At 64.1% G+C, this 60,948-nt stretch overlaps 1 protein-coding gene across 1 annotated transcript; it reads right to left on the reverse strand.

Moving 5' to 3' along the window:
* Positions 1-4,111: 4,111 nt before the first annotated feature.
* On the reverse strand, positions 4,112-37,606 carry TESK1 (testis associated actin remodelling kinase 1). Its single transcript, XM_077818077.1, has 10 exons — positions 37,245-37,606; positions 18,114-18,235; positions 17,680-17,728; positions 12,833-12,979; positions 11,519-11,601; positions 10,901-10,991; positions 9,382-9,465; positions 7,559-7,648; positions 6,994-7,144; positions 4,112-6,449 (listed from the first exon to the last, which is right to left on the reverse strand). Exons 1-10 carry the CDS (start codon positions 37,488-37,490, stop codon positions 5,374-5,376), a joined length of 2,139 nt encoding a protein of 712 aa, XP_077674203.1. The 5' UTR covers positions 37,491-37,606; the 3' UTR covers positions 4,112-5,373.
* Positions 37,607-60,948: the final 23,342 nt, after the last annotated feature.

The raw sequence follows: 60,948 nt of genomic DNA on the forward strand, positions 1-60,948 counted from the left end.
GCTCCCTACAAAGCCAGTCAGGACTCTGGGGAAGTCTCCTCTCTGGGAGCAGTCTGTCTGCAGGACACACAGCTCACCCAGCTCCACCTTCCTGGGTCTGACCTCGGAGCATTCAGCATCCTCTGCCCCTCCGTGTGCTTCCCACAGCGAGTCCGCTCAGGCGGGGCTCCTGGGGAAGCCAGAGGGTTCTGCCCCCCAACTCCGCAGTCAGACGGGACTCTCAGCCAGCCAGTAAAACAGAGGTTTATTAGACGACAGGAACATGATCTAAAACAGAGCTTGTCGGTGCAGAGAACCGGACCCCTCAGCTGGGTCCATTTTGGGGGGCAGTGAGCCAGACAACCACGTCTGCACTTCACTCCATGTTCCCAGCCAGCCCCAAACTGACTCTCTCCAGCCCCTCCTCCCCTGGGCTTTGTCCCTTTCCTGGGCCAGGAGGTCACCAGATTCCTTTGTTCTCCAACCCTTTAGCTCTCACCTTGCAGGGGGGAAGGGCCCAGGCCATCAGTTGCCAGGAAAGAGGGTGTCGGCCATTGACTGTGTCCAGACTCCTGCACACACCTGCCCTCTAGGGCTCTGCAATGATCCTACACCCTTACCCCACCACCTAGATACTTAAGAACTGCATAGGGGAAACTGAGGCTCCCCCACAATATTCAGAGGAAACATTAAGAACAGTCCCACTTCGTCACACCTGGATCACTTTTTTTTCCTTTCTTAAAAATACGAACTATGTTAGCAATTCTCCAGTCATACGGTACAACCCCTGAGTTTACAGATTCATTAAAAATTCTTGCTAACGGACTTGCAATTTCTTTCTTTGTTTTCTTCTTATTTATATGGCTATAGAACCTTGTACTATTGGTTTTAATTCCCTTTGCAAGGTCCAACTCCTTTTGGCCTTTCTCACTTTATCCCTACATGTTCTGACCTCAATAAGGTAGCTTTCCTTGCTGATCCCTCCCATCTTCCACTCCTTGTAGACTTTCTGCTTTTTCTTAATCACCTCTCTGAGATGCTTGCTCATCCAGCTTGGTCTACACCTCCTGCCTATGAGTTTTCCCCCTTTCTTGGGATGCAGGCTTCTGGTAGTTTCCGCAACCTTGACTTGAAGTAATTCCAGGCCTCCTCCGCCTTTAGAGCCACAAGTTTTTCAGTCCAATCCACTTCCCTAACTAATTTCCTTAATTTTTTAAAGTCAGCCCTTTTGAAATTGAAAACCCTAGTTGCAGATCTATTTTTGTTTATCCTTCCATTTAGTTTGAACTGAATTAACTCATGATCACTCGAACCAAGGTTGTCCCCTACAGCCATTACTTCTATGAGGTCCTCACTACTCACCAAAACCAAATCTAGAATGGCATCCCCTCTTGTTGGTTCAGCAACTACTTGATGAAGGAATCCATCAGCTATCGCATCTAGGAACATCTGAGCCCGATTATTATGACTAGCACTCGTCCTCCAAGTTAAAGTCTCCCATGATCACACAATTCCCATTAGTATTTACTTCTTTAAAAACATGAAAGAGGGCTCTATCCATATCCAGATCGGATCCTGGCGGTCTCTAGCACACCCCAAGCACTATCCCAGGGCAGGATCTAGTAGCTTTCTTCCCCAATGTGATTTTTGCCCAGACAGACTCTGTCTTGTCCATTTCATCGCTTCTTATTTCTTTACATTCTACCTCCTCAGTGATAGACAATGCTACTCCACCCCCTTTGCCTTTATTTCGGTCTTTCCTAAACAGCACATCCCCCTCCATACCCGTACTCCAGTCGTGACGACTATTCCACCCTGTTTCTGGTCTCCCTAGAATACCCGGTTTCACTTCCTGCACCGGTGGCTCTAGTTCCTCCATTTTGTTACCTGGGCTCCTCGCGTTGGTGTACAAACATCTTCATTTTTGCTGTTTGGCCTCGCTCACGTTCTGTACCCGGCTGGGCACAGACACACTCCCGCCAGTATCTCCTACTAGACTGGTATCCACGCTGCCCTTCCTCCTCATGTCCATTCTCCTACCCACGGCTGTCTCCTTTCTTACTTCGTTTTCTTCCCTCTCAAGGCTAAAATCCGGCGTGGAGATTCCCTGGACATGTCCCAACCAACCATCTCCCCCAGATTCCTAGTTTAAAGCTCTCTTAATCCGTTGTGCCAGCCTCCATCCTAGAAGTCTATTTCCCTCCCTACTCAGATGAAGTCCATCCGGAGAGAACTGTCCTCTGTCCAGGAATGCCTCCCAGTGGCCACACATCCCAAAGCCCTCCTGACAGCGCCACTGCCTAACCCAGCTGTGGATAGTCATAATCTTGTCACACCTTTGTTGCCCTTCTCTAGGAACAGGCAGAATCCCACTGAAGATCACCTGAGCCTCGATTTCCTTAAGCCCCCCATACTCCCCCAGGCTTCAGAGACACAACACGGCACCCCCCCACTGGGCTTCAGAGACACAACATGGCACCCACACGGCACCCCCTGCTCCCCCAGGCTTCAGAGACACAACACGGCACACACACACACCCCTCCCCCCCGCTGGGCTTGCAGGGGCCTGTCAAAGTGCGGCCCAGCAGCCATCCCTGGAGCTGGGCAGTGCAGGGGCCGAGAGTGGCCGGAGGCTGGGGGCAAGCAGAGGGTGTGGGTGGAGGCCGGTGCTGCAGGCAGGGGGGCAGAGCAGGTCCAGAAGTTTGGCTGGCACCGGCATGTGAAGATTTATGACCAAGGACGGTCACTGAGTGGCGAGCCCAGGGGGGTGGGAGCCGGCCGCGTGCCTGGGGCAGGTGAGAAGGGGGCCAGGCTGGAGTGGGGAGCCACGCTGCAGCGGGGCTGGGCTGAGCGGGGGGGCAGCACAGGGCCAAGGTGCAGAGACAGGGCAATGCTCATGCCCCACCCCGAGATGCTGCTGTGACGAAGTGGGACTGTTCTTAATGTTTCCTCTGAATACTGTAGGGGTGCCTCAGTTTCCCCTAGGCATTTCTTAAGTCTCTAGGTGGTGGGATAACGGGGTGTAATTGTTGCAGAGCAAAGGGCCAGGGTACATAAATGGCCGACACTCTGTCTCCTGGCACCTGATGGCCTGGGCCCTTCCCCCCTGCAAGGTGAGAGCTAAAGGGTTGGAGAACAAAGGAATCCGGTGACCTCCTGGCCCGGAAAGGGACAAAGCCCAGAGGAGGAGGGGCTGGAGGGGGAGTCAGTTTGGGGCTGGCTGGGGACGAGGAGTGAAGGGCAGATGGGGTTGTCTGGCTCCCTGCCCCCGAAAATGGACCCAGCTGAGGGATCCGGTTCTCTGCACCGACAAGCTCTGTGTTAGACCATGTTCCTGTTGTCTAATAAACCTCTCTTTTACTGGCTGGCTGAGAGTCACGTCTGACTGCGGAGTTGGGGGGCAGGACCCTCTGGCTGCCCCAGGACCCCGCCTGGGTGGACTCACTGCGGGAAGCGCACGGAGGGGCAGAGGAGGCTGAATGCTCCGAGGTCAGACCCAGGAAGGTGGAAGCCGGGTGAGCTGTGTGTCCTGCAGACAGGCTGCTCCCAGAGAGGAGACTTCTCCGGAGTCCTGACTGGCTTCATGGGGAGCAGTTCCAGAGCATCGCCCAGGGACCCCGTGACAGCTGCCCCCAGCAACATGGTGCAGGGATGGAGCCAGGGTGGCCCCAGCTGCCGTCCTCCCAGCACAGGATTGGCTCCATCCCTCCCACCGGTGTATCCCCCTGGGCCCCGGCCGGAAGGCAGCAAGGACGAGCCCCCTCCCCAGCGACACCTCCCTTTTCACCAGCAGCTGCTGAGCCGTACCTGCCCCATTGCCCGCCCCCCACCATCCCCTCCTCCCTGCGCTGCAACCAGGGGCCTCCTGGGGCTGAAACCCACAGGAACAGCCTTCAGTGCTGCTGACACGCTCCCCACCCCCAGGGCTGTGCAATCCCAAGGACACAGATGGGGAAACCGAGGCACAGCACTGAGGGGCCTCACTTGAGGTGGGTTTTCCTGACTCACACTCCCAGGCCTGGCTGTGTCCCTGTCCTGCGACCAGCAAGATCAGCGCCCCCCCCCCCACCCCCCCGCCGCACGGCAGACACACTGGGCGCTGGGACAGTCACTTTTATTGGAACACCTTAAATAAGCCGTATATATTACTAGCAATTATCAATCATAATAAAAAACAAGAGTCTGCACGCACCAGGGCATCGTACACGTCGGCTGCGGAGAGCCCGGGGGCCACCCCAGGCAGGGACTGGGCAGCTTGGGGACGCAGCTGGGGGGGGGGGCAAGCCCCAGCCACCATATTGCAAACAGACCTGCCCCATTGGCCACTCCACAGCCGACATGGAGGGGGCAGGGCCTGAACCAGGAAGTGATGGGGGTGGGGTGGGGGGGGTGTATTTATCCCCACTTGCCAGGGACTGGCATCCAGCCTGCTTTGTGCCTGGCGGGCTGCAGGTCCTGCCCCCCCCCCCCCCCAAGACAGGCAGGTTCCATGGGGGAGGGCATCGCACTGTCTCCCCTGCTCAGCGCCCGGCTCACCCGTTATCCAGCCCCCTTACCCCTGTGTGTGATGGACAGAGGGGAGCCCCCAGTGCACACTGCTGCCCCCCAGGCTTGTGCTCCCATCGCCTCTGAGCACGGGGGCTGGGGAGCGGACATGCAGGGACAAGCGACCAAGGAGGAGCCCCAGGTCCTGGAGTGACCCCCTGACTGCACCTGCTCAGGGGTCACCCCTGCTCCTCTCCCCACAGCCGCGGGCAGGGAGGGGCGGGATGGAGGGCCGGCCCAGCCCACCTGCCCCAGCGAGCCTTCCCAGAGACTCCTGGGTGGCATCGCGCCCCGCTGGTCCATCAGTGCCACACCTGTGTCTGGTCACTGGAGCCCCCAGCTTTGAGTGGGGGTGCAGAGCCCCTCTGCCCAGCCACGTCCCCATGGTGGGACATGAACCGGCACCGCTCCCCCCTCCTAGGGGAAGCGCTGGCCCCGACAGGGTCGTGCGCACGAGGCCGCCATGTTATTGCACATCAGCCCAGCACGACTCGCCCACCCCCCGTGCCACTGCAGGGAGCCAGCCCCGCACAGAGCCGGCACCACCTCGCTGCTGGGTCTGTGCCCAGCCTGTCGCTCCCTGCACGAGGTCCCCCTCCTCCCCGCTCACACTTGGCCAGCCAGGACCCGAGCCCAGGTTGTGCGTGGCCTTGACAATGGCTGACGGTCTTACCAACACGGCGAGCGGCCCTGAGGCGGCCCTAGGGGAGAAGTGGGGTCCCGGCCGGCAGGCCAGGTCCGGGGATTCCTGGGCTCCTTGCTCCGGGCCCTGCTCAGCGCAGGCCATGGGGGGAGCTGGAGCCGAGGCGGGGGGGCTCGCCCATCTGTCCATCGCCCATCTGCCCCCCACTAGGACTGCGCCTCCGGCAGCTTGAGGCTGGGCTCGGGCGGGCGCTTGGGGTGGTGGCCCCGGTCCTGGCAGAGGAGGCTCTTGGCCTCGCAGGTGAGGTGCTGGTAGCGGGGCGGGCTGGGCGCGGGCCGATGGCAGACGGAGGCGAAGCTGAAGCTGAAGGGGCCCAGGCAGCAGCCGGGGCAGGCCAGCACCTCGTCCTGCTCCAGCCCGGCGCTGGAGGCGTGCCGGGGCAGCGTGCTCGAGTGCTCCGTCCGCTCCAAGGCCGCCGCGCGGGGGATGCTGAGCTCCGAGCAGCCGCGCTCCAGGCCGCGGCCCCAGCCGTGCGGGGTGCTCACCACCACGCTGTTGTTGTTGAGGGGCAGGCCGTTGGGGGGCCCCGGCGGCCAGGGCTGGGCGCCCGACGCCGAGGTGCTGATGAAGGTGCCGTTGGCGAGCGGCGGGGCGGGTGCCGGCTCGGGCTCGGGGCTGTCGGGGCTGCAGTCCATCTGCTCCACCGCGGGGGGGCTGGGAAGGGGCGAGCGCCCTGCCACCTCCCCCGCCGCCCCCCAGCTCTGAGCGGGGAAGGGGCTGTGAGGCTGGGGGCCCTCCCCACACGCCGGGGACTCCTGCCGCCGGCAGGCGCGGGCCAGCTCCCCCCACAGCGCCAGGCTCCCCCGGCGGGCCGGCTCGGGGGACGTGGGCAGCGAGCGGCTCTTGCCTGTCAGCACCAGGGGGGCGGAGAAGTCGCACTGCGCCTCCACCACGGGCTCGGGCGTGACGGGCGTGCCCAGCTGGTAGGGGGCGGGCGGCGGCAGGGCGAAGGACAGCGAGATGACCGACTTGCTGGGCGTGTCGAAGAGCTTGATCTTCCCGCCCTTCAGGTCCTCGCGCCGGGAGAAGGGGTTGAGGCGCAGCGGCATCTCCTTGGGGCGGGCGCCCACGTCGGGCGCCTGGGGCGGCAGCAGGGCCGGGGACCTGGGGGGGAACATGTCCGAGCGGCTGCGGGCGAGGCGGGGGTCGGGCTGGAGGTGCGGCCAGCTCAGATCCCGCGGCGCTGGCTGCTTGGGGAGCGCGGGCTCGCTCGCTGCCTCGCCTGGCACAACACGGACAGCGGGTTAGCAGCCCCCCAGGCTGGGCCGGGCCCGCGGCCTCCGGCCCCTCCCGCCCGTGTGGAGAGCGCCTGGCTCCGTGCGCAGCCAGGGGCTCTGGGCCCCGGGCGGGAGAACCCCCTGGGCACCCTGCTGCCCGGCCGTCTGCCCCGCCACAGCAGGCCTGGGTCACGCCACAGCAGGCCTGGGTCACGCCAGCCCCCTGCCCTCCCGCCCCGCAGAGCGGGGCTGGCATTTCCGCCTGATCCCACCCCAGGGCTGTGGGGCCTCCCCATCAGTTCAGTGGGGTGAGAGACGGGTCCCCACGGGGGGGACAGCCAGCAAGCCGCCCGCGGACCCCTTTGCTGCAGCCCTGTCCAGCAAGCGCCCAGGGGACAGGCTCAGCGTCCGCAGTGCCCAGCTCTGGCCACATGGGGGCAGCACATGCCCTAAGGTCCCTTCAGCACCCGTAGCGCCCAGCCCAGTGCCAAGGGCTGCTGGGGGTGCCCGGGGGGGTCAGCAGGCCCGGGGGAGGGGCAGTCACGGTACCGTTCGGCGTGGCCGGGGTCCCGGGCGAGGGCACGCTCTCCCCATCGCTCTGTGGGTCGGGGCCAGTGCCCCCCGCTCCCAGCTGGTGCTGCAGGATACCCTCCAGGCGCTGCGTGATCTCCACGAAGGCGGGTCGGGCCGTCGGCTCCATCTGGGTGCGGGAGTCGCCACATCACCGACGGCCACGGGCACCAACTCTCCCACCCGCCTGCCCGGCTTCACCGGGCCCCCGCCCCCGTGGGACTTGGGAGGGATTGCTGGGCAGGAGACGGGGGCAGCTTCCCTCCAGAGCAGGGGACAGCTTGCTTGTGCTGCCCCATCCTGCATGCTGGGGGCGAGGGAGGGGAGAGCAGGCACGGATCCCAGTGGCTCTGTGGTGCCAGGATCCCAGTCCCATTCGGGGACAGGCTGGCAGGGGGGCAGGCCTCAGCACCAGGAATCTGAATTTCAGATGAGGGTCCCTGTTTGAGGCAATCACCCGGCTGCCTCGTTTCGGTGTCCGGGAGACGGGGGCAGGCCCAGGGACCCTGCCCAGGGGGAGGGAAGGGAAGAGAGGGACACGTACCCTGCAGCAGTGGAAGGCCAGCTGGAGGAAGGCCGCAGGGCAGTCGTCCCCCACCATGTTGCAGAAAGCGGCAACGTCCAGCCCAAAATCCTGCCCGGGGAGACGAGGGGAGGTCAGCAACTGAGCCCGAATCACGGGGTCCAGGGCAGGAGGCCTGCCCCCCTCCCCAGCGCCCCTCTGCATTGAGCTCCTGCCCCAGACGGCGCCCCAGGGGGATCCCAGCCACAGGTCAGGAAGTGCCCCAAAGCCCTGCCCCGCACAGGAGCCGTCCCTGGACCCGGGGAGCAGGGCCCGTGTCTCCGGGGGAGTGCGTGGCCTCCTGCGGTGTGTCTACACTGCACTAAAGGAGCCGTGGCACAGACGCAGCTGGCCCAGCTCAGCCGACAGGGGCTGCGGGGCGACGGGGAGGGTCCCAGCGCCCACGCTGCTGTCTAGCCCTGCAGCCCGAGCCAGCTGAGCCGGCTCTGGGGCAGCGCCGCGGGTTTCTCTTGCAGCGTAGAGGTGCCCGGGGGGATCGGGGCCTCGGGGCGCAGGGTCAAACTGGGACCAGGAGTACAACTCCCCTGCCACGAGGAAGGGTCGGGGGCAGCCAGTGTCTCCTGGGACGGTGCCGGAGATGGCTCAGCCCGACAGGTCACTGCAGGGGCTCGGCCTCCCTCCCAGCACCGGGGACCTGGGCCCAGGAATTGCTTGGCCTCGGCCTTGCCTCCCGCTGTAGCTGGAGGCGGCTCCAGGTCGTCCCCGGCTCCCCGGACAGGGACAATGGGCAGGCTGGTCCGTGCTCTAAACGCTGGGTCCAGTTATTAGCACGGAGCAGCACGTCCCCGTCACCCCACACGTACACCAGGGGCAACGCAGAGGGGAGCAGCATCTCCACCCCTGGGCAACACAGCCACAGCCCGGGCAATGGGCTGGCACCCCCAGGGTCCTTGGGGCAGGACACCCCAGCTAGAGAGACAGCGACCCTAGCATGAGGGCTGCCCAAGCATCCCCACTCAGCCCCTGCCTCCGTCACCCACAGCTCGCCGGCTTTGCAGCATGACCCAGCTGGGCGGTGGGGTCTGCACAGCTCTCGCGGCGTGTGGAAGAGCTCTCTTGGGGCTTGACGCCCATCACCCTGGTATCTGAGCTGGGGCGTGGCCCATAGGGAGGAGACGCATGCCGCGTGCTGGCGCTGAGCGAGCTGGGAGCCTGCGGAACTCCCTGCCGCAGCGCAGCGTGACTGGCGGGATCACTGACCAGCGTGGGCCAGCTGCAGGGGCCTCCCCTCAGGCCATGCTCACAGCCCAGAGACGCTCAGCATGCACAGCCCGGCTGGCCCCGCGAGGGGACAGGAGGGGGCTCCCCACGCAGCCCTGGCCAGCCAGGGGAGAGGGCATCTCGGGGAGCAGGTCAGACTCTCCAGACAGGAAACACCAGGGGGTGCCGGCCACGGTGCCTCTGCCCCGTTGGCGTTGTCTGAGGGGGTCCTGGCTGCCCGCAGAGAATACAAGAGCCTGGCCCCCAGGGGCTGCTCCCCACACAGGGCCAGGTCACACGATCCCCTTGCGCTGGCTCACAGCTAGGCAGCCCCATGGGCCGGGTGCCCTATGGGCCGGGTGCCCCAGGGAGCCTGGCACCTGTAGCTCAGCCCGTGGCAATGCTGCTGGCACATGGGGCAGAGTCATGGCTGCAGGGTTGTAGCGGGAGCCAGGCCGCATGCAGGCCTCTGCACCCCTGCCATGCGCCCCCCCGCCACGCTCCGCCTCGGCCCCCCGGCTCACACCCAACCCCGGGGCAGGCCCTCGTCCCTCCCGGCACCAGGTGGCCCAGCCGAGCGTTACCTCGGTGCGGGGCAGGTAGTCCGGATCCGCGGGGACCCGCGCGATGGTCTCACACAGGATGATGCCGTAGGCAAAGACGTCAGCCTGCGGAGAGGAGCGGGAGGTGGAGGGTTTGGCAGAGGCGCTGAGGGGAACCCGACTGCCCTTCCGCTGGGCACGCATGAGCCAGGACATCCTCACGGCGCCCACTGTGGCCACGGCCCCGCCGTACAGCACGGCACATCACGGCTTCCGCAGCCCCGGCCTCTCCCAGTGCGGCGGGGGGAGGGGGTGCTGGCTGTGGGGGGCTCCTGGCTACTCCAGCCTGGCCTCTCCCAGCAGGGTGTGTGTCGGAGGTGTGGTGGGTTGGCCAGGGGAGTGACAGGTTCAGGATGCCCTCCAGGAAACGCTGGAAGGACAGTGTCAGTGACCACTGTGATGAAGCGGGACTGTTCTTAATGTTTCTTCTGAATAGTGTGGGGGTGCCTCAGTTTCCCCTAGGCAGTTCTTAAGTATCTAGGTGGTAGGATAAGGGGATGTAATTGTTGCAGAGCAAAGGGCCAGGGTACATAAATGTACAACACTCTGTCTCCTGGCCACTGATAGCCTGGGCCCGTCCCCCCTGCAAGGTGAGAGCTAAAGGGTTGGAGAACAAAGGAATCTGGTGACCTCCTGGCCCGGGAAAGGGACAAAGCCCAGAGGAGGGGGGGCTGTAGGGAGTTTCAGTTTGGGGCTGGCTGGGGAAGTGGAGAGAAGTGCAGACGTGGTTGTCTGGCTCACTGCCCCCCAAAATGGACCCAGCTGAGGGGTCCTTTTCTGTACCTACAAGCTCTGTGTTAGACCATGTTCCTGTCGTCTAATAAACCTGTTTTACGGGCTGGCTGAGAGTCCCGTCTGACTGCGGAGTTGGGGGGCAGGACCCTCTGGCTTCCCCAGGACCCCGCTTGAGCGGACTCGCTGTGGGAAGTGCACGGAGGGGCAGAGGAGGCTGAATGCTCCGAGGTCAGACCCAGGAAGGGGGAAGCCGGGTGAGCTGTGTGTCCTGCAGACAGGCTGCTCACAGAGAGGCGACTGCCCCAGAGTCCTGACTGGCTTCGTGGGGAGCAGTTCCAGAGCATCGCCCAGGGAATCTGTGACACCCACACAGCCCCCTCGCCCTGCCATCCCCCGGCACCCTCCATGTCCCCCCACCCCCCATGCCCTCCGCACCCTGCCCCCACATTTCCCCCCCACCCTGCTGGCCCCCTCACCCTCCCCATGCCCTGCCGCCCCCAGCACCCCCCATGCCCCCCGCACCCTGCCAGCCCCCCCATGCCCTGCTGCCTCCCAGCACCTTCCCCCCCGCCGACCCCCAGGAGCCACCATCACACACACATCCCCCCGATCCACTGTGGCCCTGCTGGCTGCCAGGCCGGCACTGACCCTGGAAATGGCCGAGCCCAGGCGTGGCAAAGGCAAGCAGCCCCCGGTCCCGCCAGCCTGGCCGTGCCCGGTGCCCAGCGCAGCGAGGGGAAAGCCCCAGGCGCAGGCAGCGAGTTACCTTCTCGTTGTACAGCTCCCCACGCAGCACCTCCGGGGCCATCCAGTACGGCGAGCCCACCACGGCCAGCGGCTCCTTCTGAGCGTCCTCGCTGGTGGGGCAGAGCCGCGGGGTTAGCCCCGGCCCCGCCGGGCAACCCCGAGCCCCCACGGTCTCCTCCCCGACCCGGGGAACGCCCAGCTCCCCTGCGTCCCCTGCCCAGCCGGGGCAACCCCCAGTTCTCTCCCTGGGTCTCCTCCCCCAGCCGGGCAAGCCCCAGCCCCACCGGGTCGCTGCCCGCAGCCCCTCCGCCCCCGGGTCTCCTCCCCGGGGTCCCTGCTCACAGCCGGGGCAGCCCCCAGCACCCAGGTCCCCTCCCGGTCCCCCTGGGTCCCCGCCCCAAGCCAGGGTCAGCTTGCAGCGCTTCAAATCCCTTCCCCGAGCCCTCCCCATCCCCCCTCCAGCCAGGGGCAACCCACACCACCCAAACGACCCCCCGATTTCCCTCCCCCAGCTGGCTCTGATCCCCAGGAGGGGGTGGGTGCCGCCCTGCCTCGGGTGTGGGAAGGGTCCAGAGGGGACTGCTGGCCCCTCTGTCTAGGCCTGCCCCACTCCGGGGTGGGGGAGCTCCCCACGCACCTGTAGGTGGGAATCTTCTCTGCCAGGCCGAAGTCGCCCACCACGGCCGTGTAGCCGTTGTCCTCGCTCTTCACCAGGCAGTTCTGAGAGCCAGAGGAGAGGAGACGTCACGCCGCCTGCCCCGCCTGGCACCTGCCCCATGACACACTGCCCCCCACAGGCAATCGAGAGGGTCGCGGGCAGGGGCATTCCCACCCTGCTGTCCCGGGGGAGGGCAGCGAGCATCCGAGGGAGCGCAGGGGGTCCAGCTCGGCCCTCTCTGCGTGTGTGATGAAGTTGGGGATGTTTGTAGCGTTCTACACGAATAGCGTGTGCGCGCCTCAGTTTCCCTGTGTGCTGCATGTTTAACAAGGTGGCGGGAGAGGGGTTGTTGTTGTAGAGGACCAGGTGTGACCTCGCCAAGCAGCTGGGACCCCCAGACAACGGCCTGGAGATGGGGAACCCCAACAACTGCTGCCCTGGTGACTAAGAGGCCCACCCCCGCTTGGCAGTCGGCCAGTTCTGGCCAGTGGGAGGACACTGGGCTGCGGAGAGAGGACCCAGGAGACCTGACCAGCTGGTCCAGCCAGAAGGGAACAAAGGATAGATGAGAGCAGAGGAGATCAGGCAGCCTGTTTACCTGGGACTGAAGACAAAGGACAGGGGAGGAGCTGTTGGGGACGGTGATATCAGATGCCCAGCTGGAGGGGGGGTGTCTCTGGGCTGGGAGGGGAGAGCAGCCAGAGCCCCCCTGGATGTGGGATGGCCCTGGATGTGCTGGGCTGAGGCCAGGCCTGAGGCCGGAGAGTTTCCTGTGCTGGGTTCAGACGTTCAATAAACCCTCCTGTGTTATGCTGGCTGAGAGTCGCTCTGGTCTAGAGATCAGGGGGATTATTCCTCTGGCCGTGGAGGCCCCGGGGGCCCAGAGCGAGGGCACTCCCCGAGGGGGCCCATGGCAGAGACAGGCGGGCTAAGGCTCAGAGCGGTGCGGCTCCAGGAGGCAGAGGGGCTGGACCCCCGAGAGCAAGCGGACCCCCGCAAAGAGCAGTCGCACTGAGGGGGTCCCCCCAGGGACTGTACGGGGCCGGGACAACGTGCCCTTCACACCGTCCCGTCAGGGAAGCCCCCAGGCGGCAGAGCCAGGCTTGGGCTCAGCACCCTGCCAGCCCCGGCTCGTCCCGGGGCCCCCGCGGCTTCCACGGGGCCGGGCAATGGAGGGGCTGTTTCCTCCGGGACCCTGCGCCGTGGGCGAGCGAGTGAGGGCTCCGGGGGGCCGGGGAGTGCAGGGGAGGGGCTGGCAGCTGGGGGGGGAGCGCGGGGGAGGGCACTGCCCACCTTGGAGGTGAGGTCGCGGTGGAAGATGCCCTTGGAGTGCAGGTAGTGCAGGCCGCAGGCGATGCCCAGGGCCAGCCGGATGCGCACGGCCCAGGACAGCGGCACCGGGCTGTCCAGCAGCTGCTCCAGGTTCCCGCCGTTGATGTACTGCCAGGGAGAGGGGACGGGCAGCGTGCCGTCAGCCCCCCGCACCCCCATGGGGCCCGTTCCCCTGCCTTGCCCTGCCCTGTCGCCTCCCCCAGCCACCCTGCCCCCCGTCCTCCTGCCCTGCCCACCTCCCCACCACCTCCCCCAGCCACCCTGCCCTGCCCGCCTCCCCCATGGGGCCCGTCCCCCCGTCCTCCTGCCCTGCCCTGCCCGCCTCCCCACCACCTCCCCCAGCCACCCTGCCCTGCCCGCCTCCCCCATGGGGCCCGTCCCCCCGTCCTCCTGCCCTGCCCTGCCCGCCTCCCCCATGGGGCCCATCCCCCCGTCCTCCTGCCCTGCCCTGCCCACCTCCCCACCACCTCCCCCAGCCACCCTGCCCTGCCTGCCTCCCCCATGGGGCCCATCCCCCCGTCCTCCTGCCCTGCCCACCTCCCCACCACCTCCCCCAGCCACCCTGCCCTGCCTGCCTCCCCCATGGGGCCCGTCCCCCCGTCCTCCTGCCCTGCCCTGCCCACCTCCCCACCACCTCCCCCAGCCACCCTGCCCTGCCCGCCTCCCCCATGGGGCCCGTCCCCCCGTCCTCCTGCCCTGCCCTGCCCACCTCCCCACCGCCTCCCCCAGCCACCCTGCCCTGCCTGCCTCCCCCATGGGGCCCATCCCCCCGTCCTCCTGCCCTGCCCGCCTCCCCACCACCTCCCCCAGCCACCCTGCCCTGCCCGCCTCCCCCATGGGGCCCGTCCCCCCGTCCTCCTGCCCTGCCCTGCCCACCTCCCCACCGCCTCCCCCAGCCACCCTGCCCTGCCTGCCTCCCCCATGGGGCCCATCCCCCCGTCCTCCTGCCCTGCCCGCCTCCCCCATGGGGCCCATCCCCCCGTCCTCCTGCCCTGCCCTGCCCACCTCCCCACCGCCTCCCCCAGCCACCCTGCCCTGCCTGCCTCCCCCATGGGGCCCATCCCCCCGTCCTCCTGCCCTGCCCTGCCCACCTCCCCACCGCCTCCCCCAGCCACCCTGCCCTGCCTGCCTCCCCCATGGGGCCCATCCCCCCGTCCTCCTGCCCTGCCCTGCCCACCTCCCCACCACCTCCCCCAGCCACCCTGCCCTGCCTGCCTCCCCCATGGGGCCCATCCCCCCGTCCTCCTGCCCTGCCCTGCCCGCCTCCCCACCACCTCCCCCAGCCACCCTGCCCTGCCTGCCTCCCCCATGGGGCCCATCCCCCCGTCCTCCTGCCCTGCCCTGCCCACCTCCCCACCGCCTCCCCCAGCCACCCTGCCCTGCCTGCCTCCCCCATGGGGCCCATCCCCCCGTCCTCCTGCCCTGCCCTGCCCACCTCCCCACCGCCTCCCCCAGCCACCCTGCCCTGCCCGCCTCCCCCATGGGGCCCATCCCCCCGTCCTCCTGCCCTGCCCTGCCCACCTCCCCACCGCCTCCCCCAGCCACCCTGCCCTGCCCGCCTCCCCCATGGGGCCCGTCCCCCCGTCCTCCTGCCTTGCCCTGCCCTGTCGCCTCCCCCAGCCACCCTGCCCTGCCCGCCTCCCCCATGGGGCCCGTCCCCCCGTCCTCCTGCCCTGCCCTGCCCACCGCCTCCCCACCACCTCCCCCAGCCACCCTGCCCTGCCCGCCTCCCCCATGGGGCCCGTCCCCCCGTCCTCCTGCCCTGCCCACCTCCCCACCGCCTCCCCCAGCCACCCTGCCCTGCCCGCCTCCCCCATGGGGCCCATCCCCCCGTCCTCCTGCCCTGCCCTGCCCACCGCCTCCCCCAGCCACCCTGCCCTGCCCGCCTCCCCCATGGGGCCCGTCCCCCCGTCCTCCTGCCCTGCCCTGCCCGCCTCCCCACCACCTCCCCCAGCCACCCTGCCCTGCCCGCCTCCCCCATGGGGCCCGTCCCCCCGTCCTCCTGCCCTGCCCACCTCCCCACCGCCTCCCCCAGCCACCCTGCCCTGCCCGCCTCCCCCATGGGGCCCATCCCCCCGTCCTCCTGCCCTGCCCTGCCTGCCTCCCCCATGGGGCCCATCCCCCCGTCCTCCTGCCCTGCCCTGCCCACCTCCCCACCACCTCCCCCAGCCACCCTGCCCTGCCTGCCTCCCCCATGGGGCCCGTCCCCCCGTCCTCCTGCCCTGCCCACCTCCCCACCGCCTCCCCCAGCCACCCTGCCCTGCCTGCCTCCCCCATGGGGCCCATCCCCCCGTCCTCCTGCCCTGCCCTGCCCACCTCCCCACCACCTCCCCCAGCCACCCTGCCCTGCCTGCCTCCCCCATGGGGCCCGTCCCCCCGTCCTCCTGCCCTGCCCTGCCTGCCTCCCCCATGGGGCCCATCCCCCCGTCCTCCTGCCCTGCCCTGCCCACCTCCCCACCGCCTCCCCCAGCCACCCTGCCCTGCCCGCCTCCCCCATGGGGCCCATCCCCCCGTCCTCCTGCCCTGCCCACCTCCCCACCGCCTCCCCCAGCCACCCTGCCCTGCCTGCCTCCCCCATGGGGCCCGTCCCCCCGTCCTCCTGCCCTGCCCTGCCCGCCTCCCCCATGGGGCCCATCCCCCCGTCCTCCTGCCCTGCCCTGCCCACCTCCCCACCACCTCCCCCAGCCACCCTGCCCTGCCTGCCTCCCCCATGGGGCCCGTCCCCCCGTCCTCCTGCCCTGCCCACCTCCCCACCGCCTCCCCCAGCCACCCTGCCCTGCCCGCCTCCCCCATGGGGCCCATCCCCCCGTCCTCCTGCCCTGCCCGCCTCCCCCATGGGGCCCATCCCCCCGTCCTCCTGCCCTGCCCTGCCCACCTCCCCACCGCCTCCCCCAGCCACCCTGCCCTGCCTGCCTCCCCCATGGGGCCCATCCCCCCGTCCTCCTGCCCTGCCCTGCCCACCTCCCCACCGCCTCCCCCAGCCACCCTGCCCTGCCCTGCCCACCTCCCCACCGCCTCCCCCAGCCACCCTGCCCTGCCCGCCTCCCCCATGGGGCCCATCCCCCCGTCCTCCTGCCCTGCCCACCTCCCCACCGCCTCCCCCAGCCACCCTGCCCTGCCCGCCTCCCCCATGGGGCCCATCCCCCCGTCCTCCTGCCCTGCCCACCTCCCCACCGCCTCCCCCAGCCACCCTGCCCTGCCCGCCTCCCTCATGTGGCCCATCCCCCCGTCCTCCTGCCCTGCCCTGCCCACCTCCCCACCACCTCCCCCAGCCACCCTGCCCTGCCCGCCTCCCCCATGGGGCCCATCCCCCCGTCCTCCTGCCCTGCCCACCTCCCCACCGCCTCCCCCAGCCACCCTGCCCTGCCCGCCTCCCTCATGTGGCCCATCCCCCCGTCCTCCTGCCCTGCCCTGCCCACCTCCCCACCACCTCCCCCAGCCACCCTGCCCTGCCTGCCTCCCCCATGGGGCCCATCCCCCCGTCCTCCTGCCCTGCCCTGCCCACCTCCCCACCACCTCCCCCAGCCACCCTGCCCTGCCTGCCTCCCCCATGGGGCCCATCCCCCCGTCCTCCTGCCCTGCCCTGCCCACCTCCCCACCACCTCCCCCAGCCACCCTGCCCTGCCCGCCTCCCCCATGGGGCCCATCCCCCCGTCCTCCTGCCCTGCCCACCTCCCCACCGCCTCCCCCAGCCACCCTGCCCTGCCCGCCTCCCCCATGGGGCCCATCCCCCCGTCCTCCTGCCCTGCCCTGCCTGCCTCCCCCATGGGGCCCATCCCCCCGTCCTCCTGCCCTGCCCTGCCCACCTCCCCACCACCTCCCCCAGCCACCCTGCCCTGCCCGCCTCCCCCATGGGGCCCATCCCCCCGTCCTCCTGCCCTGCCCACCTCCCCACCGCCTCCCCCAGCCACCCTGCCCTGCCCGCCTCCCCCATGGGGCCCATCCCCCCGTCCTCCTGCCCTGCCCTGCCCACCTCCTCACCGCCTCCCCCAGCCACCCTGCCCTGCCCGCCTCCCCCATGGGGCCCGTCCCCCCGTCCTCCTGCCCTGCCCACCTCCCCACCGCCTCCCCCAGCCACCCTGCCCTGCCTGCCTCCCCCATGGGGCCCATCCCCCCGTCCTCCTGCCCTGCCCTGCCCACCTCCCCACCGCCTCCCCCAGCCACCCTGCCCTGCCCGCCTCCCTCATGTGGCCCATCCCCCCGTCCTCCTGCCCTGCCCACCTCCCCACCACCTCCCCCAGCCACCCTGCCCTGCCCTCCTCCCCCATGGGGCCCATCCCCCCGTCCTCCTGCCCTGCCCTGCCCACCTCCCCACCACCTCCCCCAGCCACCCTGCCCTGCCCGCCTCCCTCATGTGGCCCATCCCCCCGTCCTCCTGCCCTGCCCTGCCCGCCTCCCCCATGGGGCCCATCCCCTTCGTCCTCCTGCCCTGCCCGCCTCCCCCATGGGGCCCGTCCCCCGATCACAGAATCATAGACTATCAGGGTTGGAAGGGACCTCAGGAAGTATCTAGTCCAAGCCCCTGCTCAAAGCAGGACCGATCCCCAATTAAATCCGATCCTCCTGCCCTGCCCGCCTCCCCCATGGGGCCCATCCTCCCAGCCACCCTGCCCTGCCTGCCTCCCCCATTGAGCCCATCCCCCCTGCCACCCTGCCCTGCCCACCTCCCCCATGGGGCCCGTACCACCCTCCATCTTGCCTTGCCCTGCCTGCCTCCCTGCCAGCTCAGTGCCCACCAGCCCCAGCCCATGTGCCCCTGCCAGGGCAGGCACAGCACCCCTAGGACCCCCTGGGCGACCCCCTCTTACCTCCGTGAGCGCGTGCAGCTGCCCCTGGTGCACACAGACCCCCATGAACCTGAGACACAGAGGGGGGCGGGTTAGACCATCAGCGCCAGGGACCTGCCCCCTGGACGGGCCAGAGCCGCTTGCAGAGAAGAGAGAGAATCCACAAGGCGGAGAAGGGACCGGCTCCCTCTGCCCAGCACATGCCAATCCGGGGCAGGGACCTCACCCCCCAGCCCGAGCTGGCTTCCCCTTGCCCTGGGCGGAGGCACACGGGCAGAGCCAGGGCCTCCACGAGGGCCACAGAGCCAGGCTCAGCAGCCAGGCCGGGCCAGGTGGGGCCACGCTCGGCTGGGAGCAGGGCTCGCAGAAGCCAGCCGCTCCTCTCCTCTCCGCAGAGCAGGGCAAGGGCCGCCCGGGTGGCAGGGGGCGACGGGGGGTCACTGCGGGCCCCTCACCTGAGGATGTTGGGGTGCGAGAGGCGGTTCATGAGCTGCACCTCCCGCAGCATGTTCCCCCGGTTGCTCATCAGCTTGTTCATCTTCAGCACCATGATCTGGCCGGACTGGCGGTGCCGTACCTGGGGGGAGCGGAGAACGAGGAGTAATGGTCTCAAGTTGCAGTGGGGGAGGTCTAGGCTGAATATCAGGAAACTCTATTTCACTGGGAGGGGGGTGAAGCACTGGAATGGGTTCCCTAGGGAGGTGGTGGAATCTCCTTCCTTAGAGGTTTTTAAGGCCTGGCTTGACAAAGCCCTGGCTGGGATCATTTAGTTGGGGATTGGTCCTGCTTTAAGCAGGGGATTGGACTAAATGACCTCCTGAGCTCTCTTCCAACCCTGATCTTCTATAATTCTAGGGGTGGGACACAGCATGGCCTAGCGGACAGAGCACAGGACTGGGAGCCAGGACGCCGAGTGCTGAGATGGACCTGCTGGGTCCCACCCTGCCAGGAGCCTCAGTTTCCCCATGTGAAGTGGAGAGGAAGGTCTGCAAGCACACTGCGGATGGCCGGCTCTGGGCACGTCAGCGCCGTTGTATTAACAAGGCCCCTTAGCAGAGGACTGAGCGGCCCCTGGAGCCCGGCAAGGCTCTCGGGGGCGAGGGGAGGAGCCGGGAGCTCAGTACTCTGCAACTGACCAGAACCACTGTCCCAAAGCGCAGCGTCGGCCCCGAGCCTGCAGGCTCAGCACCAGGCCCTGGCGGACCCGGGAGCCCTGCCTGGGTGAGCAGCCGGCCGCAGGGAGCGGGGCTCGGCGCCCAGCCCTGGCAGCTGTAGCAGGGCGGTATATTTAGCCTGCTCTGAGCGGAGGCCACCACGTGATCCGCGTTACTGGGGCTGCTCCAGGGAATCCCAGAGGGGCGGTGGCTGCCGGGGTCCGTCCTCCCAGCACACACGGAGCCCCCGTCTCTCACACACAGACCCCGCCACACGCACACACGGCTGACACACGCACGCACACGGAGCCCCCGCCACACGCACACACGGCTGACACACGCACGCACACGGAGCCCCCGCCACACGCACACACGGCTGACACACGCACGCACACGGAGCCCCCGCCACACGCACACACGGCTGACACACGCACGCACACGGAGCCCCCGCCACACGCACACACGGCTGACACACGCACGCACACGGAGCCCCCGCCACACGCACACACGGCTGACACACGCACGCACACGGAGCCCCCGCCACACGCACACACGGCTGACACACGCACGCACACGGAGCCCCCGCCACACGTACACACGGCTGACACGCGCACGCACACGGAGCCCCCGCCACACGCACACATGGCTGACACACGCACGCACACGGAGCCCCCGCCACACACACACATGGCTGACACACGCACGCACACGGAGCCCCCGCCACACGCACACACGGCTGACACACGCACGCACACGGAGCCCCCGCCACACGCACACACGGCTGACACGCGCACGCACACGGAGCCCCCGCCACACGCACACACGGCTGACACGCGCACGCACACAGACCCCGCCACACGCACACACGGCTGACACGCGCACGCACACGGAGCCCCCGCCACACGCACACACGGCTGACACACGCACGCACATGGAGCCCCCGCCACACGCACACACGGCTGACACACGCACGCACACGGAGCCCCCGCCACACGCACACATGGCTGACACACGCACGCACACGGAGCCCCCGCCACACGCACACACGGCTGACACACGCACGCACACGGAGCCCCCGTCTCTCGCACACAGACCCCGCCACACGCACACACGGCTGACACACGCATGCACACGGAGCCCCCGCCACACGCACACATGGCTGACACACGCACGCACACGGAGCCCCCGCCACACGCACACATGGCTGACACACGCACGCACACGGAGCCCCCGCCACACGCACACACGGCTGACACACGCACGCACACGGAGCCCCCGCCACACGCACACACGGCTGACACGCGCACGCACACGGAGCCCCCGCCACACGCACACATGGCTGACACGCGCACGCACACGGAGCCCCCGCCACACGCACACACGGCTGACACGCGCACGCACACGGAGCCCCCGCCACACGCACGCACGGCTGACACACGCACACACACGGAGCCCCCGCCACACGCACACACGGCTGACACGCACGCACACGGAGCCCCCGCCACACTCACACATGGCTGACACACGCACGCACACGGAGCCCCGTCTCTCACACACAGACCCCGCCACACGCACACATGGCTGACACACGCACGCACACGGAGCCCCGTCTCTCGCACACAGACCCCGCCACACGCACACACGGCTGACACACGCACGCACACGGAGCCCCCGCCACACGCACACACGGCTGACACACGCACGCACACGGAGCCCCCGCCACACGCACACATGGCTGACACACGCACGCACACGGAGCCCCCGCCACACGCACACACGGCTGACACACGCACACACACAGAGCTCCCGCCACACGCACACACGGCTGACACACGCACACACACGGAGCCCCCGCCACACGCACACACGGCTGACACGCACGCACACGGAGCCCCCGCCACACGCACACATGGCTGACACACGCACGCACACGGAGCCCCGTCTCTCACACACAGACCCCGCCACACGCACACACGGCTGACACGCACGCACACGGAGCCCCGTCTCTCACACACAGACCCCGCCACACGCACACATGGCTGACACGCACGCACACGGAGCCCCCGCTACACGTACACATGGCTGACACATGCACGCACATGGAGTCCCCGCCACACGCACACACGGCTGACACACGCACGCACATGGAGCCCCCGCCACACGCACACATGGCTGACACACGCACTCACACGGAGCCCCCGCCACACGCACACATGGCTGACACGCGCACGCACACGGAGCCCCGTCTCTCGCACACAGACCCCGCCACACGCACACACGGCTGACACACGCACACAGAGCCCCCGCCACACGCACACACGGCTGACACGCACACGCACACGGAGCCCCCGCCATACGCACACACGGCTGACACACGCACGCACACGGAGCCCCCGCCACACGCACACACGGCTGACACGCACACGGAGCCCCCGCCGCACACACACACGGCTGACACACGCACGCACACACACGGAGCCCCCACAGGCTCAGAGTCTTCCCCGGGGGTTCCAATGCCCTAGGGGGGTCCCTGGGCTCTGGGGGTGCTGGGAAGAACCAGGGGCCTCGCCCCATTTCCGGAGAGCAGTGCCGAGCACCCCCCAGCCCAGCTGCCCACCGGGCGGGGCCCTGCGGTGGGGCCCAGCCGCTGAGGGAGGAGCCCCAGCCCCCAGGGAGCCGCAGCAGGCTCCGGCATTCCTCAGGGCTGCTGTCAGCTCCCCACGTTTGCCCTTTTTAGTCAATGCAGCTCTGAGTCGCTGTGGCTGTGCCAGGCCCCGGCCCGCCCCCAGCCAGGCCTGCCCCCCCCGCGAGGGGCTCTGCTGGGCTCTAGGCAGAGTCTGCCTCCCCCAGTCAGTACCGGCAGGGCGCGGGAGCTGTCTGGGGGGCAGATGTAGACAGGCCCTGGGCAGTTCCCAGGGCAGAGGCAGGAGGGGAGCAGGCCCCTCGCAGCACAAGGCTGTCCGCCTCCCTTGCTGTCCTGAGCAGTTGGGCGGTGTTGCTGTGCACTGTTAAGAGAGCTGCCAAGCCTGCCCCAGAGGTGGCTGCATGCCAGTGCTGGGCAGGGGTGCCCCACATACCGTGTGTGCAGCACTTTGGCTGAATGGGGCCAAGGAAATGATAGTTACACTGTGAACCTGCCTCCTTCTGCTGCCTGCCCCCTCCCTCAGCACAGGACCCGAGTGCGTCATCCTGTGGGGGGTGCCCCACCCCACAGGCACCTGCACAGATGCCTGTGCCCCCCTCCTGCCCCCCAGTGCAGAGCGGGGCACGTGGTGATCCCGGCACAGCCTCCACCACGGGGCGAGAGCCATGCGGGGACCGGATACTGCAGCTGGCAGGCCAGCCAAGGTTGGGGGGCGGGGGCCAGGGGGTTCTGGGGGGAGCCTGCCTCAAACCCAGCCCCTTCTCTGGGCTGGAGAGTGAGGGGTCACACAGAGCCCCCTGCCCCCGCCGGGCGCTCCCACGCACACACAGCACACAGGAGACGTAGCCAGGAGGCGCCATGCTCGGCCCGGGGGCACTGTGCCCGGGCGTTGCCGTGCCTTGCCCAGGAGGCGCTGGGCCCAGCCAGACTAAGTGCCCCTTCCCTACAGACGTCCGTGGCCATGCTCGTGGTGCACGGGGCCTAGGGTAGACGCACCCTCCCCATGGTACCCTGTGCTCGTTCCCACGGCTTTGGGGGGGGGCAGATTCAGGCTACAGTCAGAGCACCCCCCAGGCTGGCGCCCCGTGTCCCAAGGCCGGGTGTCTCCCCTGGGCCCCCAATGGCCTCGCCTGCGTCTGCCTCTCCATTCGGCCCTCCCCCGGGCCCTGCATTATTCAGCAGCCCCTCGGCCTGGGCGCTCGCGTTTCACCGGCGTCGCCTTCCCAGCCAGCTCCCCGCACCTGTGCCACCGAGGGGCCCGGGCGCTAAGGGCAGCTCCCTGCTTAGCACCCACTCTCCTCTGGAGCCACCTGGCCCAAGAGCAGCGACCAGACAGAGACCCAGGCCTGGCCACTGCCAGGGGCACCCTGGGGCACCCTGATTCCTGATACCCCCCCTCCCCAGCCAGAGTACCCGGGCGATCGTGATCCCTGACCACCCCATCTCGCCCCCGTGCACCCCGGCTCCCCTGCTGGAAGCACCCGTCAAGCAGCGGGCTCTCCCCCCCCACCCAGCACTCCCAGCAGAGGGGGCTCCCGGGGCTCCCGCAGGGAGGGCACGAGCAGAGCTGCCCCGGCACACAAGCGCCAGCTAAGCCCATCGGCGCGAGAGGCAGGAGCAGGTTCTGCTGCTACCCCCCAGCAGAGGGCGCACAGGGCGCGGCAGCTCTCCCAGGCCCAGTCAGCACCGGGCCCCATTGTGCTGGGAGCTGCACGCACACGCTCGCACAAACACGTATATACACACGCTCGCACAAACACGTATATACACACGCTCGCACAAACACGTATATACACACGCACGCACAAACACGTATATACACACGCACGCACAAACACGTATATACACACGCTCGCACAAACACGTATATACACACGCACGCACAAACACGTATATACACACGCTCGCACAAACACGTATATACACACGCACGCACAAACCTGTATACACACGCACGCACAAACCTGTATACACACGCACGCACAAACACGTATATACACACGCTCGCACAAACACGTATATACACACGCTCGCACAAACACGTATATACACTCGCTCGCACAAACACGTATATACACACGCTCGCACAAACACGTATATACACACGCTCGCACAAACACGTATATACACACGCTCGCACAAACACGTATATACACACGCACGCGCAAACACGTATATACACACGCTCGCACAAACACGTATATACACTCGCTCGCACAAACACGTATATACACACGCTCGCACAAACACGTATATACACACGCACGCACAAACACGTATATACACACGCACGCACAAACACGTATATACACACGCTCGCACAAACACGTATATACACACGCACGCACAAACCTGTATACACACGCTCGCACAAACACGTATATACACACGCTCGCACAAACCTGTATACACACGCACGCGCAAACACGTATATACACACGCTCGCACAAACACGTATATACACACGCTCGCACAAACACGTATATACACACGCACGCACAAACCTGTATACACACGCTCGCACAAACACGTATATACACACGCTCGCACAAACACGTATATACACACGCACGCACAAACACGTATATACACACGCACGCACAAACCTGTATACACACGCACGCGCAAACACGTATATACACACGCTCGCACAAACACGTATATACACACGCACGCACAAACCTGTATACACACGCACGCACAAACACGTATATACACACGCACGCACAAACCTGTATACACACGCACGCGCAAACACGTATATACACACGCTCGCACAAACACGTATATACACACGCTCGCACAAACACGTATATACACACGCACGCACAAACCTGTATACACACGCACGCACAAACACGTATATACACACGCACGCACAAACCTGTATACACACGCACGCGCAAACACGTATATACACACGCTCGCACAAACACGTATATACACACGCTCGCACAAACACGTATATACACACGCACGCACAAACCTGTATACACACGCTCGCACAAACACGTATATACACACGCTCGCACAAACACGTATATACACACGCTCGCACAAACACGTATATACACACGCACGCGCAAACACGTATATACACACGCTCGCGCAAACACGTATATACACACGCACGCGCAAACACGTATATACACTCGCTCGCACAAACACGTATATACACACGCTCGCACAAACACGTATATACACACGCTCGCACAAACACGTATATACACACGCACGCGCAAACACGTATATACACACGCACGCGCAAACACGTATACACACGCTCGCACAAACACGTATATACACACGCTCGCACAAACACGTATATACACACGCTCGCACAAACACGTATATACACACGCTCGCACAAACACGTATATACACACGCACGCGCAAACACGTATATACACACGCACGCGCAAACACGTATATACACACGCTCGCACAAACACGTATATACACACGCACGCGCAAACACGTATATACACACGCTCGCACAAACACGTATATACACGCTCGCACAAACACGTATATACACACGCTCGCACAAACACGTATATACACACGCACGCACAAACACGTATATACACACGCTCGCACAAACACGTATATACACACGCTCGCACAAACACGTATACACACGCTCGCACAAACACGTATATACACACGCTCGCACAAACACGTATATACACACGCACGCACAAACACGTATATACACACGCTCGCACAAACACGTATATACACACGCACGCACAAACCTGTATACACACGCACGCACAAACACGTATATACACACGCACGCACAAACACGTATATACACACGCTCGCACAAACACGTATATACACACGCATGCACAAACACGTATATACACACGCTCGCACAAACACGTATATACACACGCACGCACAAACACGTATATACACACGCTCGCACAAACACGTATATACACACGCTCGCACAAACACGTGTATACACACGCACGCACAAACACGTATATACACACGCACGCACAAACCTGTATACACACGCACGCGCCCTGGCCTGCTGTTCACAGCAGTGCGCTCTGGGGGAGTGCGGGCCCCTCCCCATCGGGCAGGGGACTGGGATGCACGCCCAGGTGCCAGGCCTGCGAGAGCCCAGCCCCCCTGCACCCCGCCAGGAGCAGCAAGGCCCCCGTCGTGCGCAGCCAGCCCCGGTCCCAGCAGGGGAGCGGGGGCTGTGCAGACGGGCCCAGGCGCCCCGATGCCCAGGGGACCCCAGCAGCCGGGGCAGGGAGCAGGACCCCACATGGGTCGGGAAGGGCCCAGGAACAAGTGGGCAGCCTCCTGCCATGGGGGAGGGGTGAGCTCCTTCGGCTCTGCTGGCTGGGAAGCCCCCGTCCTCATTCCCTCTAATAAGCCTCCTCCCATGGTAATTTGCCAGGACAGATGGAGACTAATGCGGCCTTATCCCCTTGTACAGGGGCAGGGAGGGGGAAGGGGGGCTCCCAAGTGCTGCAGGACTGGGGGAAGGTGAGGGCCAGCACATGGCAGGGCCCCCCAGGAGGAGCTGTCTGAAAAGGCGGGGGGCAGACAAGACACTCCCCTTGCACTGGGGGCAGGTCCCCCGGGATCCCTGCATATCTCTGGGCCCTGCCCACCCAAGGCAGCAGGACAGAGCAGGGTAGGGTGACCAGATGTCCCGATTTTATAGGGACACTCCCGATTTTGGGGTCTTTTTCTGATATAGGCTCCTATTACCCCCCACCCCCATCAGGATTTTTCACACTTGCTGTCTGGTCACCCTAGAGCAGGCGTGTGGGGCCATCTCCAAGGGATCAGCTAGCTGGGCACAGACCCCTCCCTGGCCCAATTCCTTCCCATGGACCGGCCCAGTCCTGCCCCATCTCCTGCCAAGGACACTGCACCCCCCCACTGCACCCCCCCTAAACCTTCCCAAACACTCCCCTCCACACCCTGGGGAACAGGCACCGAGAGATCCCAGCTCTGTGCCCCCCTGCCACTCCTCCCATGTCACTGGATCCCGTAACAGGATCCCACGGCGCGGGGGGGGGGGGGGGGGCAGGGCACACGGCTGCCATGCTCTGCTGGCCAGGAGCCAGCCTGGGTAGCACAGGCAGGCAGGAGAGAGCCCGAATTCCCACTGATTGGGCAGGGGGCTGCCATGGGACAGACAGAGCCTGCACCCCCCACCCCACTCCGCTGCCAGAGGGCTGGGCAAACCCAGCACCCCAGAGCCAAGGCACCCCCAGCTGGCTGAGAGCAGGTTCACCCTGCCTCCTGGGCCCTCTCCCCAACCATCTCCCTGCAGAGCACACCCCAATGCAGCCCTCCTTATAAGCCAATATTTAAGAAATAATTCACTGCCTGCCAACTGATCATAAATCCCCCCCGTGATCCGGTGATCCTCACGGAACACCGGCCGAATCTTAAACCCTTAAAAATACCAGTATGAGCGCCTGGGAAGGGGAGGTGGGAATTAAAGTTCAACTTATAAACACCACAGAAATACCAAACCACTGGGGAACAGGGGTTAAAATAAGGAGTCCCTATGAAAATACCACCCGACACTCCAGCTACCCACAGGGACCCTATCAATAAAATCAGCCAGTTAAAACAGGAACAATATGAACAGTTCTTGTGGGATCCTGCCCAATACCCCGTAGTAAACTGACCCTATGGTTCCCAAACACATGCACCAAAACCTAAACCAAAAACTATGCGTTCAAAAAAGGCACCCCGATTAACATAGACACACCAGAGTTGTTTGTCACTCAAAGTGATCCAGTAAAAGTCTTGTTAAATCCACTATTAATAAACATAAAAATTGGTATACATTAAACTCAGCTAAACATGTATAAATTGGAACCCAAATAAAAACACATCCACACCCCAATGGCCGAGCAAGACAAAATGTAGTAAACGCCACAGCAAAGAAAGTTAAATTTAAAGCAAAAATTACAAATACTGTAACCCTAACGGTAACTAAAACAAGTTACGTTTCTTGTCACACCTGCAAACTAGTCTCATTCACAGGCAGGCAAATACTACTATGAATTTGGTACAAAGAGGCCTAAACCCCTAAAAGCCACATAAGACCCCTCTGGCGGTGGCTAACTAGCACCTCTCAGCTGTGAGAGAAACAAACCATGAAATTAGGAAGTAAAACTGCCTTGGGCATAGAAGGTACCAAAATGGGACAGCGACGGCCCGTGCCCTGCCCAGCCCCAGGAAGCAGGGCCCGCTGGGCTCCCTGCAGACCCCCTGCGACAGCTCCCCCAGCATGGAGAGGTACCAGCTTGGCCCCCATACGACGCGCCCCCCCCCAGGGCATTGTTCCCTGGCCCCTCCCTCTGCTAGGACCTCCACCATGGCAACCCCCAGGAGAAGGCTCCCCAGGCACCCCGTGAACACACTGAGTCGAGGCAGCTCCTGCCCCTCCCCCTCCCTCACTAAAACGTGGGAGACCCCCCCCAGGACCCCATGTCAAGCGCCTCTTCCCAGCTGGCTGCCTGAGGGGCTGCCAAACCCTACCTTGGGGAGACCAGCTCCCCCCCCACATCCTGCTCCCCCCCCCGGTACCCAGCGACCAGCCGGGCCCCCCAGAAACCCCTCTCCATGCAGCTCCCGCACGCCTAGCACATCACTACCGTTCCCTGCCCCAGCGCCCCCAGCATGACCCCCCAAGCCCGCGGGCACCCTGGGCCAGTGGTGAAGGGGTTAAGCGGCGTACGTGCAGCCAGCCTCCCACACACGGCTGCAGTCGGCGGCTGGCGCCCTGCTCGGCTGTGCCGGGAGCGTGGGGCGTGGCCACAGCACCCCCCGGCCCAGGCTCAGCTCCAGGGAGCAGCCAGGGTTCGGGTGCCCCTAGCGGGGCTGCCTGACCCCCATTCCCTGCACCTGCCCACTGGCATCGGGGCACCTCCTCTGTCTGGCACCCCAGCTTAGTTACAGCTCCAGCTGGGCCCCACACCCGCTAGGCCCCCAAGCCCCTGCTACCCAGGACCATGGGGCACCTCACCCGTCAGGGCCCACCTCAGCATGGCCCCCAGAGAGAGAAAACCCCAGGGCCATCGCTGGGTCCTGCAACTCCAGCTCCCTCCCCACACTTCCCCACTGGGGGGTGCTGTGGCCGTGTGCAGAGACAAGGCTCCCCCAGCTGCATGCTCACTCCCCAGTGGGCAACATCAGGGAACAGGCAGCCCCGGCCAGGCACGACCAGGGTCTAATGCACCCTCAGCCCCGGGACAGCCTTCAGCAGGGGCAGCCCCGCAAGATGGGAGCCGCGGGCAGAGCCCTTGTAGGCAGGCTGCCTGATCCCTTGCAGCCCACAGCGCGGGTGGCGGGGAGGGGACGGGGGGGCAGAGATAAGCTACGCCACCCGCCCTCACCTCCCCATGCGGTGGCCCCATGCCCTGGAATCCCGGCACATTCCCCAGAGCTGAGCTCTGCCGGGCAAGCACATGCGGCCCTGCTCTGGGTGACGGGCAGGCAGCCTGGTCCTGCCCACCACCCACAGGGCTGGATGGGCCCTTCTGCTCCTCCCTATGTGACACCCGCCTGGCACCCAGTGCCCCCGGCCTGGCACCCCGCGACTCCCCCCACCCCCACAGCACTGGCTGCCCGCTCTAGTTCATCCAGCACTTGGACCCCAGCACCGGGCCCCTGGCACACGCTAGCTCCAAGATCCATCCCCTGCCACGCCACCCGGGCAGCAGGGAGCTGAGCTGCCCTAGCTGCAGACATTAGAAATGATTAACGAGAACGTTAATGAGAGCGAGCAGACGGCCCATGAGCCGCAGCCTGGCCCCCGCTTCCCCACGGACCAGTCCCCCCCTCCTCAGCAGAGCCCAGCAAGGTGCCATCCCAGCAGGGCTTAACTGCCTAGGCACAAGCCTGGGGGCCATGCTCTACCTCCCCCTCTGCACCCGGGGCCTGTCCCTGCCTCAGCCCCCTCCTCCTGCAAGACGGGACAGTCCTGCCCCCAGGGGTGCGGGGAGTCCTGCTCCAACAGCCGGTGACCGGACAGCAGGCGGATTCCAGGGAACCTGCCCACTCGCCATGGATGGACACACAGCGCACTCGGGCGCAGGGTGGCAGGTCTCTGGGGGCCTGGCTCTACGCCCCAGCTGGGAGGCGCACCGGAGTCACCCGGGTCCAAGTGTCGCACCCACGGGCCAGGCGGATCTGGCCTGCTAGGATGGAGCCCGAGTGCGGGATCCCCGTCAGCAGCCTGTGGCTCCCCTGCCAGCCTTCTTTGCTCACAAGTCTCCATGCCTGGCCTCAGCACTGCCTTGGGCCCTTCGGTGCTGCGGGCACCTTGCCCTCCCATCCCCATGGTTACCAGCCGCTTGCCATGCTCCAGGTTAGCCTCTCTGGGCTCTGGCATTCAGCACCTCCTCTGGGCACGGCCAGGCTCTGGGGAACTGAACTCCTGCAGCTGCGCTGTGCCCCCCGGCCCTCACTGGGTCCCAGAGCATGAGCCATGGCAGGTAGCTGTTAGCTGCAATATGGACACACGCCCCAGCATGCATTCCTGACCCTAACGGCCAGGGATCCTTATGTGCTTAGGCATGGGGGCCAGTCTGCCCCTCAGGCTCTAGGCATGTTCCCAACATGGGCTAAAACCCATCCAGGTTCAGACACGATGCGAAGGCAGCAATTAGAAATAAAAAAGCAATATCTAACAAATGGAACTAAGAGGAACAGAACGGAATGGGAGCAAGCAGATTGCAACTGATATAAATGAGAAGTTATGCAGAATGGAAAATTGATAAGGGAAGCTGAAGACATCAGGGAAAATATCCATGGCTGGCTGGGCCAAGGACAATAAAAAGGAGGGTTTTTTTAAGGTATGTCAGGAACAAAAGAAACCCTAGCAATGGCAGAGGCCCATTATTAGATGGAGATGGCAAAGTTTTTCCCAATGACACAGAAAATGAAGAAGCATTCAAAAATATCTCTGTTCTGTATTTGGAAAGAAGCAGGATGATGTACTCATATCACACAAGAATGAAGTACTACCCAGTCCAGTAGGAACTGAGGATGATGTTAGACAACATCTATTAGGGATAAACATTTTTAAATCAGCGGTCTTGGTAACTTGCACCCAAGAGTCCTAAAAGAGTTGGCCTGCTGATGATAAATGTTTAATAAATCCCAGAATACTGGGGAAAATTCGGAACACTGGAGAAGTGCTAATGTTGCATCAATATTCAAAAAGCTCAAGCAGGATGACCCGGGTAACAATAGGCTGGTTAGCCTGACATAAATCCCAGACAAAATAATGGAAAAACTGATATGGGATTCAAGCGACAAAGAACGGAAAGACAGGAAAACAGGTTTTATGGAAAACAGGTCTTGTCAACCATATCTGATTTCATCCTTTGATGAGATTCCAAGTTAACGAAGGATGGAACAGACTGTTGGAAGGTGTGTGACATTCTGGTTAAAAACGAGCAGTGTACACTATCAATAAGGCACATGCTAAATAGCTTAAGGACTGGCTAACTGACGGATCTCAAGAAGCGGTCACTGATGGGGAATCACTGAACAGGGGTGTTTCTAGTGGGGTTCTGCTGGGATTGGTACTATGCCTGACACTAGTCACTGTAAGAGGTGGCCTGGCCAAGTGGCTAGAATACTGGAATAGTGCACTGGGCTGGGTCTCAGGAGAGCTGGGTTCTAGCCTGAGCTTGGCCACTGGCCTGCTGTGTGACCTGGGACAAGTCGCTTCCCTGCCCTGTGCCTCGATTTCTCCACCTGTAAAACTGGAGGCTGATCCTGCCCTCCTTTGTGCAGAGCTACTGAGGAAAAGGCCCGGATTATTACTGTCATCAGCAATCTGGGGAGATCTGTGGAGAGCAGCCAGACGGGCGGGGCAGCAAGTAATGAGGACAGGGTGACACTCGCTAAGCTGGGCCCATTCAAACAACATGGGGTTTAAAACAGCCAAACACAAACAGCGACTCGAAAAAGGATCCGGGGCCCACAGTGGACGAGGAAGAGAACAAGCGCTTCCAATGCGATGCTCTGCTGCAAAGGGCTAAGGTGAGCCCGGGGCTGTGTGAGCAGGAGCGGGGGGATTTTACCTCCGTACACAGCGCTGCTGAGACGGATGCTGGATCCTGCGTCCAGCTCTGGCGGCCATAGTGTTAAAAAGACGTTGAACACTTGGAGAGGTGCAGAGAAGAGACACACAAATTATTTTCCACTGCATGCAGCCGATGAAGTGAGCTGTAGCTCATGAAAGCTTGTGCTCAGACAAATTGGGTAGTCTCTAAGGTACCACAAGGACTCCTCGCTGCTGTTACAAATTATTCCAGCACTGGTGAAAACGACGAGTGAGAGACAAAGGGCTGGAAGCTGAGGCCAAAGAAATGCACATTAGAAACAAGACCCAAATGCGTGCCAGGGAGGTGGTTCCCGCTGGCACAGACGGCCAGGGACTCCCCGGCTCGGGTTGCCGATCCACGCCGGAGCCCTTCTGGAGGGGGCTTTGGTCCAACCAGGGACTGGGCTCAGCACAGGGGTAACAGGTGAGATTCCCCAGCTGTACTAAGCCAGGACCCCCGTGGTATGGAACGACACCTCCCCACCGCACACTGAACGCCGACCGGCTGCCCTTCCCCCTCCACTGACACCCTAACCCCCGGCCCTTCCCCCACCGCTGCCACCCGAACCCCCTGCCCTTCCCCCGCCGCTGCCACCCGAACCCCTGTCCCTTCCCCCAACGCTGCCACCCGAACCCCCTGCCCTTCCCCCGCCGCTGCCACCCGAACCCCCGGCCCTTCCCCCGCCGCTGCCACCCGAACCCCCGGCCCTTCCCCCGCCGCTGCCACCCGAACCCCCGGCCCTTCCCCCGCCGCTGCCACCCGAACCCCCTGCCCCTCCCCCGCCGCTGCCACCCAAACCCCTGTCCCTTCCCCCAACGCTGCCACCCGAACCCCCTGCCCTTCCCCCGCCGCTGCCACCCGAACCCCCTGCCCTTCCCCTGCTGCTGCCACCCGAACCCCTGCCCCTCCCCCGCCGCTGCCACCCGAACCCCTGTCCCTTCCCCAACGCTGCCACCCGAACCCCCTGCCCTTCCCCCAACGCTGACACCCGAAGCCCCTGCCCCTCCCCCGCCGCTGCCACCCGAACCCCTGTCCCTTCCCCCAACGCTGCCACCCGAACCCCTGGCCCTTCCCCCAACGCTGCCACCCGAACCCCCTGCCCCTCCCCCGCCGCTGACACCCTAACACACGTCCCTTCCCCCGCCGCTGACACCCTAACCCACGTCCCTTCCCCCAACGCTGCCACCCGAACCCCCTGCCCTTCCCCCAACGCTGCCACCCGAACCCCTGTCCCTTCCCCCAACGCTGCCACCCGAACCCCCTGCCCTTCCCCCAACGCTGCCACCCGAACCCCTGCCCCTCCCCCAACGCTGCCACCCTAACCCCCTGCCCTTCCCCCAACGCTGCCACCCGAACCACTGTCCCTTCCCCCAACGCTGCCACCCGAACCCCCTGCCCTTCCCCCGCCGCTGCCACCCGAACCCCTGCCCTTCCCCCGCCGCTGCCCACCCCCAACTGCGCCCTTCCCCCACCGCTGCCACCCGAACCCCCTGCCCTTCCCCCGCCGCTGACACCCTAACCCCCTGTCCCTTCCCCCACCCCCTGCCATTCCCCCAACGCTGTCACCCTAACCCCCTGCCCTTCCCCCAACGCTGCCACCCGAACCCCCTGCCCTTCCCCTGCCGCTGTCACCCGAACCCCTGGCCCTTCCCCCACCGCTGCCCACCCCCAACTGCGCCCTTCCCCCTCCACAGCCACCCTAACCCCCTGCCCTTCCCCCGCCGCTGCCACCCTAACCCTCTGCCCCTCCCCCGCTGCTGCCCACCCCCAACTGCGCCCTTCCCCCGCCGCTGCCACCCAAACCCCCGGTAGGGGGCGCAGGGCACGTGTATCCCACCAGCTGGGGGCGCAGATCCCGCCGGCTGGGGGCACAGATCCCGCCGGCTGGGGGCACAGATCCCGCCGGCTGGCAGGAGAGTCGTTCTTAGATGGAGCCGTATTCCCTGAGCAGCCAACCGCCCGCCTGGCTGTGTTGAATGCCACCCTTAGCCTGCCTGGCCAGCCTCTCGCGGGGACGGCCAGCGTCACCAAGGCAGCAGCTGCTCCCCACGGCAGCCAGCCCTCCTGCGGGGCCCTGGGGCGGGGAAAGCACGCCAGACCCAGATCCCTGCAAACCGGCCCCAGGTGCCAAGGCCACAGCAGGAGGCCGGGGCAGGGGGACCTTCAGGGGGCTCTTCCAGGCATGGAGCTAGCGAGCTCCCTGGGACCCAGGCTGACCCCGCGCCTCACCGGAGAGCTGCAAACGGGGGCTGGAGCTCGCGCTGTCATGCTGGGCAGCACCCACAAGCACCCTGGGGAGCCCCTTTCAGCTCTGCTCCCCCCTGAAAGGACCCCAGGGATGAAGCCGCATGGGGCCAGGCATGGGGGGGAGGGTGTTACCTGCCCACGACCCGTGGGCGCCTCGAGCACCTCGTGCCATACGCTGCCAAACCGTCTCGGGCAGCCGGGCAGGCTCACACTCGCAGGCTCCTCTGCGGAGGGAGGGGCAGAGAAGGAGCCTCCCGCCCCCAGCGGCCCCTCCCCACCCCGCACCAGGACAGCTGCTGTGAAAACGAGCAGGGCCCTGTGGCCGTGAGACAGGCTGTGCGGAGAGCCCAGGCCAGACCCTGCCGCTCCCCCCTCCAGAAACCTCGCGGCAGGCACGACCCCGGCCCCACGGCCCCCGCGGCAGGCACGACCCCGGCCCCATGGCCCCTGGCGAGATTGGCCGCCCCTGCGGCCCACGAGCCCCGCGGCAGGCACGACCCCGGCCCCATGGCCCCTGGCGAGATTGGCCGCCCCTGCGGCCCACGAGCCCCGCGGCAGGCACGACCCCGGCCCCACGGCCCCCGCGGCCCACGAGCCCCGCGGCAGGCACGACCCCGGCCCCACGGCCCACGAGCCCCGCGGCAGGCACGACCCCGGCCCCACGGCCCACGAGCCCCGCGGCAGGCACGACCCTGGCCCCACGGCCCACGAGCCCCGCGGCAGGCACGACCCTGGCCCCACGGCCCACGAGCCCCGCGGCAGGCACGACCCCGGCCCCATGGCCCCTGGCGAGATTGGCCGCCCCTGCGGCCCACGAGCCCCGCGGCAGGCACGACCCCGGCCCCACGGCCCCCGCGGCCCACGAGCCCCGCGGCAGGCACGACCCCGGCCCCACGGCCCACGAGCCCCGCGGCAGGCACGACCCCGGCCCCATGGCCCCTGGCGAGATTGGCTGCCCCTGCGGCCCACGAGCCCCGCGGCAGGCACGACCCCGGCCCCACGGCCCCCGCGGCCCACGAGCCCCGCGGCAGGCACGACCCCGGCCCCACGGCCCCCGAGCCCCGCGGCAGGCACGACCCCGGCCCCACGGCCCACGAGCCCCGCGGCAGGCACGACCCCGGCCCCACGGCCCACGGCCCCCGCGGCCCACGAGCCCCGCGGCAGGCACGACCCCGGCCCCATGGCCCCTGGCGAGATTGGCCGCCCCTGCGGCCCACGAACCCCGCGGCAGGCACGACCCCGGCCCCACGGCCCACGAGCCCCGCGGCCCCCGCGGCCCACGAGCCCCGCGGCAGGCACGACCCCGGCCCCATGGCCCCTGGCGAGATTGGCCGCCCCTGCGGCCCACGAACCCCGCGGCAGGCACGACCCCCGGCCCCACGGCCCACGAGCCCCGCGGCAGGCACAACCCCAGCCCCACGGCCCCTGGCCTGATGAGCTCTGGAACCACAGGGGCAGGGCCCGACTCCCTGCAGCCCACGGCACAGACACACCACCACAGCCAGCGTCAGGGCCCCTCTGCTGGGCTGCGATTCGATAATCAAACTGCTTCCCCAAGCCCCAGCCATCATGCGGGACGGCGATGCCAGCTGCCCCCCGGCACCCTGGGCACTAGCCTTCCCCTGTACCCCCGGCAGGCAGACGGAAGGTCCAGCGCCCTGCCCGCGACTGGCACCGCACTCAACAGTGGGTGGGACCCAGGTCATCGATGGGCCCAGCACCCCCATCCCATTCTGCCCAACGCCACCTGGGCCCACAGCTGCACCCCGCTAAGCTGCCGTACTGAGGTGCAAAGACGTCGCTCTTCCCTGACCTGCCCCACAGAATTACAAGGGACCCCCTGTCCCCCACTCGGCCCCATGGGCTCCGCTCACACCCAGAGCTTCCTGGCTTGGCTTCCCACTGTCCCTACAGCTGTAAACAGCCTGGACACGCCCCACACCCTGCGACACACAATCCTGTGCTCCGGCCCCAGCTGCCAGCCCTCTGCCCTGGGAGCCCGGGGCAGGGGCCCCCACAGCTCAGCCACTGCAGCCCCCTCCCCTGCGGCTGGGCGGACACACACACTGCCCCTCTGCCCTGGGAGTCCCGACACCCCCACACACTCAGGAGCTCAGCAAGGGAGGGGTTCTGAAGCACCCGAGACCCAAGGGGACGGGACACCCCAGCTAACAAAGCCCCCTCCTCGTGCCAGGCCCTGTGGTGCCTAAGAGCCCAGGGCCCAGCAAAGAGCGTGTGGTGTCTGGCGCGTCCCAGAGCCCCGAGGTGAGGGTGCTCTGGGTTTGCAGAGGGGAAGCACTGCCCACAGCAGAGCCGCCTGACCCAGGTCCCCGCGCTAGGGACCCTGGGCTCCCAGGTTTGGGTGGGGGAGGGGAAAGCCACTGTCCTGGAGACGAGGTGCGGGGTTCAGGGTTCCCCCGGCCACGCCGACCAGCCTTGCTGAACTCCATACCTGGCCAAATGCCAGGGCCAAGGCCGAAGACCAGAGGCCAGCAGGAGCCTGGGGGAAGCTGTGCCAGGGACCTGGGAGAGGGAGTGGGGTGTCCCCACAATAGCCCAATGGCCGGCGCTCCCTGGCACCCAGCCCCCATGGCTGGTGCCCACTGGTACCCACCCTCCTATCTTCTAGCCCCTGGCCCACAGCCCAGCCCACACGCCCATGGCCCAGAGGAACGGGAGGAACGGCTCTGACAGGTTGCTGAGCCGGCCCTCTCCACCCCCAGCCAGAGGCCTTGAGCCGGGGCATAGGACAAGGAAGAGGCAACTGCCACAAGGCAACCATGGTCCCTGCCCCATGTGCGGTCCCCACACTGCCCAGTTTCCCACCCCTCCAAGGCGCCATCCCCATGGAGCCCTCCCATCCCCATGCACCTGCCCCACCCCTTTGAAGCGCCAGTCTCCACAGAACCCTGCGCAAACGCCCATCCCCATGGCACCCATCCCTTACCCCTCTGAGGTGCCCAACCCATGCACCTGCCCTGTCCCTGAAGTGCCCATCCCATCCCATGCTGCCCGTCCTGCCCTGCCCGTCCCCAGGTGCCCGTCCCCATCCCGCACTGCCCGTCCCCAGGTGCCCGTCCCCGTCCCGCACTGCCTCTCCCCAGGTGCCCGTCCCCGTCCCGCACTGCCCGTCCCCAGGTGCCCGTCCCCGTCCCGCACTGCCCGTCCCCAGGTGCCCGTCCCCGTCCCGCACTGCCCGTCCCCAGGTGCCCGTCCCTGTCCCGCACTGCCTCTCCCCAGGTGCCCGTCCCCGTCCCGCACTGCCCGTCCCCAGGTGCCCGTCCCCGTCCCGCACTGCCCGTCCCCAGGTGCCCGTCCCCGTCCCGCACTGCCCGTCCCCAGGTGCCCGTCCCCGTCCCGCACTGCCCGTCCCCAGGTGCCCGTCCCCGTCCCGCACTGCCCGTCCCCAGGTGCCCGTCCCCGTACCTTGAAGACCTCGGAGAAGAAGCCGGCTCCGATCTTCTCGCAGTAGAAGTCGTCGATGCGGGCCAGGGTGGAGACAGCGCTGCGCAGGGCCCGGTACGAGGAGGGCCGGAGGCGCCCACAGCCCTGCCAGGCGGCCAGAGGCTCCCCGTCACCCTCGTCCAGCCGGTCCACCCGCAGGGAGAGCCCGGGCCGCCGGCTCAGCTTCTCCCAGTCCATGTCGGGCGCGCTGAGCACCCCCAGAGCCATTCACATAGTGCTCGGCTCGGCCCCCTGCCTGGGCACAGCTCCCCTCGCCCCCAGCTGGGAGCCCAGTGTCCTGCCCGGGCGGGGGCACAGACAGGCGCAGGGCCTGGGGGCCTTCAGGGGCCCCAGGACCAGAGGGGATCCAGGGGAGTTGGGCACCGGGCGCAGGGGCAGGGGAGGGGGCAGCCCCTGGGGAGGGGTGGGGTTGGGGGGGTCATGCCCTGGGGTGGGGCCGGGGGGCTGCAGCAGGCCCGGGGCAATGGCCGGAGTGGGGGCGGGGGCCCCGGGTGGAGCCGGGGCAGGGGATCGGGAGCAGGGCGCTCCGGCGGGGGGCAGCCCCGGGGCGCAGCGGAGCTCGGGCTCGCCAGGGGCCCGGCCGGGCTCGGTTCCGCCGCTCTGTGTCTCCGCTTCTCTGCGGCTCCGAGCGCGGCCCTGAGAGCGGAGGGGACCGGAGAGGCGGAGCCGGGGCGGGGCGAGCCCTTAACTCCTTGGGTACCAGCCTCCCCGTCCGCTGCTGCCGCGCTCCCCGGCTCCCTCCCGGCCCCTGCCCCTGCCCCAGCCCCAGCCCCGCTCCCCGGCCCCCTCCCGGCTCTTGTCCCGACCCCCTGCCCAGCTCCCAGGCCCCCTCCCGGCTCTTGTCCCGTCCCCCTGCCCCACTCCCCGGCTCCTCCCGGCCCCTGCCCCAGCCCCCCTCCCCGGCTCCCTCCCGGCCCCAGCCCCGCTCCCCGGCCCCCTCCCGGCCCCTGCCCCTGCCCCGCTCCCCGGCTCCCTCCCGGCCCCTGCCCCTGCCCCTGCCCCAGCCCCGCTCCCCGGCTCCCTCCCGGCCCCAGCCTTGCTCCCCGGCCCCCTCCCGGCTCTTGTCCCGTCCCCCTGCCCCGCTCCTCGGGTCCTGCCCCGGCCCCCTGCCCTGCTCCCCGGCTCCCTCCCGGCCTCTGCCCCTGCCCCTGCCCCTGCCCCGTCCCCCGGCTCCTGTCCCGTCCCCCTGCCCTGCTCCCCGGCTCCCTCCCAGCCCCAGTCCCGCTCCCCGGCTCCCTCCCGGCCCCCTGCCCCGGCCCCCTGCCCTAGCCTCTGCTCCGGTTCAGCCTCTGACCTGACAAGCCGCAGGCCCTGCAAAGGGCCCAACATCCCAGAGCCTGGCCGGGACGGGGCTCCCCAGGGCATGTGGGGCCCTGCCCCCAAGGGCACCTAGCGCCTGCCTGGGCAGGGTCCCCCGTGCTTAATGTTTAGTTATTAAGAGGGAAGATGCCATGAAGCCCCTGTAGAAATCCCCCGTCCCCACCCCGTGAACGCGGCGGGCAGGCCTGGTCGCCCCAGCCCCAGCCGGTACGTTCGAATCGGAAAGGTCCAGAGGAGGGTGACAGAAATGGCCCCTCGGTGTGGGGGTGTCTCCACTACAGGCCTGGACGGGTCTTAGACCTGCCCTCAGGTCCCAGCCCCCCCGAACCGGCCGCTAGCCCCCGCCATGTTCTGTCAGCCTTGCTCCGTCACCCAGGACTCTGGGCTCCACTTCCCCGCCGGCCTCCCCGGCCTGCTGTGCCCCGCCCCAGCCATTTACAGATGGCCCCGAGTGGGCTGAGCACACCCTGCACCAGGAGGGCAACTGGACTCAGTGTCTTTGGGAACGGCAGCCCAGCGAGCCCCTGGCCGAGCTGGCACCGCCCGCAAGACCGCGTGCTCCTGCCAGGGCCATGGTGTTGAGGGCAGAGATTCTCCCAGCACCGCTCTGGCAACTTGCTCTGGGGAGGCCCCGTGGGCTGGGGGACGGGGCCCTGAAACCCGTCGCCAAAGAAGGGGGATGGTCTGTAATGTCTGGATGACTCCTAGGCATGCCTCAGTTTCCTGCCGCACTTTGCATTGTTACCCATGGGGGGGTAAGTCTGCTCCAGGGTCAGCGCAGAAAAGGAAGTGGGTGTCCCGGGGCCGTCTGGGCCGCAGTACAGAGGGTTGTTAAGGAGCTGGCCGCACCCCGTGGTGATGCTGGATCCCAGCCAGGCCATGGGACCCCAGTGCCCAGCACCTGGACACCCAGGGACCCACAGGCAAGGGGCAGGAGGTCCCCCCAGCTCTCAGCAGGGAAGCTGGGTAGAGATCCCCGCTGGAGGACAAAGGGCTGAGACAGGCCAGGCAGGGGGTACAGAGCAGGCTACTGGAGGGAACTGGCTGCTCGCACCTGGGACTGACCAGCCGAGGGAGCGAGAGAGGGCCAGGGCCTGAGCTGGGGCCAGGCCAGCCCGGCTGGGAAGCTGCTCTGCTCGGCCAGGTGGATGATGCTTCAGCCTGCAGGTCTCTGGGCTGAGCTAAGGGCTGCCCATGGGGGCTCCAGGTGCCTGACAAATGCTGCTCTGGCTGGAACAGGCTGCCGGGCAGCACTGCAGACCCTGGCAGGGGGCATCGGTCCCTGCGGAGGAGACATGTCTTGCCCAGGGTCTGGCTGGGACTCGCTGGGCAGGGCTCTGGGGGTGGAGCAGGAGGCTGGGGCCCAGGGGCTCAGATTCAGAGGCGATGGGGCTGCGGGGCTGGGGGAAGGAAGAATGGCCAGACCAAAGGTCCATCTAGCCCAGTATCCTGTCTCCCGACAGTGGCCAAGGCCAGGTGCCCCAGAGGGAATGAACAGAACAGGGCCCTGTGGGAGTCTGGCCCTCTGAAGGGATCCTCCAAAGGACTGTTCACAAGCTGGGGCATAGCACACATCTTGTGGATCCATGACACTAGATAGAGCGGGGATGGGGGCAGGACTCCTGGGTTCTATCCCCAGCTCTGGCAGGGGAGTGGGATCAAGTGGTTAGAGCAGGGACCTGGGAGCCAGGACTCCTGGGTTCTCTTCCCAGCTCTGCCATTCACTCAGTATGTGATCTTAGGCAGGTCACGTCCCTTCTCTGAACCTCAGTTTCCCCTTCTAGTGACAGCGCCTCTCCTAGGGAGTGGGTGAGGTGTAGGGAAGGGCGAACTCTTGTTATTTGCCAGGGAAACTGTGAACTGGGCAAACTGTATATGTGCCTGGCAGCTCTGCCCATGCCCGTCCCACAGGGGCTGCATGCTGCGTGGCCCCCTCATGGGCAAATAACAGCAGCTCCGTCCTGTGGCTTGTGGCTCGGAGGATGGGCTAGATGGGCTAAGGATGGCAGGTGCCAGGGGAAGGGGCTGCCATGGGCCCTGTTTACCCAGCCGGGCTAAGGATGGGCTAGATCGCCTGACGGGCTGTCCCCCCCGACTTCAGCAACTCTGATCAGTGAACTATGGAGGAGGGGTGGCCGTAGCTGGGGCCAGCTGGTCCTGGCTTTCTCAGCGCCGCCTTGGCAGGCTGGGCTGGCTGCATTGACACCGCTCAGACCAAGGCCTGTCCCGAGAGCCTGAGGGGCTGCTGGGCCAGGCCTGCTCATCGGGGCTCAGGGTTAGGGCCAGTGTGGGTTCTCGTGGTGCCCGTTGCATGCAGAGCACTGCGGTCCCGTCGCTCGCTGGAGCAGAGGATGTACAGGGGGCAATCGCGCCAAATCTGCCTGGAACCACGTGGGTCCCTGGCTGCTCCCGGTGCAGCTCGGAGCCCAGAGGCAGCCCTGCCCATGGGGTGCAGGGACTGGCATCGCATGCGACAGCAGGAGATAAGAGCGGCTCAATGTGCAGGAGGCTCATTAACCAGATGGCACTGCAGGTTCATGCCCGAGTGACTGATAACAAACCCCGGGCTGATAACAAACGCCCTGGAGCTCCCAGCCACTCCCCCAGCAGAGTGACCCCGTCTGCCCGGCCTGGCAGCTGGCGCACTGGTGGGAGTCACTCGCTGGCACAGGGCGAGGCTGAGCCCTGACCCAAAGCTCGCTGCTGGAAGCGGATTGCAGAAGCTCATGGCTAGACGTGGGGGGAGACTGCAGATCCCAGCATGCATCGGGGCCAAGCTGCTCAGAGCTGGCTGATGCTTTGCATGCCAGGTCTCCATGGGTCCCCCATCCCAGAGCAGCCTTGGGCCCCCGTGCTACCTGGAGTTTAGCCAGTGAAGCTGGGACCTTCTCCCTAGGCCAGGGCCCCTCACGCTGGTCCGGCTCCTGGTCTCTTGCCTGGCACGTACAGCAGCAGAGATGCTTAGACGGGAAGAAATGTGCCAGGGACAAAGCTCCAAATACAGCAGGAGACTGGGCACCACAATGTGGGGGATGCAAAGGGGAAGTTGGGAGGGGGCCCAGGGGGCTGCTGGGGAGTTAGGGGTCCCTGGGGTGGGATCTGGGGGCTGCCGGGGACATAGGGGTCCCTGGGGTGGGGTGGGATCTGGGGGCTGCCGGGGACATAGGGGTCCCTGGGGTGGGGTGGGATCTGGGGACTGCCAGGGACATAGGGGTCCCTGGGGTGGGGTGGGATCTGGGGGCTGCTGGGGGGGTGAGCTCACTTAGGGGTGGGCCTGGGTGCTGCTCACATTCTGGTGAATTTCAGGTTGTTTTCTTCTGAGACAGGTGAGAGAAAACAGCTGAGACCAACCCTCCCCCTGCCCCCCAACTCCACTCTGCTGGAGGGCCCTGCCCTGGGGGTAAGTGAGAAACCCTCCCTTGTGTGCCCACGTGGGGCCTGCCTGTGATGTCGGGGTGACCCCTGAGCCTGGCAGTGCCTGGCTGGATAGGGGATTGCTCCCCAGTGGGCAGAGCGGGAGACAGGGGTGGGGTGGGTCATGTGACCATCAGGGTGGGGGTACATGGGGTGTTAACAGTCTGGCTGGAGCCAGCCAGACGGACGGAGGATCCCAGAGCACAAGGGGAGCCCCAGGGACAGAATGAATCCCCTGCAGGTGGAGCCCGTGGCCTGAGATGCCAGGAGATGTCTGTGTTAAGAGCTGAGCTCTCGCTGGGACTGACTGACAGACAGGCAGAGCCAGGGAATGGATCCTGCAGCCCCCTGGCTACAGACTAACACACCTGCTCCGGCTGGGCCAGGCTGCCGGGTGTCCCTGCAGGGCCGAGCTGGGCGCGTCAGTACCAGGGTCTGGCTCAGTGGGCAGGGGTCCGGGGGTGGCAGGAGGCTCAGCCCCGGTCCACACTGCAGAATTACTTCGGTGTAGCTCCGTCGCTCGGGGTAACCCACATGCAGTCACACCACCCTTGGCCCCGTACAGGCCGCGCTATGGTTTCTCCCGCCCCTCGGGGAGGGGGGTTCACCACGCCCACAGGGAGTGCTCCCCCCCCCCCACCCCGGCTTGCAGCGTCTGCCCTCAGTCTCGGAGGCCAGCGGGTGCGGGAAGGAAGAGCAGCCCCGGGGGGATGGTCCTGACCCACTGAAGGGATCCTCCGAGAGCCCGTTTCTAAGTTGGGGCTCAGCCCCGATCCTGTGGGCCTGGGACACTTGACACAGTCCTTCTCCCTGTGGCCCCAGCCTCGCCCGCCTGCTCCCCGGCTCCTGCTACACTTGCTGTCGCTTGCGAGGCCTGGCTGTGCTCCCTAGGGCGCAGCCATCTTCCCTGCCGGCCCCTGGCTTCCAGCGCATCTCCCCGGCGCTGCCCCCTGGCCGTTCCCCCCCTCTGCCCCAGGGTCTCATGCGGCTCTTGTCCCCTCTGCTCCCTACCAGGGCCCCCAGCAGAACCGTCTCCAGCTCCCACGCCCCTGCGAGCCCTGCTGCATGGCGTGGGATGGGAACCCGGGCGCAGAGTCCGCCATGGAGAGGCTGCTGCTGAAGGTGTTACCTCCCCGAGACCTGCCCTGGGCTTTGGCGATGGGGTAAGCCAGGCCTGTGCCCCAAGGAGCATCCCAGCGGTGGGGCCGGGGGACCGAGCCGGGGGAGCCGGGAGAGTTTGTCCTCTCACACGCTCGGTATTATCTCACCTCGGTGTTGAGCCACCTACATCTTACATCCCCCCACCGTGGTCCTGTGCCATCACTTGGGGGAGCCGGGGGGTCAGGGTGAATCGCTACCACCTGCTCGCAGCGCGAAGGCGTCTTGTCTGAGCCCACCAGAGGAGGTTCCCCCAAAGCTACCAGCTGCCGGCTACACACGCACCCCACTCCGGGCAGCCGCAGGCCCTGCCCTTTCCCTCCGCAGGCTTGCAGCTTACACACGCTGCTTTGCTACACTCAAGTGCCCCGTCCCCTATGTTCTGGCCACCGCCATGCCCACCGACCCACTGCCCTCGGGGAGGCAGTGTCCCCTGGGCCCCGTCTCAGCTCAGCGCAGCTCTCCTAAGCACCAGGCACCTAGACCGGTTCATAGTCAATCCCGACTGATGTTTATTTACCAGAGCCTGAGACAGAAATTCAAACAAAAGGGTTTGAAAAGATCTGTCTGCAGAGAACAGAAAAACGTACCGTGCAATGTAGAGCCCGCACCTCTTCACACAGTCCTGCCCGGTCTAACAAGGAGCTTCCCCCGCCCTGCCAGTCAATCCACATGGCACTTGTCCCCTCCTGAGAGCTGGGATCCGCCTTTTATGAGCCACCCCCGCCGGCAGAGTGTCGCCTCCCTAACGGGTAATCTTTGTGCCCTCTTCCTTCTCTTCTGGTCGCAGCCCTTTGGCTGGGTCAGCACTCAGCCTGCATCTCCCCCGGCCATAAACACAGAGCGGGGCTAGGTCAGGGATCTCAGCTGTTCTCACTGAGCCAGATGACAGGTCTCACCTCCTCCCGCATTCACCAGGTCCCAGAGTCCTGCCAATGTTCGCTATGCTAGGATCCAGCAGTGACTAGGAAACACCTAGTTCTGAGCTCTGGGCAGACCCCCCCGGCCGCCTGTGACCCGATAGCAGATGTGATGCACCAGCCAGGGCCTGTCTGCAGCCAGGGCCTGTCTGCATGGCGGGTACCCAGGTGTGAGCCCAGGAGCAGCCCAGATGGGAGGAGGCCCAAGGACCGAGCTCTGGGGTGAGACAAGGTGCCAGGCATGCAGAGGGAGCTGCTCTGGGCATAGGAGCCCCACGGGTGTGACGATGTGGGACTGTTCTTAATATTTCCTCTGAATACTGTAGGAGTGCCTCAGTTTCCCCTATGCATTTCTTAAGTCTCTAGGTGGTGGGATAAGGGGGTGCAATTGTTGCAGAGCAAAGGGCCAGGGTACATAAATGGCCGACACTCTGTCTCCTGGCCACTGATGGCCTGGCCCTTCCCCCCTGCAAGGTGAGAGCTATAGGGTTGGAGAACAAAGGAATCAAGTAACCTCCTGGCCCGGGAAAGGGACAAAGCCCAGAGGAGGAGGGGCTGGAGGGTGAGTCAGTTTGGGGCTGGCTGGGGACATGGAGTGAAGGGCAGACGTGGTTGTCTGGCTCACTGCCCCCAAAATGGACCCGGCGGAGGGGTCCTGTTCTCTGCACCTACAAGCTCTGTTTTAGACCGTGTTCCTGTCGTCTAATAAACCTCTGTTTTACTGGCTGGCTGAGAGTCCCGTCTGACTGTGGAGTTGGGGGGCAGGACCCTCTGGCTTCCCCAGCACCCCGCCTGGGCGGATTCGCTGTGGGAAGCGCACGGAGGGGCAGAGGATGCTGAATGCTCCGAGGTTAGACCCAGGAAGCGGGGAGCTGTGTGAGCTGTGTGTCCTGCAGACAGGCTGCTCCCAGAAAGGAGACTGCCCCAGAGTCCTGCCTGGCTTCATGGGGAGCAGTTCCAGAGCATCGCCCGGGGACCCCGTGACAGTGAGGTTGGGGCCAGCTGGGCTCAGGGGGCAGAGTGAAGGTGAGTGGTACTGACAGTAGAAGCCGGGAGTAGGGCAGGGCTGAGGATGAGGGGCTAGAACGTGAGGCACAGGCTCAGGGACAGGAAGTCACAGCAGAAGAGGAAGCCGATCTCACCTCTGTTTGCCCTTCACTAGCCAGGCAGCCCCAGGCTCAGACAAGGGCAGGAGCTGGGCAGCCTGGCTGTGGGGCGATCCTTTTGTGGGTCCGTGCTGACCCCCACGAGCTGCCAGCTTCTTGGACCCTCTCCCCCACCCAGAAGAAAGCTCCTAGGATATGGTGCATTTCACCTCCTTACTCCTCGCTCCATCCCCTCCCTGGCTGAGGGTGTTAACCCAGCACCGCCCGGCCTGAGGCTGGTGCCTCACCCCCTCCCGTGGGCCGGAGGGGGCATCATGTGGGCAGGGCATTTTTGGGGATGTTGCTAAGGAACCACCACAAACGGAGAGAGCGTTAGCGTAAGGCACCCAGCCCCCACGCTGCCCACAGCGGCTGCTTCCTGTGCCAGGAAGGGGGCAGAGAGCCCCGGGGAGAGCTGCTGGGCTCGGCCCCCCAGTTCCCCGAGAGCGCCTCACTGACCATCACAGAGCCCAGAAGGGCCCATCCCGCTCCGATGCCGCAGAGCTGAGTGGGCGATGGGACGAGGGGGGCGGGCTGGCCGGGGACTCTGCTGCTGCTCAGAGCCAATGCAGGCTCTGCCCTTTATTGCCTCTCCCGGCCTGGCAAATCCCATTTAGAGCTTAATAAGCAACCACGCGGCTCGCTGACATTTCTCATCCTCTTCTGCTGCTCCACGCCGAGGCAGCCCCCAGCGTGAGCCAAGCGTGGATCAGAACCAGCTGGCCCGGGGAAAACCTGCCTCCTGCAGCTGCTGCAGTGGCCGAGCCCCAGGCTGGCTGCTAGGAACATCCCTCGCCCCTCCACCTGGCCAGATGTGCCGGGGTCGCACAGCCTGGGCAGACGGAGATCCTCTGCGGGACGGTCTCTCTGACACTCTGAGGCCAGAGAGCCGCTCGCTGCACTCCCCAGGCAGGCTACAAATGGGGAAGGAAAAGGGTTCAAACAGCACCCGTGGTCCCAGCTCCCCAGGAAGGTGTGGGCTGTGTGGGGCACTGGGTGAGAGAACAGCCTGGTGCCACCCATGGCCGGAGCCCCCAGTATCTGTGTCTGGGCTAGTGCAGGGGGGCCGCTAGTGTAGACAGGAGGCCAGTGCTCTCCCTGCTGCACCACCTCTCGCTGCCCGATAGTGGGGCCTGTCTCCCACTGCGTCTGTGCAGCAGCTGGCAGAGCGCCCAGTGCAACAGGGCCCTGCTCCCCGCTGGGGCTCCAGGGACCTCCATGAGATGAATAAATACCCAGACTAGCCCTGGCCTAGTTTCTCTCCTGTCCTATTTCAGGATGTCAGTTACCCCACCCTGCTGATCCCTGCCTGGGCAGGTTCCGCTGGCTCTGGACAAACAGGTCTCCGACTGTTTCCCAGAGGAAATTAACATCCTCCAGGCCAGGGGCTTTTACAAGTGTGTGTGCAAGCCAGTGCTCATGGTGAGCCAAGTGCATCCGCGCTGGCTGCAGGGCAGGGGAGCGGCCCGTGACAGATACCCAGGCAAAGGGGCGCTGGGGCCCCTGGCAGGGCAGGATTGTTACCTCTTTGCCTTTCAGCAGCACCCCCAGGCCCTGAGCAGGACCAGGCCCTGCTGTACTGGGTGCCTTGGCACAGAGGTGTCCAGGACCCACAGGGTCGGTGCTAGGTCCCAGCTTTGCAATGGTCTGTAAGAGGAACCTGCCAGAGCGCCAGACCCCTTGGGGTCTTGCTCTTCTTCCTCCAGGGTGAGCCACGCAGTTTCACCGCCTCCTTAGGCTGGACCCCTGGGCCTGCAGCCCCCCTGCTCCACCCCATGAGCTCCGCTCAGTGAGTCCCACTGAGACAGAGCCCAGTGGAAACCTGTCCACTCCGCAGGGATTAATGCAGCTCGCCCAGCATCTGCAGTGACATTGCCACAGCGCTGCTGATTGAACAGTCTGGTCGATCAGTCACCTGGACACAGCACAGGGAGCCCTCAGGGTAGCAGTAACAAGGCTGGTTCTGGCGGGACCCCACGGAGAGTGCCGATTCAGGACAAATGGCTTCAAGCAGGGCAGTCACAGCCCCAGGCTGGGGTTTCTATGCACACCAAGGCAAACCAAACCAGCCAGACAGAGAGGACTTTGGTTTTACCCCACTGGCTAACCACACGTCACACAAGCAATTCCCTTAGACACTCCGATGAAGTGAGCTGTAGCTCACGAAAGCTTATGCTCAAATAAATTGGTTAGTCTCTAAGGTGCCACAAGTCCTCCTTTTCTTTTTGCGAATACAGACTAACACGGCTGTTACTCTGAAACCTGTCCAGTTTCCCAGTATCCCCACCAGTGCCACTCGTTATGAGGACAGATGGTTATGAAAACCAACACCCCCGTAAAAGAAAAAAGGTTCCCTCGATCCCAAAGGACCAAGCCCCAGACCCAGGTCAAAATACAAATCAGATCTTACCCACAAATCACACTGTTGCCAACCCTTTAGAATCTGAAATCTAAAGGCTTATTCATAAAAGGAAAAAGAGAGAGATGAGAGCTAGAATGGGTTCAATGGAATCAATGACATACAGGAATGGCAGAGTTCTTGGTTCAGGCTTGCAGCAGTGATGGAATAAGCTGCAGGTTCAAATCCAGTCTCTGGAGAACATCCCCAGCTGGGATGGGTCTGTCAGTCCTTCGTTCAAAGCTTCAGTGTAGCAAAGTCCCTCCAGAGGTAAGAAGCAGGATGGAAGACAAGATGGAGGAGCTGCAGCAGCGTTTTATAGTCTCTTGCCATGTGGTCTCTGCTTTCTTTGTCCCAAAGACAAGCTGCCCATCCCGTGGCCTGGAAACACCTCAGAGTTCGGTCCATAGGCAGGTCCCTGCACGCCTTGCTGAGTCCCAAGGCGTGTCTGCCTTTTCTCAATTGGCCAGGTGTGTAGCTGATGGTCCTTAATGGGCCATCCAGCAGGCTGGGCAGAGCTGACACCAACGTGTCTGGGGTGCCAACTGACGGTTGGAGCATCGTCCAGTCTGGTCAGCCCAGAGCCCAGCCAAGCTGTAGGGAACCCCTTGGGTCAAGCTCTGCCTGATCTCGTAGATCAGACTCCAGGTGAGAGCCTGACTCCTCCCAGCTGCCAGCTTTGATCCTCCACCTTGTTGCTCCCCAGTCCTTTGATCTCGAGCTGGGGATTATTCAGTTTCCCTAAGGAGAGGCGGGACAGTCCATATCCCCTGGGTCACTGGTTGCTAGGCGCCAGTGTCCTGTTAATTGGAGTTGCTCTCTCTTCTCAGGCCCAGACAGCTGGGGACACCCACACCTATGTGTGTCAGCCTGCCCTGAGAACAAGCAGTCCCCTTCCACCCACCAGGTAACAATGCAGCATATGGGGAAACTGAGGCACAAACAGGCCTCATAAAAATATTACAAACTGTTCCCACTTTGTCACACCCTGCCCATGGAGCGTCCTGCAGACGAATTGGTCCCACACTCCCTTTCCCCACAGAGTGATGCCAGCTGTTCCCAGCAGGTGGGAGTGCAAGGGAAGGTGGGAAGAAGGCAAGTGCCTCTGGGGAGTGGGAACAGGGCTCTAGATGCCCCAAGGGCTTCCACCTGTGCCTTCCCTCAGCCAGCAGGTGTGGGTCTTTGCTTGGCCAGCCAGCATGGCTCTGTCCTCCACCCAGCAAGGGGAGCCCTAAGGGGCCCCTGTTGGCAGAACAGAGGTTGGGCTGGCCTGATGGGGACCCCTGGGCAAGGGCTTCTGTGTGAGCCAGGCTAGCCCAGCCGGGAGCTGAAATGACCAGCTCACCCCAGAGGGACCCCTGAGGCCCCTGAAGCTCAGCCAGCCATGTCCTCCAGTGAAGGGGTCGGGGGGCACATGTCCTGCAGGATGCCCTGTGTGGCTGCCATGGCCGTGACTCCCGATCACACCCCGTGTCTGTCTGGGCTGCGGGTTCAATGGCTGCTGAGCGAGAGGCCCTGCCCCTACCCCTTCTGCCCGAGGCCCCAACCCCTGCCCACCAGAGCCCCAAGCGCCCCCCCCCGCAGCTGGAGGTTTCTCAAGCGCCCCCACGCCGGCCGCTGGCTGGAGCTGAGCCCCCGCCGTCTTCAGGGGAGAGGGAAAGCGAGGTCAGGGCCTTGGGGCAGAGCATGGGCAGGGCCACAGCCTGGGTTGGGGCGGCTCAGCCTCCCTGGCCTTCTGGACCCACCGCTCAGGCCTAAGCCCCAGTCCAGTGTCGTCAAAGAGGCTGAAGGCGCGTGGCTGCAGCCGGCAGGGGGTGGCTGACTTTGACCTCTCCCGGGACAAGCCCGAGCCCCGGGTCCAGGCCATCCAGGCCCCTGCCCTTCGTGCTGAGCCTCGAGGGTCACTGGCCTTTGTTTACTTCCTCCCAGCCAGCTCCTCCAGAGACACCAAACCACCGCCCTGCCAGCCAGGGTGACCAGATGTCCCAATTTTATCGGGACAGTCCTGATATTTTGGGGTAATAAGCGCCGATTACTCCCCACCCCGTCCCGATTTCTCACACTTTCGATCTGGTTACCCTACTGCCAACCTCCCCCCCGCCCTGCCCCTGGAGCAGGGCAGAACAAGCAACTGCCTGGCCCCAGCCCCTTCCCGCAGGCTCCTCCCAGCATGCTCTGCAGGGCCACGCTCCTGCAGACTCGGCCAAGGCGGGCGTGGGGTGAAGCCCACAGTTGAAGGGCCCGCATGGCAGGGCCCTGCCGGCAGCCTCCCCTCTGCTAGGGTGACCCGGTGTCCCGTTGTTGACCGGAACACCCCGTCAAAAAGGGACCCTGGCGGCTCCGGTCAGTACCACCGACCATGCCGTTAAAGGTCTGCTCGGCCGTGCTGTGGTGCTAAGGCAGGCTAGTCCCGACCTGTCCTGGCTCCGCGCTGCGCCCCGGCAGCAGCCGGCAGCAGGTCCAGCTCCTAGGCAGGGGGCCACAGGCTTCGCGTGCTGCCCCCACCCCGAGCACCGGCTCCGCACTCCCATTGGCTGGGTACTGGCCAGTAGGAGCTGGGGGGCGGTGCCTGCAGGCAAGAGCAGCATGTAGATCCTCCTGCCCACCCGCCTACTAGTGCCGGACCTGCTGGCCACTTCTGGGCCACCCGCAACAGGGTGTCAGGACAAGCAGGCAGCCTGCATTAGCCCCCGTGCTGTGTCGCTGACCGGGAGCGGCCCAAGGTAAGCCCATGCCCCAACCCTGAGCCCCAACCCCGTGCCCCTGCCCTGAGCCCCCCCAAACCTGGAGTCCTCCCCTGCACCCCAAAACCCTCACCCCCAGCCCAGAGCCTGCACCCCCTCCCACACCCCAACCCCCTGCCTCAACCCACTGGCCCCTCCCACACTCTGAATCCCTCAGCCCCACCTCCCAGCCTGGAGTCCCCCTCTGCACCTCAAACCCCTCATTCCCAGCCCCACCCCAGAGCCAGCACCCCCAGCCGGAGCCCTCACCCCCTCCAGCATCCCAAGCCCCAACCCCAGCCCAGTGAAAGTGAGTCAGGGTGGGGGAGAGCGAGCCACTGAGGGAGGGGGATGGATTGAGTGGGGCGGGGCCTCTGGGACAGGTGGGTGTGACGGTGCTGCCCATGGGAGCCAGCTGAGGTCACTCAGTCAGGGTGATCCGCAAACAGAGCGGATCAGACAAACCCCAAACGCTGGGGGATATTCCAATACTGGGATTTACCCAGCCAGCCCAAACCAGCTTCTCTAGCCCCTCCCTGGGTGCTCAGACGTCCACACAACGCAGTTCCCTTAAAGTACCAGCCTCCGGCCTCCATCCAGACACACACGTCAAACAGAGGATGATAAACTCTGAAAATCTTATTTCATCATTGTCACGGCGTCCCCAGGCGATGCTCTGCAACTGCTCCCCACGAAGCCAGTCAGGACTCTGGGAAGTCTCCTCTCGGGGAGCAGCCTGTCTGCAGGACACACAGCTCACCCGGCTTCCACCGTCCTGGGTCTGACCTCGGAGCATTCAGCCTCCTCTGCCCCTCCGTGCGCTTCCCACAGCGAGTCCGCCAAGGCAGGCTCCTGGGGAAGCCAGAGGGTCCTGCCCCCCAACTCCGCAGTCAGACGGGACTCTCAGCCAGCCAGTACAACAGAGGTTTATTAGACGACAGGAACATGGTCTAACACAGAGCTTGCAGGTGCAGAGAACAGGACCCCTCAGCTGGGTCCATTTTTGGGGGCAGTGAGCCAGACAACCCCGTCTGCACTTCACTCCATGTCCCCAGCCAGCCCCAAACTGAAAACTCCCTCCAGCCCCACCTCCCTGGGCTTTGTCCCTTTCCCGGGCCAGGAGGGCACCGGACTCCTTTGTTCTCCAACCCTTTAGCTCTCACCTTGCAGGGGGGAGGGGCCCAGGCCATCAGTTGCCAGGAAACAGAGTGTCGGCCATTTATGTACCCTGGCCCTTTGCTCTGCAACAATTACACCCCCTTATCCCACCGCCTAGAGACTTAAGAAATGCATAGGGGAAACTGAGGCACCCCTACAGTATTCAGAGGAAACATTAAGAACAGTCCTACTTCGTCACAATCATATAAAAGAAAAGGTTCTCCTGACCCCAAAGGACCAAGCCCCAGACCCAGGTCAAATAATAACTTAGATCTTACCCAAAATACACGCTATAGTCAATTTTTGTTAACTAAACTAAAATGTATTAAAAAAAAGAAAAAAAGAGGTGGAGAGTTGGTTAAAAGATCAATACACAGACAGACTTGAATTCAATTCTTGACGTTCAGCTATACAGCAGAGATGAGCTTGTAGTTGCCAAAAGTCCTTTTAGAAATAGTCCACGGGTTATAGTCTAATGTCCACGTTCAGGGTGACTCCAGTCAGTGACTGGGGATCTCAGTCCTTATGGCTTAAGGTTTCCCCCTCTTGAAACCCAGAGCAGATCTGAGATGAAGAAGGATCGTGTCCCAAGGTTTTTATACATTTGCTGCAGACTTTTGGCCTGAGAAAACAATAAGCTTAACTTTCCTTCTTCCAAACATCCTGGCCATTAGCACAGGGTAACTTATCCATTAACAGTTCAGACACAAGTTACCACAACCTTCAAAGAGACATAGACAATAACACTATTGCACTCAAGTACAACAAGGAGTCCGGTGGTACCTTAAAGACTAACAGATTTATTTGAGCATAAGCTTTCGTGAGAGTCTTTAAGGTGCCACCGGACTCCTTGTTGTTTTTCGGGATACAGACTAACACGGCGACCCCCTGATACATTTCACTCAAGTGTCTTCCTAAATGTTAATATTCCTTTTGTTGATCTTTGAATCAAAGCTACAGCCGTAGACAAGGCTTGTTTGTGGACATCACAAGCCCTGAGCACACAGCTCCCCTTCTCTCTCTCACAATGCCGGCTGCATTTCACAGCTCTCTCCATTTCCATCTCTTCCTAACCAGACCCTAAAGTCCGGCCCTGGGTCAGGTCAGTCTGGGAGGTAATTAACTCTTTCTGGCCCTGTCACCTTTCAATGAGATATTATATTACACTCTGAACGTCACAGCAGGGGTAGCTTGTTCAGTTTTGTATGATTAGAAAGTTGGCAACCCTCCCCCTCTCCGACACTCAGGGGGCCGTGGGTCAGACTGGAGCTGTTGCTACATGGCCCAGGGAGGGGTGGCTGCCAACAGGCAGGGCCCTTGACATCAACGCAGTGCCAGAGGCCTGATTTCTCCCCCCTTTGCCATCCTGCCCCCGGGCTTGCCACGTGCACCAAGGCCCGGCTGTGTGAGCAGTGCAGGGCACCGTGGGGCTGCGCTGTAGGGCAGCAGCACCCCATGGCCACTGGTGATTAACAGCTGGCTTTTGGCCCGGATGCCTGGGTTCACGCCCTGGCTCTGACGACAAGCGCCCGAGGGCCTGTAATGCCCCGAGTGCTCCTGCTCCCGCCTTGAGACCTGGGCTGAGCAGAGGTGCCTGGAATTCTCTGGCCAGGCACAGGGCCAGTCCCAGAGACCCCTGCACGAGCGAGGGGGGGTCATTGCTCCAACCCGGCCGGGGCAGGGGGAGGACAGACCTGTCTGGAGGGTGCTGAGAAGGAGGGTGGAGCAGCCCCGAGCGCCCCAGCTCCGCTGCTCCCCGTCCGACCCCTGGGGAGGGGACACAGCTGGGCTGGGAGAGCAGGTTGGAGACGTGTCCCCGGTGCCGTGAGCGCATTTGGAGCCCGGGGTTCTGGGGCAGCAGCAGAACTAGGTACAGGGCATTTCTGAGAACACGGGGGGCAGGAGAGCTCCTCCCCCAGGGCCTGGCCTGGGGTGTGCGTGGGGACTGACCCCCTCTCACCAGGGCCTGTCGGGGGCAGGGGGGAAGGGATCCCTCATGCCAAGACCTATCAGGGGGTGTGGGAGGAGTGGACCCCTCATGCCCGGGTCTGTCGAGGGGTGGCAGGAGCAGCCCCCTTGCACCAGGGCCCATCGGGGGCTGGGGGAAGCAGACCCCTTGCAGGCATTTCCATGGCAATGGTGATATTTGGTGAGATTTAGGAGCCCACAAAAGGCAGCTGTCGTATCCTCTGGGCCAAGGGCCTCCCCCTTCTGTGTGTAGAACCTGCCACCACAAGGCGTGATGGAGGGCAGTGTTCCCTCTAATATTTTACATCCATGTGCGGAATGAATTTTGTTATGTGCACCAATATGGAGGGGATGTGTGGTGGGGCTGGGGCCAAGGGGGTCGGAGTGTGGGAGGGGGCTCAGGGCTGGGGCAGAGGGTTGGGGTGCAGGATGGGGGTGAGGGCTCCAGCTGAGGGGGCAGGCTCTGGAATGGAGGGGATTCTGGAATGGAGGGCAGCCCTGGGATGAGGGGTTTGGGGTGCAGGAGGAGGCTCCAGGCTGCGGCAGGGAGTTGGGGTGCAGTGAGGTATAGGCTCTGGGCTGGGGGTATGGGCTCTGGGGTGAGGTTGGGGATGAGGGGTTTGGGGTGCAGGAGAGGGCTCTGGGCTGGGGCAGGGGTGCAGTGGGGTATAGGCTCTGGCCTGGGGGTGCAGGCTGTGGGTGGGGCCAGAAATGGGGGGTTCAGCGTGCAGGAGAGGGCTCCAGCTAAGGGTGTGGGCTCGGGAGGGAGCGGGGATGGAGGATTTGGGGTGCAGGCTGCCCTGGGGCTGCGGCAGGGAGAGATGACTCCCTGCAGCCCTTGCGCTCTGCAGCAGCCTGGTGCCGGGGGAGAGGCGCTGCTCCAGTCCAGGCCCCTGTGGCTCTGAGCCTGCACGCCCTTGATAGCCTGATGCACGGCCACGCAGCTTAGAGGGAACTTAGGCGGGCACCACCCTGCCAACCCCCCTGCTCGGGATAATCGATACCCGACCTCCCATCCATAGAGAAGAGGGCAGCAGCAATGACCCCAGGCCCACCATCTGGCACAGATCCAGCACCCATCCCCGCCCCCCCCCCTTGAGCCAGCACCCACTGGCACCCACTGCTCCCAGTGGGGCTGGAGGGGCAGGAGACTCGGGCTATTCCAGGCCAACGGCCAGAGCTCACGCCAAAGGAGGGAGCCTCCGGAGCCTTCCCCCCTTATCGCCAGGGTCTGGAGTGACTACACGCCCCATGGATTGGGGGCACTTCTGGGCACCGGTCAGTGCGAAACGGGGCGTAGGCATCCATGGCAGTGGGGGTCAGCCGGATGTGGGGAGAGATGGAGCCAGAGAGTGAACCAGAGCAAGACGCAGGGCTCCTGTCCCCAGGCAGCGGGCAGAGATCTGCCCTGACGGTCACTAGCCCAGGGTGTGGGAGCTGGACAAGCAGCTGCCCCCACTCCAGACCCTGTCCCCCAGATGCTGGGGAGTTGGGACGTGTATGTCACATCCACGCTGCCCCCTCCCCGAAGCTGTCAGATCCGCTGCAGGCCCCAGGACGTGGTGCTGGCCAGGCTAGGGTTGCCAGTTTTGGTTGGACATATTCCTGGAGGTTTCATCACATGACATAGTCTTTAATTCAAGATTAATCTTTAATTCCTGGAGACTCCAGGACAATCCTGGAGGGTTGGCAACTCTATGGTCAGCAGGAGGATTTGGGTGTGTGGGGGGGTGTTCCCAGGCCTCAGAGCTCTGTTCTCCCTGGCAGGCGGGGGTGGGAGGGAGGGCGAAGCAAGAGCTGGGCCAGGCCAGGGCCACGCCCAGTGTTAGACCTGGCAAGGCAGACGAGGGGGTGGGGCAGACAGTTCCGGCTGCCCAGGGGTCAGAAAACCCATTTGCCCCCCAGCCCCGCAGAGGCCGGCAGTGCTGGGGTTCCTGCTGGGCAGGGAAGGAGAGACTCTTGTGCCCGCCGTGTCGCGGGCAGGGGCCCATCCATAGCACAGGCTGTGTCTGCAGCTGGGCCCCAAGCCAGACGCCAAACAGGAGGGAATCGGTGCTGTGCCAAACTGGTCACAGCGGGGACCCCTCGGCCCAGCCAGGAGCCTCCTGCGCCTGGCCAGGCTGGGCCGTGCTGGGCTGGGAAGCCGCCCCAGATCTCACAGCTCCACCCCCCGGGTCCAGCTGGGGTCACGTGTCCGAGAGCGGGTGCGATGTGCAGCAGCCTGCTCTGGGAAGAAGCGTGGGAACTGCTCACAGGCCAGTCAGAAACCCCATCCCGCAGCCCCAGCTTCCCCAAACCCAGCCTGGGGCGAGCGTCCCCCTGCGTCCCCAGCCCCCAGCCCGGGCTGGGAACTTCCCCTTTCTCACCCTTGGTTTTGTTACAACCGATTTCAGTTAAATCTTGTGCAATAAAAATATCTCCCCGCATGGGCTGGCGAGAGTGTGTGCTGGGGGGCTCCGGTGCAAGGGGTGGGGGGTGCAGCCAGGGTGGGGTAGGGCTTCAGCACAAGGGGACGTAGGGTGGGCCCCTGGGGGGGGGGGGTGCCCAGGGTGGCCGAGGGCTGCAGCCGTGCGAAGCAGGAGCGTGCTCCGAATAACCAGCTGCCCTCCCGTCCCCAGGACAGGGTCTGTCCTTGCGCCAGGCCGGACATAAAACAACCCCACACAAGGGGGGCACAAGCAAGGGGGGGGCACAGCTAAAACCAGCTTCGCGGCTCAGCCCCAGCAGTGGGTTCAGCAGCGCGTCTGGCTCTCCGGCTGGGCCCCCGCAGCCAGCGAGAGATCGGCCACGAGGCTTTTCAAGAGTAAAATTCAAGATGTTCAGAACATGGAGCACGTACATTCCTCTGGGTGACCCCGGCCCCAGAGCCCTGGGACGGAGACCTCGGCTCTCCAGACATAACACGGCACCGCCAAGCACCGGGGAGGGGGTCCTTGTCCCCCGTGGGACACAGCGCCACGGGGAGGGTGTGATGAAGTGGGACTGTTCTTAATGGTTCGTCTGAATAGTGTGGGTGTGCCTCAGTTTCCCCATGCAGTTCTTAAGTATCTAGGGGGTGGGGTAAGGGTGTATGATCCTTGCAGAGCCCTAGAGGGCAGGTGTGTGCAGGGGTCTGGACACAGAGAATGGTCGACACCCTGTTTCCTGGACACTGATGGCCTGGGCCCTTCAAGGTGAGAGCTAAAGGGTTGGAGAACAAAGGAATCAAATAACCTCCTGGCCCGGGAAAGGGACAAAGCCCAGAGGAGGAGGGGCTGGAGGGAGTTTCAGTTTGGGGCTGGCTGGGACATGGAGTGAAGGGCAGACGTGGTTGTCTGGCTCACTGCCCCCTAAAATGGACCCGGCTGAGGGGTCTGTTCTCTGCACCTACAAGCTCTGTGTTAGACCATGTTCCCGTCGTCTAATAAACCTTCTATTTTACTGGCTGGCTGAGAGTCCCGTCTGACTGCGGAGTTGGGGGGCAAGACCCTCTGGCTTCCCCAGGACCCCGCCTGGGCGGACTCACTGTGGGAAGCGCATGGAGGGGCAGAGGAGGCTGAATGCTCCGAGGTCAGACCCAGGAAGGTGGAAGCCGGGTGAGCTGTGTGTCCTGCAGACAGGCTGCTCACAGAAAGGAGACTTCCCCAGAGTCCTGCCTGGCTTCATGGGGAGCAGTTCCAGAGCATCGCCCGGGGACTCCGTGACAGGGGGTTGGTGGGTCTGTGGAATAGATGCCACGGCTGCTGGTGCCCAGTGCTTGGCCAGAGCCCCGTGGGTGCCAGCAGCAGCCCCCGGCCTGGCCACCTTTGCTCCCTGCATAGCCCGGGGCAGGAAGCAGCCGCCCGGGGAGGGGACGTGGCCTGTGGATCCGGAGAGACACCTGGTGGGCAACGAGGAGATGACATGCTATGACCGTGCCACCCTGCCCACACCCCTTCACAGCTGGCCTGGCCCCCACCGGCTCCCGGGCAGCCTGCCGGAAAGGTTCACCCACCAGGGACCGGTGTCGCCCCTGGGAAGGGACAGGGGAGATGCCCGGGGCCCCGTGGCAATAACAAGCTGTGGAGCTCCCCAAGCCAGCTCCACTCTCGGGGTCAGGGGGCGACCCCGCTGAGGAGGACATGCCGGGCGGGGCCTGTCGGGGTTCAGAGGCTCAGAGCCAGGCAGGAGGAGGAAGAGGAGGGCAGCACCGCAGCAGATGGGGCCAAGCGAGACCCTCTCAGGGAGCCCTGGCTCCTGCATGCGCAGAGCAGTGGGGGAGGCCGAGCAAAACAGGGAATCATCAAGTGATCCATCCCCTGTCTGCTCATTCCCAGCTTCCTGCAAACAGAGGCTAGGGACACCAGCCCTGCCCATCCTGGGTAATAGTCACAGAATAACCTATCCTCCATGAACTTACCTAGTTCTTTTTTGAACCCTGTTATAATCTTGGCCTTCACAACATCCTCTGGCAAGGAGTTCCACAGGTTGACTGTGCGTTGTGTGAAGAAATACTTCCTGTTGTTTGTTTTAAACCTGCTGCCTGTTCATTTCATTGGGTGACCCCCTGGTTTGTGTGTTACATGAAGGCGTAAATAACACGTCCTTATTCACATGCTCCACACCCGTCACAATCGTATAGACCTCGATCACATCCCGCCTTCGCCGTCTCTTTTCCAAGCTGAAAAGGCCCAGGTTTATTAATCTCTCCTCGTACAGCAGCTGTTCCATACCCCGAATCATTTTTTGTTGCTCTTCTCTGTACCTTTTCCACTTCCAATAGATCTTTTTTGAGATGCCAGTTGTCACAGAGTCCCTGGGCAATGCTCTGGAGCTGTTCCCCATGAAGCCAGGCAGGACTCTGGGGAAGTCTCCTTTCTGTGAGCAGCCTGTCTGCAGGACACACAGCTCACACAGCTTCCACCTTCCTGGGTCTGACCTCGGAGCAGTCAGCCTCCTCTGCCCCTCCGTGCGCTTCCCACAGCGAGTCCACCAAAGCAGGCTCCTGGGGAAGCCAGAGGGTCCTGCCCCCCAACTCTGCAGTCAGACGGGACTCTCAGCCAGCCAGTACAACAGAAGGTTTATTAGACGACAGGAACATGGTCTAACACAGAGCTTGTAGGTGCAGAGAACAGGACCCCTCAGCCGGGTCCATTTTAGGGGGCAGTGAGCCAGACAACCACGTCTGCCCTTCACTCCATGCCCCAGTCAGCCCCAAACTGAAACTCCCTCCAGCCCCTCCTCCTCTGGGCTTTGTCCCTTTCCAGGGCCGGGAGGGCACCTGATTCCTTTGTTCTCCAACCCTTTAGCTCTCACCTTGCAGGGGAGAAGGGCCCAGGCCATCAGTTGCCAGGAAACAGGGTGTCGGCCATTCTCTGTGTCCAGACCCCTGCACACACCTGCCCTCTAGGGCTCTGCAATGATCATACACCCTTATCCCACCCCCTAGATACTTAAGAACTGCCTAGGGGAAACTGAGGCACCCCCACACTATTCAGAGGAAACATTAAGAACAGTCCTGCTTCGTCACAGCCAGATCCACAAGCAGTATTCAAGCTGTGGCTGTACCATGGATTTAGATATAGGCAAGGTGAGCAACTGGAGTGATGTAGTGGTGGGAGTCTGCTATAGACCACCGGACCAGGGGAATGAGGTGGATGAGGCTTTCTTCCGGCAGCTCGCAGAAGCTACTAGATCGCACGCCCTGGTTCTCATGGGTGACTTTAATTTTCCTGATATCTGCTGGGAGAGCAATACAGTGGTGCATAGACAATCCAGGAAGTTTTTGGAAAGCGTAGGGGACAATTTCCTGGTGCAAGTGCTAGAGGAGCCAACTAGGGGGGAGCTTTTCTTGACCTGCTGCTCACAAACCAGGAAGAATTAGTAGGGGAAGCAAAAGTGGATGGGAACCTGGGAGGCAGTGACCATGAGTTGGTTGAGTTCAGGATCCTGACACAGGGAAGAAAGGTAAGCAGCAGGATACGGACCCTGGACTTCAGGAAAGCAGACTTCGACTCCCTCAGGGAACAGATGGGTAGGATCCCCTGGGGGACTAACATGAAAGGGAAAGGAGTCCAGGAGAGCTGGCTGTATTTCAAGGAATCCCTGTTGAGGTTACAGGGACAAACCATCCCAATGTGTCGAAAGAATAGTAAATATGGCAGGCGACCAGCTTGGCTTAACGGTGAAATCCTAGCGGATCTTAAACATAAAAAAGAAGCTTACAAGAAGTGGAACGTTGGACATATGACCAGGGAAGAGTATAAAAATATTGCTCGGGCATGTAGGAATGGAATCAGGAGGGCCAAATCGCACCTGGAGCTGCAGCTAGCGAGAGATGTCAAGAGTAACAAGAAGGGTTTCTTCAGGTATGTTGGCAACAAGAAGAAAGCCAAGGAAAGTGTGGGCCCCTTAATGAATGAGGGAGGCAACCTAGTGACAGAGGATGTGGAAAAAGCTAATGTACTCAATGCTTTTTTTGCCTCTGTCTTCACTAACAAGGTCAGCTCCCAGACTGCTGCGCTGGGCATCACAACATGGGGAATAGATGGCCAGCCCTCTGTGGAGAAAGAGGTGGTTAGGGACTATTTAGAAAAGCTGGACGTGCACAAGTCCATGGGGCCGGATGCACTGCATCCGAGAGTGCTAAAGGAACTGGTGGCTGTGATTGCAGAGCCATTGGCCATTATCTTTGAAAACTCGTGGCGAACGGGGGAAGTCCCGGATGACTGGAAAAAGGCTAATGTAGTGCCAATCTTTAAAAAAGGGAAGAAGGAGGATCCTGGGAACTACAGGCCAGTCAGCCTCACTTCAGTCCCCGGAAAAATCATGGAGCAGGTCCTCAAAGAATCAATCCTGAAGCACTTACAGGAGAGGAAAGTGATCAGGAACAGCCAGCATGGATTCACCAAGGGAAGGTCATGCCTGACTAATCTAATCGCCTTCTATGATGAGATTACTGGTTCTGTGGATGAAGGGAAAGCAGTGGATGTATTGTTTCTTGACTTTAGCAAAGCTTTTGACACGGTCTCCCACAGTATTCTTGTCAGCAAGTTAAAGAAGTATGGGCTGGATGAATGCACTATAAGGTGGGTAGAAAGTTGGCTAGATTGTCGGGCTCAACGGGTAGTGATCAATGGCTCCATGTCTAGTTGGCAGCCGGTGTCAAGTGGAGTGCCCCAGGGGTCGGTCCTGGGGCCAGTTTTGTTCAATATCTTCATAAATGATCTGGAGGATGGTGTGGATTGCACTCTCAGCAAATTTGCGGATGATACTAAACTGGGAGGAGTGGTAGATACGCTGGAGGGCAGGGATAGGATACAGAGGGACCTAGACAAATTGGAGGATTGGGCCAAAAGAAATCTGATGAGGTTCAATAAGGATAAGTGCAGAGTCCTGCACTTAGGATGGAAGAACCCAATGAACAGCTACAGACTAGGGACCGAATGGCTCGGCAGCAGTTCTGCGGAAAAGGACCTAGGGGTGACAGTGGACGAGAAGCTG

This window comes from Eretmochelys imbricata, chromosome 5 (assembly GCF_965152235.1).
Source record: "Eretmochelys imbricata isolate rEreImb1 chromosome 5, rEreImb1.hap1, whole genome shotgun sequence".
Taxonomy (NCBI): domain Eukaryota; kingdom Metazoa; phylum Chordata; order Testudines; family Cheloniidae; genus Eretmochelys; species Eretmochelys imbricata.

Bases quoted from the DNA above. Each gene is read 5' to 3' on its own strand.
- TESK1 (XM_077818077.1), bottom strand. From the start codon at position 37,490: ATGGCTCTGGGGGTGCTCAGCGCGCCCGACATGGACTGGGAGAAGCTG. The intron at 17,729-18,113 runs GTGAGGGGCCCG...TCTGTGTCTCAG, and splicing joins TCGCACCCCAACATCCTCAG to GTTCATGGGGGTCTGTGTGC. The intron at 6,450-6,993 runs GTACCGTGACTG...GTGTTGTGCCAG, and splicing joins GACCCCGGCCACGCCGAACG to GCGAGGCAGCGAGCGAGCCC.